Source organism: Fundulus heteroclitus, chromosome 15 (genome assembly GCF_011125445.2).
Source record: "Fundulus heteroclitus isolate FHET01 chromosome 15, MU-UCD_Fhet_4.1, whole genome shotgun sequence".
Classification (NCBI taxonomy): domain Eukaryota; kingdom Metazoa; phylum Chordata; class Actinopteri; order Cyprinodontiformes; family Fundulidae; genus Fundulus; species Fundulus heteroclitus.
This window is the reverse complement of record NC_046375.1, coordinates 22,752,662-22,824,750: the sequence shown is the minus strand read 5'-3', so window position 1 is coordinate 22,824,750 and position 72,089 is coordinate 22,752,662. Positions and strand designations below refer to the sequence as shown.

Here is a 72,089-nt window from a genome sequence, read left to right as displayed (position 1 = left end):
TACTCCCAGCAGAGATCAGGCCCAGCATCTGTCAGCGTATGGATCTCGGTTTAGCCGCAGCAGAGCTGCTGTGATGACTCTTAAATAAATCCGACACATCTGTGACTTCAACAAGTGACTTCTGTCACCCTGTGCAATTTATGCAGTTCATTCCTGGAACCGTACTTGTTTGTCATCATCAGCCTAACAAAGATTTGCTGTAACAATGTCTGATCTCAATTCATGGTTTAGAGATTTAAATATGTGGGATCAGCAAGGTTCTAAAAAAGGTGTACTTCATGCAGTAAACATTATTATGTTTCTGAGAATACGCAGATGTAGAAAACACCCAATCTTTCAGTATGAACGACTAGATGTGGGTAGAGGAATGCATATCTGTGGTTTGGCTTTGACATCGTAGCAGCACTAATTTACCACACTCGTTATATATGTGGAAGGTCTCCGCAGATCATCCTTTTATGAGCTAAATTGTTCTTTGTAGCCAGGCTTAGAAAAACACGCAAGAACCCACGTATAATGTTCAGGTCTACTAAAGATTCCAAGAAGTGGGGGGGAAAAAATGTGTTTCTGTGCAAGCCAAGACAAAATGGGCTGGAAGGCAAGTCTGCTGAAACCCAGCAGGTCCTGCTGAGAAGCGTGAAGATGTAAAGTGGCTGACCCCGAGTGGAACAAAGCCATAGTTCGGACTCAGTCCCAGCAAGGCCTCAGTGTGATCGTCATGAGTGAAACCAACATTTGTTCCGTCGTCTCCTTCTTTGCCCTTGAGTTACTTTCAGGGAAGAAACATGCACTTTGATCTAGTTGAAAATTGCTTTCTGTTCTCTTCCCTCCTGGCAGTCATCTGCTCTATGATCTCCCTTCATGCAGCAGCCTTCCTTAAACATAAAGCTGCTTTTGCCACAAGCAGATTTTATGTTTTTTTTTCCTTCCTCACAGTGCATAGCAGAATATAAGGTTCTGTTGATATTTATTTTGCCTCTCCTCTGCTACTTTACTGTGCAGTTCAGATGAAGATTATACATACTCCTTGTAGATTTCAATACAAGATTTTTTTCATTCAAACAAGAACATTGCTTCTGATGGGAAATAAGTTAGGCGTCTCTCAAACAAAATAAAATAAATTTAACATAAATGGAGTCTCTGTTTGGAAATAAACATAATTGCTTTTTATAATTTAGGAAATCCCTCCACAGATTCTCTATCAGACTCAACTCAGGACTCTGGTGTAGCCGCTCCAAAACATTAACAGCAATTTCATCAGAAGAAAAATGTTGGAAACATTGAAAGTTTACTTTAAACCTGAATCTGTACGGTGTATGAAAAATTTAGAGTTTAAGTTTTACACTAATACCTCCAAAAGGAATGTTTTAAATGTAAAGGTTACATACATTAGTTAGAAATGAACTGTTAGTTACACTTAGCCAGACAAATAACAGAATTTAGGAGCTTGTAAGTAATGCAAACACCATAAGTAAAACATAACTTGCTTCACAGTGATCTGTTTTGATTCTTTCAGTTCCTGTCAGGACGCCTTTTATCTTTTGTTTGCCTCTTTCTGATGTTCTTCTTGTCACGCCTGCTGTGAGCCATGACCTTCACACCTGCTCACCATCATCTTGAACTGCAGCAACTACCATAAAAGGATGAGTCTTCGTCCTGCACAGCGCCAGATTACTGTTAAACACAACGCGTACCCCTCCTGCCTGACCCGCTCCAGCTTCTTGCCTGTCAGACCCGAGCTCAGCGGCAACTTTTGAATTCCTGGCTGTTTCAGCCCCAATAAAAACACCCGTTATTCTGGGCCAACTGCTCAGTTTCTGCATCCATCTGTTCTAGAAGTGTTACACTTCTTGCTAGTTTCTGGTCCATATATTTTGTTAAACTGTCTCATGTTTGAGCACCAGCATCCCCCGCGACCCCTTGAGGGATTAAGCGGGTCAGAAAATGGATGGATGGATGGATGGATGGATAGGACTCCACTCATGTTCTTATTGAAAGATTTTGAATAATTTCACAATCAAATCTCAAGTTTTGCAGGAGCATATGTTCGCTTCATTGCTCTCATGAGAAACATTTCAATTTGCTTTGCCCAAGAACATCTCAATTCTCCGCTAGGTGCGGAGCCCATCCCCCACGTCCTGTCCCCCTCCGCTGGCTGGCGCCTTGGCCCGCTGGTGCATTGGCGGCCCTCGGGTTTGGGGCGGGTTCCCGGGTGGGTGCCCGCCCATTCCTGGCGGGGCTTGGCCGGGGCTCCCGACACGGGGCCCATGGCCGGTGCCACTTCAGCGTAGCTGGCTGCCGACAGAGCACACGGGCTCGCCCCCACTGCTCCTGGGGGCTTCAGCATTGCGGTCGCTTCTCTTTCCTTGGGGGGGGGCAAATTTCTTGTGTTGGCCCCTCTTGGGCACCCTGCTTTGGGGGCCCCTCTGGGGGCCCGGGGTCATGGGTCCCCTGATGGTCAGAGGGTTATGGGTCCCCGATGGTCAGAGGGTCCGGTGGCGTTGATTGTATAGCAGTCCCATTCCTGTCTGCCCACACCAAACTAAAACCTTCAACTCTGTCCATGACCTTAAACACAAACTACATGGATAAGTCGTCAACATGCATTTTGTTTGTTATCCAGAAAAGAGTGAACCTTTTTTTTTCTGGTTCACTCTATGCACATGCGCCAACCAGAAACAACTGCATGCATAAACCAGGAGGTGTTTTTGACCGCCGGGCCTCAGAGCAGTATTGATTCTTACAATGGTGTTGAGTGTCTCCTGCTCTGTGTTACGGCCATTCTAACCTGTTGTTAAAAACAGCTTGAACTTCTTTCTCTTTGTCCGAACGGTGGATTTTAAAGGCGTTATCTACAGTCACTCCTCACCTCTCCATAAATCCTTCCCTAAAAAATCCATACTATCCCTTTATGCAAACAACAGTTCTATCGGAGAAATGTTTGAGCGAGCCTTCATCCTGCCCTGAAGATTCCACATGTTCACAAGCAGTAGGTGCGCGGTCTTGTGATTATAAATCTGTGATTATTATTGTTCTGTACATTCATATATTCCAGTTTTCACGCTGGCGAGCCTTGAGACGCATTTAACTCTGTACAGGCCTGCCGCCAAGCTAAAAACTAGGAGCAGATGCCTTTATAAGTTCCTCTGCTGCTGTTCCCGTCAGATTGTGACAGCAGCTCTAAGAGATAATCACAGCCTGTCAAGATCAAATGGTGAGACATTAATGTTTGAGTGTTTCACTTGGTGAGAATAGAGAGCCCTGGGGGAAGCAGCGGAAAAGCCTGGATGGACCCCTGCTGCAGCAAGCTCAATCAGATTAGTTTTCTTTTGAATGCATTATCAAACCATCAAACTTAACCAATTGTCAATTTCAAAACCTCCACTTTCTTTGATCCTTTTCAAATAAGCTGTTTTCATGAATTATTCCAGAACATTTGTAGGTTTAGTATAGTCTCTTGGGATATCACTGATGGAACAGCCTTTGTAATAGCAACTGTGCAGTTTGTCCCCTGAAACAGTAGCAACAACCAGAATAAAATCTTGTGACTGACTTGTTTCCTCCCTAGCACCCGTCACTTCTGCCCCCCCCCCACCCCTCTTCAGTTTGCTTGTTCAACCAGTGCACCATCACGCTTGCCATGCAAATTGCAGTTTTTACTTAATTCAACGCCTAATTGCAGGCACATGCTCCAGCGGTCACGGTGCCCATCAGAGGCAAAACCAGCCACAGCAGCACAAACCTTGATTATTCTGAAATCGGCAGAAGCGGTGCCTGGCTCCGACTTTAAGCCCCGCAAAGCAGAGCTGAGTCCATCTCTCGGGCATCAGCACCAGATGGCAGTTCCAGTTACAGAGCAGTTGGAGGGAAAATAAATGGAAAGGATGAATGTGGAACTGAGAGAGGAAATGAGAGAATAGACAGAGATTGGGAAAAAAAAAGGGAGGCTGGAACGAGGTTGCGTTCAATCTGATCATTAGATTTCTAAACTCAGACGGCTGCGGATGGATTTGCATAGCCTTGGGTTGGCAGTGGCCCATTTTCCTCTTGCTGTCTGTTCTGAACCACAGCCAGCACATTCCATTATGTGTGTCAAGGCGGGTTTTGTGATGAAGAAAATAACAGCGCTGGCAAGTACTCAGAGTTTATGGTCTCTCCCCTCCCTCCTAGTGGTAACGGTGACTGGCTGATTCTTGAACGCAACCCAGATCACTGCTGAGGAGGGGAAGGCCGGCACCTAACTGGGGCAGAAAGCAGAGGTGCTGGGAGGTCACAGGCCTAAAAGAAATAAGGAGGGGAAAATAAAGGAGATCCGATATGTCAGAACTCAATGCTAGGACGCGCTCTGAGGATGGAGGTTCCCTGCTGGCAGGCAGTTCTGCCAGTTTAGTGGGGTTTCATAATGGCTTTCTTTGTAGCTCTTCTGTAAGCAGAAACAGAAGTACGCTAACCTATCCAGGCTCGAGAAAACGACGAACAACAGGAAGGCTTTCTGCAAAATGATAAATTAAAATGATTTGTCAAAAGCAAAGCTTTTAGTATGTGCTACAGAAAACAGAACAAGTAAAACCCAGTGGTCATTGCTATATTGCTCCTATATTGAACTTTTTTTACTGCGAGACAGCCTTTGATGCAGCTCCCAATTCTTGAAACATTTAAGGAACTACATGTACAGTGAGTAAATGTGACATTCTAGTGATGTGCAATGCAATGCTTTTTATTAGATAAAGGAAAAATTGCATTTACGTGGCTTCTTCATTAAAAATACATCATGGTTGATCCTTCACAAATGTAAAGTTACATTTAACAAGTTTAGCTAATTTGTATTAATGATTTTAATCTGTGTTAGACACAAGCGGTACATAAGGTACCTGGTAACTGAGACGATTTACATCAAACAGAAATGTTGAAAATAAATCCTGACGCTCTGACATTCTTTTTCTAGCACATTTAGAAACACTGATATTTAATGTGAAGTTTAACAATACTGAAAAAATCTGATTAAGAAGAATTAAGAAAAACATTTTGAGCTTTCCATAAAATACCATAAATCGTGCAATATCCAGTAATGAAGAATTTAGAATGCATACATAAACAAATATTCTTTTTTAATGAATCTCCATTTTTCTGACTTGTTTGCGTGTATGAGATGAATATTTTTGGTGAGTGTGAACAAACTTTTGTCCTCATTGTCCTAATCGCATTTTAATGTTGTCTTATAAACTGAGGGTCAGAACCTCTTCCCTGTATTCTGTCGGCTTTACTCCACACAGGAGGCGTTTTGTTTGAGGCTGTTGTTATTCATGAACAAGGTGTTTTCACCATCTCTGCATATTTTCAGGAATTTGAATAACTATCCTCCTGTGGGCTTGGAACTGCTGACCTAATGAGCCAACCTGACTGATTGACACAGGAGAGCATCAGAGCAGCCATTCATCATCTTGTGAGCTGAATAAACATTAGGCATTCCTTTCTCCCAATGTATGTTTGTTAATGGATCATTTTAATCTTGTTTGATATAAACTCCTATCCTAGCTACTAACACATGCCCGACAATGCCTGATTGCTTTCCCCGCGTCTTCTGAATGCACGAGAAGACTGCTGAGCCTGTCAAGAATTCAAAAAATGTGAAATTATGATAGCTTTTTAGGATCATAAAAAAGCTCATTCTTCTATGAAATTGCTGCTGGCAATACAAGGAGTAGGAAAAGTGCTATCTTTCCAAAAAGTAACTTAATTTGACAAGTCTGAGAAGGGAGCAGTAAAATGCGGCTTATGAAAGAAAATTTAAGGAGCGAACTGTAGTGCGCTTTTTTTTTTAAATTGTTTCTGTCATTTGGGTGTTCCCATGGCAGACATCAGTAACAATACTTTTCGTATAGAAATCTAGGCAATCCTGAAGTTGGCCCAAAGAGTGCTCCCCGCTCTAGCATTATCATGTCAAAGCTGAAGATTATTGGGGAATATCTATAAGCTTTGCCTGTTTTTTTACTCATTGCACTTTGCTAATGCTATATTTAACACAAACAGCTGAAAGGGGGAGGTATGAGGAGAGGGAAACACAACAATTAGAGTGCTCACTTCAACCTGAATGGAGAAAAGATGTTCTACATTGTATAGACATAGTTAAAGGGTAGGGAGTAACAACTTTCTTTGAAACATTGAGCTATAGACAGGTAGCTATTTTATCTCTTGGTAAAAGCTAGATGAAATGTTTGATTACTGGTCATTAAAGTCTAAAATCCACTTCAGCTTTTATCTCTCAGTAAGGTTTGATTTCTTTTTGTGCCCACCATGAAAGGGGTGGGTTGTATGTTTTGAAACATTGTTACAATAGATGTCCCGTTCACAATCCATTTTCAGGCTTCTTGCTGATAGAAGAAGGTTCTTTGGATATTATGGTACATGGAGGAGTCCATTGACCCCTTGATACCGTGATGATGCTGTCCTGTACCATTAACAGAATTCCTTAACTCTGGGGATGTTGCATAAAGAGTCATACTTTTTTTCCTCCAAGCAGTGCAGGTAGAGTTGATGGTGTAAGGCTCAGCTTTTCTTATCTCTTCACTTTAGCAATTTTCATAAAGTTCTCTGAATCATTCTGTCATGATCTCGGCACTAGTGCTGGTCTGATCATCACCTGACACACCTGTTCAGCTCCGCCTCCTCATCAAATCCACCTGCATCTCTTACTATATAACCAGCCCTCAGACCAGTCACTAGTGCCAGATTATTACAAGCCATTGGTGAGTTTAATCCAGCGTCCTAAATTCTGTCTGCCTGCGAGCCTGTTTCCAACCCGTTTCTGTCTTCTGAGCCTGCCTTGCCCATAGGACCTGATTATTGTGCTGTCTGGATTGCTTACCTATATCTTGTGCCCTGACTCTGCCCCCGGATTCAGATTTGGACTGTCTGACTCTGGACCGACTCTCAGACTACGGACTCTGGTTTATCCCCTCGATCGTCCTGTCTGCCTCTGCCTTCACAGTTCTGACCCATTGCCTGCCTTCTGACCACCGACATTGGCATTGGGGAATCACCAGCATCGTTCTCTACCAACTGGAACCTGCACTTATTTTCCCTGTCTATTTCCAGATTATGAAAAGTGGTTCCTTCCCTGATGCTAGCGATTCACCCACTACCTGCAGCAGTTTACTATCCAATAAACTGTCTTTAAACGCTGTCTGTCTTTGGTTGAATTCTGGGTCCTCTGGTTCTGTTCTTTACACATTCAGATGTTCACTGACAAACTTGAGATGGGTCTTCTGTATCTTCTGTGTCAGGAGTCAGGAAGATTTCTGTCCATTGAGGTATAGTGGGTTATTCATAGTGTTCTTGGTGACTGTGATCCAAACTGCCTTAAGATCTTCAACAAGCTCCTTCTCTTTACCTTTGTCCTTATTGTTCACCTTTCTCATGACCATTCTCACTCCATAAAGTAAGGTTTTGCGTGGAGCACTAAGAATGATTGTTAGTCATTTATCATTTCCTCCACATTTAAAAAATTTAAATAAAAACAGTTGCTACCTTCTCACCCACCTGCTCGCTAATTGTCTTGAAGCCTGCTCCAGTCTTGTCCAGATGTTTTCCTTTTTTCTTGACATTTTTTTTTACCATTCTTCAGTCTTTCTGATGGTGAAAGAGAGGTTTGCTTTGTGGACAAATTATAAGGTGTGGTCAGGAGTATCTATAATTGTTTGATTTATTTCTAAGCAAGCAAATTTACAAAATCAGCAGGTGATCAAATAACTATTTTCTCAATTTGAAGGGCCCTGTTGTCTCCGTGCTGCCTGATGATTTTATAACGAAAAGCTCTGGTGGACCTCTCCCCTTAACTTTTCAGCATGAGTTGGTTTGTGCACTTTTGAACTAGCTGACAGGATTGTGTCTCCTAGTAAATGTCATAGACTTCAAAGAGGTGCCAAGAGGTACCTGTGGTGTTTATTGCATCTCATTAATAATTCTTTTCAAGGTACAAACAAATGAAATTTGAAGCAGGGGACACTAGTGAGCCAAAAATAAGTATGTGGCTAATATGTGTGTTCCATGTACCACCCAGCTCATAGTTTGTGCTATCTACGAATACCATCAGCACCTATTAGATAGTGTATGAGTTTGCTAATCCATATGGTCAGTGACCAGGCTAGGTACTATCAGCAATCCAAGCTAATTCCAACATATTTCTCTGAATGATGTTCACCAAAGAAAGCTTGTCACTGTTTTGTGCAACAGATCTTATGAAATACCTACAAATGATTTGAAGTACAAATTAACAGCTACAGCTATCACAAAGCAGTCATATCTGATTTTCTTTGTCTTTGAAAACATTCACAGAATTTGAATTTTCAGGGCCATTTGTGTTGATTTTTCCACCTTCTGAGTACATAGAAACCACATCCTCCAACCTTGCAGTACCAATTGTTATAAATATATTTTTTTCTGGTTTTAAAATATGAAGATGAAGTTTGGTTAGATTTATTCCGTATTTACTATGGTAGTTATAAAAACTCTAACAATTACTAAACTAAAGAAATAAGCCCAGTTGAGCTGACCAATAAGGGCAGTCTCTGCCACTCAGAAAGACTTATTGAAAATAGCACTCCAATAGCTGTTTAATGGACCTTTAAAGGGAATGTCCAGGGTTTAGTTTGTGAACCATTTGCAGCCAAGAAATCAACTCGAAAAGAGTAAACTTATGTGCTGCCTTTTTCAATTTCCTTCCACTGTTTGCTATATTTTAAATAACAGAAATTGTGAATAAATAGATGTTTGATGAAGACCACATCAATAGCACTCTTCATTTCTGTTTTTTTTTCCATTGTGAAATGCTTGGCATGCATAAAGTAAAACTAGTTTGCACTGCAATATAAAAGCAAATCTTTGAATATTTCAGTTTGAAATATGCAGTTTAAGTAACATTCACACTCAGCTTATGTTAAAAAAAACTACAATAGTTTTGCCCTTTATATCATTTGGCTGGCAGATCCTAAGATCCTACGGGAAGTGCATGCCCATTTAAAGGCTGTTTAACCATGATTGATGATGCATCCTCATAATGAGCATGCCCCCCTCAGGCTACTTTGGAAACAATCTGTTTCCCCCCCAAACACAGAAAGCCAGGCCACTTTGCTTTTATAAGACCACCTTAATATCCTTCTGCAGCATGGGTATGGGACTCATTAACTGTTTAAGTGACAGCAAAGGGCCAAATTGTCCAGAAAAGGAAAGTCCTCATTGTAGCTTGAGGTCAGAGGCCTGCTTGTTTGCTATAACCCACAGGAGACTTCACACAGAGCAGACTCTACTGAAAAGACACCCCAAAAGCATTTACAAAACATATATATATTCTTAAAAACAACTGAATACTGTGTGTGCGATGGCAAGTGTTTTATTGTGATGTGCATGTTTTTAATTCTCGTTTTTACTCTTCCTGTGTTTTATTTTGCATGCCTTCTTGTTTGATGTCTCATCACACATCACTACCTATCAATCACGGTGACGTAGCACACCTGGGAAATCCCCTGGTACATGTTAAATTGTCTGAAGATGAGAAGATGGCAGCAACTAAGGACACGCGGGGACCCCAGTGTTACGAGGCAGGATATACGCAAGGGCAGAGTGAGGATCTGCGGCAGGCGTGAGGAGATCGGGACGTGTGGAGGAGTGATGCGGCACCAGACACGTGCAGAGGTAGAGGAAACTCTGCGTTGCCATAAGTATTGTAGCAACGCTCATTCATTAGACTAAGGCCTAGATGTCCAATGCCACCGTTCTGGTGTGTGTTTATATATTCTAGGAGCTCTGGTGTGCTGTGAGATTGATAAATCTACTGAACAGAGCTGACCCTGGAAGGAGGAGGAGCTGCCGTCCGCCCGCCAATTCCGAACCGCTGTTCTAAGGCTGCTGGTGTTGCCTTCTTTAGCTATTTATTTTACTGCAAAGGACTATTTTTTATCATCTTAGGCCAGTGGACTTTGAAAGGAAACTTTTTAGCTTTTATTCATTCGTTTTTTATACCTTTTGTGTATTTTCATACTTTTGTTGCAAGGCCTTGTATTGAACCTTTTTGAGCAGTCCTTGGTACTGGTGTGAGCTCACCCGATCGGACTTCCCTCTTCTTACATGTGCAGAAATAGTTCACCCTGTCATGCCTTTTCTTAGCTGCCATGTGCTGATTTGTTGCACATTTTACAATCTTATTTTCTACTTTACACATGTAGCTTAAAGGGGACTAGTAACATATTTTAACTTGAAAAAGAAAACGCACAGAAAAAAAATTAATCTTAAATATGTAATTAATGTAGCTACAGTAAGAGCCAGCAGACTATCCTGCAAAGCCTCACAGTAAAGTGACAGGTCGGCGTGGTCGAAGACCAACCCAAGCTACAGGGGTTACTTTTTCTTGCTTAACGCACCTCAGCTGGGCGTTGTTGTTTACTCAATGTGCAAACGTGCAAGACCATACTTGATATGTTCTTGTTATAGTAAATATACAGAAAAGTGTTTTGTTTACTAAAATTTGAGCAAAATCAAAGTTTAAAACACACAACTAAAATATTAACAGGGCCCAATAATTTAATGTCACCTTTTACAGACATGTGAAAGCATGTAAAAAAAATCATTGTGAACAAAGGAATAAAAAAAATAATGCATAATTTAGCTTAACCTGTTCCTGCTAACCAGCTCACGGTTACCATTTGTGGCTAACTTTAAAGGTTTTTAACTTGTTTGTCATTAATGCAGTTTATATATTCAGAGCCTTTCAAAAGAATTTGCCATGTTGGCATTTTTCATTGTTACCTCACAAACTGGAATTAAAATTAAGGTGACCAGATTTCTGAAATCAAATCTGGGGACATTTCTTGCTCGTACATAAAAAACAATACATCTCATCAAGACGAAATTAGGAAACGGGGACAGTAATGGTTTCATTTATTTTTACATATTTATTAATATTTAAACAACAAAAATCAAGTGTAAAAGCCAGGAATGTGCCTCTCCACACTTTTAGTATATCCTAAGATTAATAAAATTAATAAATAGTGTTAACAGAAAACTAGAACTGTGTCTTTGGGTTGGGGCAAAGTGATGGGGGTGGGAGTGGAGGGGTCTAAGGTGGTTAGCAGGGTTTTTCAATTTTGTGTAGCCCAAAGAGCTCTGCCACCTCCTAAGGGGAGAGTGATATGAGGAAAAGAAAAAACAGTAAATACAAACATTTAGACTGTGGCTCTCTGTGAAGACAGAGTTCCTCAACCTTTTAAAAAAGTGCAACAAATACTTATTCTGCTCATGTCTACATACCTATGAGCAATAGGTTTTTTGCATTAACATAAAAAAGAAGTAGAGGTCAAGCCCGCAGGTAAAGGGTGATACATGTTTCTTACTGTCAACTGGCCACATCAGGGGCCTGTGCATCTTAAATAAGCAGATTAATTTATTTCCATAATGGGCTATAAGCACAGCTCCACTACTTCCTGAACCTCAGCAGCTCTTTTGTTTCCTTTCTTTCTTTACTGGACAAGCTGATTAATCCAGGTGTGTCTGGCTGGTTACTGAAGTCAGACACACCTGGATTAATCAGGAGATGCTGAGGTTCAAGAAGAAGTGGAGCTGTGCATGGAGCCTGTTTGGGACAAGAAAATGGGTTTTGGTGTTGTGAGGTGAAACAAAGGCACAGACTTGGAGACCCCTTGGATCAGTGTGCAGCATGAGCATGTATAAACTTACACAAAGTGTGTATAACTACATTATGTGTATGGTAGTAGTTGATGTGCCAGTATATTGTTTTTGCTCCTATAAGGTGCGTTGACTCTGGTCAGTGAGTCAGCTAACATGAGATCATCTCTGGTTTCTTCAAGGCCTTCTGTGTCTGAAGAGCCATCAGCCACGGTATCCAGAGGTCTGGATAAAATAAGAGGAGAAGAGGATTTATTATGGGCAGAACAGACATTTTTAAGACACAAGAAAAAATACAACTAATCTGCCTCTTCTTTCTGCCACAGCTAGGAAAGTGCAGTGAAACTCATGTTCAGTGCAGAGACTCAGAAAGAGGTTATATCCTCAGACAATTAGGCTTCTCAACTAAAACCTGAGTCACTCTGTTTTACATAGCAAACTTCACACACTACATTACTCAATACGTTACTTTATCACTTAAATCATGTCAACGCTTTATCACTTGAACTTTAATAATACTCTAAGTAAAATTTTATCTCTTCTCATCAAGTGTTCTTTCCATCAGTGTTCCTATTTTCCTCCACCCATTTAATCTCCTTTCTGACTTCCTATCCTCTTCCTCTCTCCTCTTGTATCAATCTTACATTATTCTAAAACAGACATTATATAATTAAAATCAGTTCCAAAAACGTTAGAATGTACAACATGAAAACTTCCAATTATTGTTATTTTTATTATTATATCATCTAATTAAATACTACAAATCTAATTACCACAATATTTGGAGCTACAAGCAAAAACAACATAATAAATGACCATTAAACAGGTGGTTATCTCTTCCTCCATCATTCTCAGATCATGTAGATCTTTTCTCATTCAGTTCTCCTGTTACTGACTCCTATTTTTTCATGAGGAACTTTTATATATCCAAAGTGAGCAGTAGAAAAGCTAAACCTAAGCCTGGAAGTCTATGCTCATAAATCAGCAAAAAAACTAGTAATAACTCTACTTCTAACTATCTGAAATATAAACTAAAGGTCACCAATCAGTTCTAAAACATCTTTAGAGGAACCCTTGTTGATCCCTGGAGAACCAGCGTACCAGTTTAGTGCCTTACAAAGAGCTTTCAATCATTCTGTTACATTTTATCTGAGTGTCTTTTACTGATGTGAGCAGCAACTCGTGGTCTTGTCTTACTTTTTATTGATAATTTTTAACCTGGACAAAAACCAAACATTTATGACAGGATCAGCCCGATCCAAATACTTACCATGACACAGGGCAGCTCCCCCTGTGACAACGAATTTCCACTTCTTCTTCTTCTTCTTCTTCTTCTTCTTCTTCTGTTTTAAAAGTGGTGCGCTCTTCTTCTTCTTCTTCTTCTTTTTCTTCTTCTTCTTCTTCCTCTTCGTGTTTTAATGGCATCTGACATCCAAAAGGATCATTACCGCCATCTAGTGGTGCGCGTAGCGCACCCAGCTACCGCAACACTTATTCCCCTTCGGTAAAATCGGGGACATTTCCGGGGACAGCTTTAGCCGGGGACAGGTGGTCCAAAACGGGGACAGTCCCCGGAAATCGGGGACGTCTGGTCACCCTAATTAAAATGGATTGTTTAAGAGTATGCAACATTTCACTTGCACAACAGGCCTGCAACTCTGAACATGCGTTGTTGTTTTTTTTATTGTCAAGGAAACAACAATTAGGACAAAATAACAGATAACTTCAGCATGCGTATATGTTCACAGCCCATCCCACCCCAAAATCAGTACTTTATAGAGCCACCTTTTACTGCAATCATAGCTGCAAGTGGTTTTGGATTAGTATCCATGAGCTCACCACATCTTGCCACTGGGATTTTTCCCCATTCCTCAAGTCTAAACTGCACCAGCTCCTTGGATTGTTTTCTCTTGTGAACAGTAATCTTCATGTCTAACCACACATTCAGTTGGATTGAAGTCTGGACTCTGACTAGGCCATTCCGACATATTTAAATGTTTTCCCTAAAAGCCCTGGAGTGTTACCTTAGCAGTATGCTTCGGGTCCTTGTCCTGCTGGAAGGTGAACCTCCATCCCAGTCTCAAATCACAGGTAGGCTGACAAAGGTTCAGCTCAAAAACATCCCTGTATTTGGCACCATCTGTCTTTTCCTTGGCTCAAACTGTTTCCCAGTCCCTGCTGCTGAAGTCTGCTTGTCAAGACTTGATACAATTGGCTGGGTTTCGATAGGAAACTTTTTGACTAATCTGCCTGGATGATATGATTGTAAAGTGCCTTGAGGTGATATGTGTTTTTAATAGCCGCTTCAAAAATAGAATTGAATTGAAAAAATTAACATAAGATCCAAGAGTCTTCAGACACAAATAATCAAAACCGTGAAAGGCAGAAACTGACACATAGATGACCAAGCAAACAAAAGGCCAAGACCAAGTGTCCCTCCATGTCAACCTCCTGACCTCTCAGCCCAAACTAGCAGCATCCACATGATGCAACATGCTTCCACTGACCAAAACAGACAATCCCACCTCCACTGGACAATGAACAGATTACCTGGCATCCAGAGATATCCTGAAAGGCCAAAGGGATATAATCACACCTGAAGACTGTGACCCCTAACCATCATCAACAGTAATCTAAGCAACACCCCACCAAGTTAGTTTGCGGCCTGCACGCAAGAAGCAACCTGCATGCTTGTCCGCAGCACCAGACAATCCATGTCCCCAGCACCCTACAACTGGTCCTATATCCAGGCGTCCACCCAGCCAGCTATACCTCTCAGCCAGCCCATCATACAGCATCCAGGGTAACCCCCAAATTGGTACCAACAGAACACAACTATGCACAGGCTCGAGCAACCCACAAACCTCAACTACACTGGCACTGGCCCCTATACTCTATATTCAACCACTTGCCTCATTTGTTTTTGATTGCTATAATCCACATTGGAATAGGATCCTTTCTCACTCCATTTAGCTTGACCACTTCCTAATTTTCCAAGCTGAGATCATGCTGATCAAAGCAGTAATGGTACGGACTGCTCAAATGTACCCATCAAAACACCACCAGACAAACCATCCCTTCAGTCTTCAAGTGATGACAAACAACTGCATATCTGCGAAGCAATATTTTTTTATACTCATAGGTAAAAGATAACAAGTATTTCTGATTAAATCACAATTTATTTAACCAGTTGATTTGACTCATTGTCATACGCCAACCCCCAATGTGTTGAAAATTGTTAAAATAGTCTGTCTCTCAAAAATGAGTCAACATGAAAATGTATTAAACCTTAATGAACGGTATTATAAAATGTCCTTTGTTTTTGGTTGGGCATTATAATTTTAGAGGTGGACAATCAAAGCCCTGTTTATCTGTCTAAATGTCTCACTGCCGTACTTTTACAGTAACATGTGGTTCTTTTAAACCTGCCACAAGCACAGGAAGGTAAAGTGAGCACTTTGGTTTCTCACGCCCATCAAAAGTGATGTATCCTGGAAGTGAAAATTGCTTGGCTTGGAACTTGCTGTAGCAAGACACAAACAAGATTTGAAAGGTAAAGTGGCCTTTTCATAGTGCTCCTGATGCTCTCAGTTCAGACCTTGAATTTACTGCCAGAGTTTTGTCTGACTCTTTTTCAGACTTTGAATTCAACTCCAAGATATCATTATCTTGCTTTTATGTCTTTCTTCTGACCAAATAAAACACATGCAGAGGAAATCATTGACTGAATACTGATCATTGTGTTTACATTTTTTACTGAACTTTTTTTTTCTCAGGAAAGATGCTTTATCGTGCCGTGCAAAAACACTCAAAATCATTTGTTCCTGGGTGTCCACATCATCAAGGACCTCTCACTGCCCATTCAATCGGCAGGGCTCACTAGCGTCTTCGGTCTTTGAGGACACAAAGGAAGGTTGGATTACCAACCTTCCTTTGAGTCCTTTGAGTCCTCCTATGAGTCTACTAATAAACTGCTTTACAAAATAGCAACGTGGTACACGGGAAGCCACAGGAAGGAACAGAAGGCACTGCAGAACATCATAAAAGTGGCACAGAAGGTTATCGGGCCTGACCTTCCAGCTATCAGTCACATCTATGAGACCTGATGTCAAAGCAGGGCCAGGAGAATAATCTGAGACACAACACATCCAGCTCATCCCCTCTTCAAGATCCTCCCTTCAGGAGATTCTAACTCAGTCATACCAGTCATGTCAAGACTGAAATACAGCTTTTTTTCCCAGCAGCTGTGGAACTGCTAAATTGACTATGATGCCACACGCACACACACACACACACACACACACACACACACACACACACACACACACACACACACACACACACACACACACACACACACACACACACACACACACACACACACACACATAAATACAGCATGCCCCTATACATGTATATATAGCCCCTGCTTGTAAGTGCAACTTACATGATGAGGATATGTGCAATTAATTTCTCTCCATAGTTTATTTCGATTATATTGGTTGTACAAACACAATGCAGCGTGTAAAAATCTTAAAAGTATGACATGCATTTGGATTCAGCCTTCATTAAGTTAATACTTTGTAGCTTTTCAGATTTACAGGTATGGAGCCACTGATTTTTGTTTAAGTGGCCTATTCCAGTACATACGTAAATAAGATAGGTAAGATAAGAAATACCTTTATTGTCGCACTGTCACACCCAAATGTGCCACAATGGGGACATTTAGGTGTGCCAGTGACTGGAGCAGTGGCAAATACACATAGACAGAAGTACACACTAGATCAGTAATGAAAAGCAAGCTAATTTAGGCTTATGTTCTAAGCAACTCAGAAAGACAAAAATAAAAATAACAAGAAAGTAGGTATTATACAATTATTGATAATATGGCATATTTAGGTAAATATTAAGTGTTCAAGCTAAACAGGAAATAATGCAACCAATTTACACAATGATGTGAGAACAATATGCAATATGCATGATTGTACAAGAAACTCCCAGAGAAGCTAAAGGGTGTGCAAATCGACATCAGCGAGAGGTGGTTTAAATATCTTCTTCTCCTTTAGCAAAACTTTTATGTCAGGGTTTATCCAGGGTTTATTGCAGTTAGAGAGCACCTAATTTTCACAAGGGACACAGTAGAGTCCACACAGAAATTGATATAGTCCATAATGCATTCTGTTAAACCATCAATGTCCTCCCCATGAGGATAGCAAAGTTCATCCCGCACAGTGAAGCTGAAACAATGTCTCAGGATTTCGTTGGCCTCCTCAGGTCATTTCCTCACTGTGCGTGTTACAACGGGTTCTCTGTGCACAAGGGGTTTATACACAGGCTCGAGGTGAACCAGATTATGATAGGAGCCACCCAAGGGAGGGAGGGGTGATGAACTGTATGGTTCTTTGCAGTTTACATACAGTAAGTCTAGTATTATCATCTCTAGTGTTGCAGGTAACATACTAGGTGGGGAGGGTGGAGGACAGGGACACATGGTCAAAGCTGTAGTTGGTAATCCTGTTTACTAACACATTTTTTTATACTGATTAAAATCGTCCTTCCATACTGAAAGTAGTCAATACATTATGTATTCAGACATAGGAGCAGTGATGGGCAGTAGCGCTGCTACATGTAGCGAAGCTATTAGTTAAACTACATTTTTCAGTAGCTTGACCGTAGCGTCGCTGCTTTATGAATCAAGTAACTTTCCTGTAGTGACGTTATTTTTTTGATCAAGTAGCGACGTAGCGTCCACAAACGCTACAAAATCCAGAACATAACTAAGAAATGAAACCAGGTTTGCTATTTTGAAACAACATTCAGAGTGAACAATCAATCTGAGTTGTTTGTTGGACATGTTCATGCGCGAGTTTCTACTTTGCCTCTCCTGTCTGTATCTATCGAAACATGCGCATGTGTACGGCAGTGGAACTTATGGCAAGCCGATTAGGCAAATTATCGTCCGTACAATAACGCGCAGGTCCAACCCATATTTTACGCAAGCGCGCCTTTTTTACGTCACCGCGTATTTCCAGCCAGAACGCGCGGTGACGTAAAAAAACGTGCGCTCGCGTAAAATACGTGCAGTGGCTTTAATAACGTTTGGTGGCGTTTTTTGCAAATTATATTATCAGGAGGTTGTCTTTTATGTGCTCAGCCACTAGATTTAAAGGTGTTTTACCCAATTAGAACACTGCAGCACCAGACACAACCAGGAGGTCCCTGATTGTTGGGGAAAGGCAGAGAGAAGATAGCCTCGTGAGACCATCCTGAACTCGCGAGCTTTCAAGGTTTCACTCGCAGATCAGTCTGGCTACTCTCCGTTAAAGAAAATTTGGAGCCGTTCACCAAACGAACGTCCAATCAGTGTTGGCTTTGAGGCGGGTTGAGGTGTGACGCAACGGGAAGCGCGACAGTTCAGTCTAAACAACATGGCGGCTTCAGCCGACGAAACTAGCGTTAGCGTGGCTATCGAGCAAGTTTTATCAGAATTACAGAGTATTTCTTTGCTGAGCTAACGAGCCTTTACCTGCAGCAGCAAGAGTAGCTTGGCTTGTGGTTGTGTCGTCGCTCTGTTACGAGCGACGACGAATCTGATTGGTTTATTTGGCCCGTCTATCACCAACATAGGCCAATCAGCTAACCAGTATTTTCGCCCCTTCCCAAAATAACTTCAACGGAAGGTTTCCAGATGGATATGCGGAGCAAATCTATCTGGCGGAGTCAGGTAAGAGAGAAGATGCACCTTCCTTTCTGATCCTGTCTAAATCCTGCTTAGTTCAATAATAAAGTCTGATATAACACAAAACTCACTCTGCTTGTTCTCCCTGCTTATGCCTTTGGTGCAGAAGATAAATGAAATCTTTAACAGAAATGTTATTATTAATTCTGAAAATATCATCATGTGAATATAAATACAAAGCATACAGAAAATGCAGCTTTATTAAGTGACCTGGTTTACTTTATTTAGCTTTTAATTTCTTTTCAACATTTAGTGAACAAGCAGAGTGAGAACACTACACAGTACTTTAATTTGGTACCAATAACAGTAGTTTGTTGCACAGTACTGGGTACTGTGCTAGGTAAATAACCTTTTTTGTTTTATTTCTAGCAGTAATTACTTCAGTTTGTATTTTATTATGCTGCTCATAAAGCAATGTCCACACTGTGTTAGGACATTGGCTGATCTTTAATAAATGTTTTAACCAGTGTATCAGACTCATTTTGAATTGATCTGACATTAGGTTGGTACAACGTTAAGTAGCTTCTGATGTAGTTAAGCTACTTTTAACACATTTGTGTAACTTAGCTTGCTATATTTCTATAGGTGGTAGCTTTTGTGTAGTGAAGCTTAATTTATTGTTGAGTAACTGATAGCTTAGCTCACTACACTGGACAAGTAGCTTGCCCAACACTGCATAGGAGGTTAAAAAATTAATCTCTGTGGGAGCTGCAGGCCTGTAAAGACTCTGACCAATCACTTTTCTTCACACCAAAGAGCAGGGATTTTTCAAAGTATTGGTCCTGCTCACTCTTCTCTGTCCCTCAAATTCCGGGGGAATCAACTTATCTATTGGTTGTCCCACATGCCAGTCATTCTGACGCGCTCATGTAAGGCCAGTGAGCGCGCACGTTGCTTGTTAGTTTCTGCTTGCTGCACATGCGCATTTCTAGTGTTTATGTATCCGGTTAGTTTACTGGTTAGCTTCAGTGTTAGCTGCTCATTGTAGCGCCAATGCTGTTACTATATACTTTCAACATGGCTGAGAATGCAAGAAGCAAACCGCATACAGGTTTATGACAAGAAGAAGAAGGCCTTAGTAAAAAAAAAATTTCACGTGATCCCCCTGAGGAGCAGAAGAGTAGGTAAGATGGTCTTGTGCATGCGCAGGTATTCAAAAGGGGACTTTGGGAAACTTCGGGAAAACTCGGCAACTCTACCTTTAAATTATATATGTAACAGGTCCAGAGCTGCACCATTAACAAACACAGCCACATCCCTTCCTTGCTTCTTACCACTGTCCCTCGTTCTGTCAACACTGAGCAGATGAAACCCGTCTATGTTTAGACTTAGACTTAGCCAAACTGGAGTCCAGAGTTTGTTCCAATTTACCAGGTCTCAGATAGGATCAGCAAGCCGGCCTCCCTGTAGATGTGCTGATGTCATGTTAGTGCAGCTAATTCTTCCACTTTGGTTTGCAGAGTATCTTACATTTCCTATGATGTTGGACGGAAACATCTATATTTCTTATTGACTCCTATTTATTTCCTAGGGGAATTCAGGCTGAACAGCTGCCATGGTAGCAGGGCTATTGGCAGGGCTAACAGCTGGTTTTTGGTGTAAAACATGGCCACACATTGCCCTCCTCAGTGCTCGAAAGCAATTATTTCTAAAAGTGGGGAGAAAAATTCACGACAGTGCAGTCCTCACGGCAATTCTTACCCATAGTGACGCAGATGGTAGGTTGGTGAATCACTGCCCCTCTGCATCATGATTCCTCTCAGACAATCAATTTCACTCCATATCAAACTTTAATCATATGACTTTATCATAAGCAATCAAAACCGCTGTGTGATTAATACTTGCACTGATGAGCCATAACTACACATAAGGACCTTTTTAAATGAATAAAAAAAAGCCCAAAAATTTTAAATCTGCACAATATTTCATCATTTTTCTACCATCACATTCCTCTCCTTGATGAACACCAGGGTGATGTGCACCACAGATTAACACCACACATTGTGACAAGGTGTGAGGCAATCACACTGATTGCTGTAAACATTTAAATACCCTGGTGACTCGTGGGTAATGCTGCGCAGTGGATGCAGCACTACTTGAAGACTTTGAAAAGGAGAATTAGGAGGGACGCATTTTTAGGGATCAAAGATTTTCTAGTCCATGATGATGACTGGCTAATATCCTGATTTAGACTCCATAGAGCATTGCTTTCCGCTATAATCTACAGGGGACAGTGACAGTTGCTCCCTCTCCAAACCACACTGTAATATCGCTCACACTCCTGCGTGCTCAACTGTGGAACGTGTCATCCATCCGTGAAAATGTCATCCGACCTTTAAGACAGCAATAAGGTTCACTCTTTAACCAGTTCTTTTAATATGGACAGTATATGCGTGTTTACCACCGAGTTACACGTTTAATAAAGAAAAAGTTGTGAATTCTGCTCTCTACCAAAATATCTTAACTGAAAATGCCCACCCATCATATTGTCCTATCTGAAACCTAAACACACTTGGATGATGTTGGAAGACAATAATCCGAACCACACCAATAGCTAAAAGAAATCCAACATGAAGAATTTATTTTGGACTAATCTAGTCAAACGTTTAAATCTGTTCAAGACGTTGGATCAGGCAGGATTATTAACAAATCTGTTCATACTTGCAAACCATCCAGTGTGGTTGAATTAAAACTGGGTCAATATGTGTCCACAGTAATGTAAAAGCTCTATAACATTTGGGTTTGAGTTTAAAAAAAGCATAAACAATTAAAGTTGTAAGAGCTCAAACACCTCGTCACATGACTAATAAGTACCACCTTATGAAACACTCTGTGAGATGATCACTGCTCTACTTAGACTGATATTAAATTACACACAGACTCCATTTGCTAATTAGATGACTTGAAAGTAATTGGTTATCCGTCGTCTTCACAATTATCAGCTAATTTGTGTTGCTTTATCACATAAAATCCTAATAAAAGACATTGCATTTTTGGTTATTGCGAGACAAAATGTGGTAAAGCACCTTGTGTGTCTTTTTTGTCCTGTTCTAATGCTGCTTTGAAACAACTGAACAAGGGTTTGTGAAAGGAGGTCTGATCACTGATTGAGACAACCGCAGCAGTTATAGCTTCAAAAAATCCTAGATGAAATCAACACAGGAGATAAATTTTGATTCAGGGCACAGCCTGGAGGAGAATTGATTGTCAGGCTGCTAGTTTCATTCCCTTCCTGCCGTAATAAATTGTCCACTCTCGACTAGTATTGATGGCCCTCCCTGCAGAGGTACAATATGTGAAAATAAGGGGGTGAAACAGAAAAAAACCCAAAGGATAAATGGAGAGAAACAAAAGAAGGTGAAAGAATTTTACCGGAGGGATGAATTACCCTGGAAGAAACAAAGACAGGCGAAGCGAAAAAGGCCCGAAACTGACCCTGCACCCCGATAAAAAATCTCTATTGACTACAGTTGTGCAGAAACTCCAACACCTTAAAGGATTTTCTCTCATCAATGCAGCCGACACACAACAGCCTGACTTATCAGGCATGAACCCACTGGGCCCTTTGCCCCCACATTACAGATTTTTCTACCGAGAACAAACAAACAAGAAATCTCGATCCTGTGTTTCTGCCTTCTCTGGGCTAAAAAAATCTTATTGTGCATATGGGTCCACTGGCTGTATTCGGATATTGTATTTCCCATTACCAGAAAAGCCACTGCGTTTGTGAACATCGGGAAAAAGTACACAGAAAAAAGAAGAGAACTAATGAAATGATCATGCTTGGTTAACTGGTGACATACCGCTCCCCCACTGAATAGAAGCCAGATAAATTAGGATGTAAGGGTCCATGTTGTGTTAAATAAACCAAACATCTTTGTGCTAATGGAATTACTTTAATGCTCTTTTTTTTCTTATTTGCTCAGTTATAGTACAACACCTTTTAAAATCTTGAAATTTTGTGAACATACTACAATTTTCATGTGCATGAGATATGTATTCTAATTAATGTGCACTGACTGGGCTCAGTGGGCTGTTACTATGTCATAACAACAACAATTCCTGCTAAACTTCAACTGATAGTTGAAGTTTATTTTGAATAATAGCATTACGCTGAAAACTTAATCCTTTTAAGTCCATTAAAAATCATATGAGTAGAGTCATATAAAAGAAACATCTTTTATATTTAAAGTTAAGTTAAAGTTAAAGTTAAGGGCTTTTACTATTACACCCCATTCCATCTTCCCATTATCATACTCCTGCATGTTGCGTGGTAACAATAAAGGGTAAGAGGAGCGCTATAATTAATCCATTTTGTGGCCCCGATGTTCCCCTTCCCACATTCTTAAGGATGCCTCTTAAGATAATCTCTGTCGTGTGTGGTGTATTAACAGTGATGTAGTCTGCTTGGAAGGACTGCTCGGGACCGCTCAGACATCATATCGGCATGTTCAACATGTTGGATTGTCTTGGCCCGATGTTCTAGCATGTGTGGTGTTCCCCGAGGACAAACGAGCATGCAGCCGGTTGAATTGTGACGTGTAGCCAATCTGACATCTAGGTGACGCGGAGAAAAATATTTAAAAAAAAAACAACAACTCACCTCTGTATTATAGTGTAGCAAACATAGAGCCCCTGCTCGAGCTGTCGCCACTCCTTTAACCAACGCCTTTTCTTTTTCTAATGTTTTCTCCCTGTTAAAATTAGCCGACAACCTATGGTAAATGGTAAATGGCTTGTACTTGTATAGCGCTTGTAACTAGTCTTGACGACCTCCAAAGCGCTTCACACTACAGTCAGTCATTCACCCATTCACACACACATTCACACCCTGACGGTGGTGAGCTATGTTAGTAGACACAGCTGCCCTGGGGCAGACTGACAGAGGCGAGGCTGCCATGCACCAGAGCCACCTATCACCTATCACCATTGTTCTTCCATGTTTGCTTGCTCTGAACTCAGACGGTGTTTAGCGAGATTTTCCGTCTGATATCTGAATGTTCCTGTGTGAAATCCGTTCGCGTGTGGTGTGTTGTGCTTGCCGTTTGACCCGACACCACACACTGTATGAGCAAACCTGTTATGTCTACGATTATTTTATCTTTATGTGTGGGGTCTCTCAGGTTTTGAAAATCAGCCGACAATTTTGAAATCAGGCTCTGTTGGTGGGGCTTTTCCAATCAGATGTATTACATTTAGTGGGCTTTTTAATCTTCCAAGCTAGTACCTGTTAGTGGGATATCCCTCATTAATGTCCTGGCTGAGTTAAACCAAAGAAATATCCCTCAAATAATCCACTGAGGAATGTTTATCAGTGGTGTCCAGAGAGTTTCTTTCACATGTACAGTATCTGTCTTCAGAAAAGCAACGCTTTATTAAGATGAACTCAAAATTTGGGGTTTAAAAACAGCAAGCTCCATCAAGAAAAATAGATTTTCCCCTCACTTCCTGTGTTTCATATCACACTGTCAAACTTGCTCTTTACCCACTGGTCAATAAACCCAGACTCGCTTCATGAATAAAACAGAAAATAAAATGCATTTCGGTAAATTAAGTCATACACTTGTCAACGGTGCTGGATTTAGCCAGTAAGAACGAGAAACTCTGACAATGTTCGGGCTGTGCAGTGAAAAGCCCATAAACCTGCTGCTCTCTTTGTTCTGTACGTCTATTCTCCTTCCACCTTTACCATTTCCTGCTCTCATTCCCCATCCCCCCCTCCTCACCTCTCACCTCTGCTGCCCTCTAATGCAGGATTGAAGCCTGCAGCCCCCAACCCATAGCTCACAGGAGGCTTTTCATCGAAACACTGCCAGTTTGATCACGTCAGATTAGGCCTTCTCCTCATTTGACTCTGTCTCTCTCAATCTGTCCATACCTCTGGCTTCCTACGCAGCCTGGGAAACAAAGGCATTTGATTGAAATGCTTTCCTGGGATGAACAAGTATGGTAAAAAAAAAAAATTTACTTGTTGCATGGTCTAAATATTGTTTCCTTCCTTCTGTCCTTTCCTTCCTTCCTTCCTACCTTCCTCTTTTGCCATTCTTTCTGTCCTTTAAGCCTTTGTTCTGTTCTTTTGGTTTCTTTTCTCCTTTTCTTTTTCTTCTTTTCTTCGTTTTCCCTCACTTCTTGCCTTATTTTTTTCACTTTCTGCTGTTTTTGTCACACAATTCTTTGCTTCTGCATTTCTTCTTCTTCTTTCTCCCTTATTTCCTTCTTTTTGTCCCCTTTTTTTCCTTCCTACTTCCGTGCCATCTCTCATTTATTCACTCCAAATTTGCTTTTTTGCTTCAACCTTTCCTTCTTTCATTTTCCCTTCTTCCCTCTTTTCCTTGCTTTTTTCTTAGCTTGCTTCGTGTTTTCTCTCCATGTGTTTCTTAATAGGATTCCCAACTATAGCTTCATTCTCCATTTCTTTCCTTTCTTATATTTTCTTTCCACCCTATTATTTCCATTGTTCCCTTCTTGTTCTGTTCCCTTTGCAGTCCCTTTTCTGTTTTGACCCATTATTTACTTCTATATTTTTTAACCTTCCTTTTATCTTTATCTTTCTTGGTGTTGTCTTTCCATTGTTTCCGATTTTCTGCCCTTCCTTCTTCCTCTACTTTCTTACCCCTTCTTCTGCTCCTTTTTTATCTTTTCTGTCGTTTTCCCTTCCTTCACTCCTTTCTTTCTAGCTTTATACTTTCTGTTTTGACCCATTATTTACTTCTATATTTTTTAACCTTCCTTTTATCTTTATCTTTCTTGGTGTTGTCTTTCCATTGTTTCCGATTTTCTGCCCTTCCTTCTTCCTCTACTTTCTTACCCCTTCTTCTGCTCCTTTTTTATCTTTTCTGTCGTTTTCCCTTCCTTCACTCCTTTCTTTCTAGCTTTATACTTTACTTCTGTCATTTCTTTCTTTGCTTCTTTAATTTTTTTTTGTTTTGCTTTGTTTTGTCTTTCCTTTTCCCCTATTTATCGTTTAACTTTCCTTTTCCCTTCCTTTACTTTCCTCTTTGTATTTTATCTACCTTTACTGCTTTTTCCCTTCTTTACAGCAGGTCTTTCCTTCCTCATCGTTACTTTGTCAAAGAAGTAGACGGTCTCTATTTGAGACAGAATCGTGTGGGGTGCAGAGGAGGAGAAGCTGGCTGTTGTGAACGGCTTACATGACCGGCATAACTTTGGATGATGACCAATTGTTGCCTCTTTTTTCACCAGTTGTGCTGGTGGAAGAGACAAGCTTTCCAAATCGTCAGCCCCATGCTGCTTTTTTGACTGTCAATCTCTTTATCCCCAAAGTGCCCATCATGTAGAGCCAAAAGGTATTTCAATTTAGCTCTACAGAGTTCAGCCTAAGGTAGTTGGCCCCTGTTTCATTGTAACTGTCGAGCTGCTTTGATGACAATTTAAGAAGCAGCAGTAAGAAAGGAAAGGAAAACTCTCATAATCTGACATAGGACTTCCTCTTTGATCCAATCCAATCAAAGCTAATTTTTACATTTTCTTTTTGACCGTTTTTCTTCAGGTTAGACTTTGCTTCAGTCTTGAATTCAAAGTGATTTACAATAAGAACATGCTCCTTCTCTGAAGGGTAAACTTGTGTTATTTGAACTTCCCTCTGTCAGGCTGAATTTTTCTAGAACGGGGTGGCTCTAAACCTTTCCGCAGGGACATTCTGACATTTAAATGCACAATCCATGCAACCTCTCACTGTTAACCCAGTTTAACATTACTTTTACTAGCTACAAAAGACATGCTTTGCTCTGTGTAGGCTAGAATGGCAGAGAGAGCTGCACATTAACCCGTTGAGCATTGCACCACTGAGACTGTGCAAGCATTTATTTATTTATTAAAATAAGGTTTCTGTTAGTTGTACTGAGGTTGGTGCATATGTTCTCATCCCAGAAGTCAAGAGTAATAAAAAACAAAAGAAAAACACTTTGTCCTTTTTTATTTCAGGTGTTCCCTGGTCTGTAGCTTGCCACTTATTGCACCTGTTCCCTGTTTATTGTCTACATACCTGCATCCAAGTATTGCATTTATCATTCTCAACACGCCTGCCTTTTAGTTTTAATTTGAGATCTTTTAGCATTGGTTTAAAAATGTGCTGGGATTTTTTTTTCTCTGTTGTATGTTAGATTTTGGCCTTGTTTCAAACTTCTATTGTGGCTGTTGATTTGTACTCTGGATTCTGATGGAGGAACCAAATCAAAAATACATTTTGTTCAAGGTCTCCATGTTAACTGTGATGTATCTTAATCCACCACAGTTAACTTATGTAAAACAACACAATTCGTTTGATGGTTTATAAAGTTTAGGTTTTAAATCTGAAAGGTTCAAATTCTTCTAGCCTGTTCAGGATGTAGTGTTTTCAAGCACCTTTATGTATGAAGAACACTTCTTTATAGATATATATATATATATATATATATATATATATATATATATATATATATATATATATGTATATATATATATATATATATATATATATATATATATATATATACCTACCACATGTCACTGATGGTTCTTCATAAATCTCCTGCTGTTTCTGTTCTTTCATGGAGCGAGCCAACCATACTCTCTATTTTGTTGTGACTCATCATTTCTTGTAATTCCGGCTCATTATTTGGACAAACCCTACAGCAAAGGTTGTTCTGTTCCTTGAGAAACCTTTATTGTGGAATCAATTTATTGTGAGGTTGCCGTGGCTTTCTGGGCTATAAATCTCAGCAGTGGACCTGTTTTTACATGTTTTTCCTTATCAGTTATGGCTTTGTCCCATATCTGTTTCTATTAAACTTCAACTGTAAGCTGAGGAAATAATGGCTGATTGGAAGGGGTGAACTGTTAAAAGAAAAAAAAAGATTATTTGAGAAAGCACTGCCTGACTCTGCTTTGATTTTAGACATTTTTCTCTACCTATGTAATCACCATCGCCACCTAATGATGCAGTATAGGATTCACTGAGTTCTCAAGTAGAATCCCAGAAACAAAGTAAATAACGATTTAATCACATACAAATAAAAGAATATCTGAAAATGTCTAACAGCTTTCTCCAAATCCTCCAAGCTCTCTTTTTTTTTTTTTTGATGACTTGCCGAGTCAGATGCTGGATACATGATGGTTATCACATGATGTTTGGGGGTTTTTTTTGTTTTGTTTTTCCTGCTAGATTCCCAGCTGCTTCTCATTACGTCGTATCAGTTCACCCAGCCTGCTCGCTGGCAGAAATTACATTCATACATGTACCAAAGTCAGGTGGGCTGCTTCAAAATGTCATCGGCATGTAGAACTTGTGACAGGAGGGTGTGTGTGTTTGTGGTCATTTGTTATTTTGGAGAAACCCCGCTGGGGAGACTTTCTCATGCATTATTGTCACACAGAATTAAAAATGAAAGGTGTGCAGAATGAGGATTGTTTCACACGTGTAGGTGTTAATTTGTGAACATGTACTTTCCTCATTTTGGGACCGTTCCCACGTTCAGCACAAAAGTTCCGAGGTTTTTTTTTTGTGTTTTTTTTTCTATCACAGCACATGAATTTTCAGGTCCTATAGCACTTCTACTCACAGCACTCACACAGACGCATGCAAATCCCCAGCTTTCCTTTCGGCATTACAAAGGGACAGAAATGGCTCCCGACATGCTCGCCTGGTTGTCGAAGGGAAGTGGTCAATTTTCTGCCTTTTTTTTCTTTCCCCCAGTTCAATGCGCTCTAACTGCAAGACGAAAAATGTCTTAGCTATTTTTAGCAACTTGCAACCAAATTCTACTCAGTTTATTGAAACAGGCCATAGTTTGGTCGATGTACCCTCTAAAAAAAATGTTGGTGGGTCTTTCTTGTTGGAATCCAGATTTTAGGAAAATTCAAGCTGCTGAGATTAAGACTGAGGCATGTGCATTCACAGGCTTCTGAGTTTGACCACTTTTTTTTTTTTTTTTTTTTACTTCAGAACCCCCTTTAGTCTTTCTGTCATTAATTCAACAAAGTTTCAGAAATAGTTCTCGGTGATGTTGGGCCACATTTGCATGACTGCAACACATGCATGGACATGGTAAGAAAGCTCAGGCAGGCTGTGGGGGTTAAACAGTTCTCAGCTGGTGCAAAGGGCCCAAAGGTTTGTACAAGAAATGTCTCTCACATGTTAAAGTATCACCAGCAGCATGAACCATGGATACCATGAAGGATCCATGCATGCTGTTTACGGTGGATTCTGACTCTAACTTCTGAACGCTGCTGCAGAAGTTAGTCAGTGAATGAATCAGTTTCCTGTTCTTAGCCGACAGGAGTAGCTTCTGCTGTTGTTACCTGCCTCCAAGGTCAGAGGTAGGTGAGGCGCATGCAGAGATGGTATGCCACGTACTCTGGATGAAGCCAGTTGTTAATGAAGTTGCTGTTGCCTTTCTGTCATATCAAACCAGTCAGCCCATTCTCCTCTGACCTTTGACATCAGCAGGACACCATTTTCCCACACAACAAAATACTTTCTTCCTTCAGACCATTCTCTGTAAACCTGAGAGAGGGTTGAGAAAATCCAGGTAGATCAGGAATTTCTGAAATAGTTCCATCATTGAGATATAGAGATATGATTGTTTAAAATGCATTTCCACATTAGTGAGAAATTAAATAAATACTTAAATTTTAAGAAGAAGTGTTTGTGTCTTCTGTAAAATGTGATAAAAAAAAAATAAATGCAATTCCTGCTAAGGAATACGTTGGGGCACTTTTTGTCAAACCCATGAACAGCCTCAGGCAAAACACTGAGTAAGCAGTTATTTTAAATCTAAATTTTATCTAATAGCATGTAAATCAACAGAAAACTACTTGATAAGATGGGGTTAGGGTTAGGTTCTTGAAATCAGTCAAATGCAGAGGAGAACCGTTGTCGTCAGATGTCCACTCAGATTTTCTGTCAGATGTAGTTTGGGACATGGTCTATAAATCGGCGGTGGCTGCATCATGCTCTGGGAATTGTTGCCCAGTAATTTGGCCCTAACTCCTTTCCCCATGCAGTTTGGGGCGATTATAACCAATACTGATGTTTTCCTCAGAAACAGTTTACTTCCGTCTCGCAGCCATACTTCTGAGTCCAGGCATATAGAGAATAGAGTCTGTTGTGACATGTAGAAAACAGCCAGTACAGGAAGGCTCTCTGGTCAGTTTTGGTATTTTATTTTCATCAAGTCTGCAGATAATTTAGCTTTGTCATGTCGCTGTTGTCCCACATTGTCCCCCAGTAATTTAAGACTGTCTCTGTGCTACCATGACATATAAACATGGCTTTAAATTGTTTTTTTTTTGTTCTCTTCTCCTGAATGATACATTCAGCAACAACGTAACCACTCGTTATCTCTATTTATTTTTTTATACATAACATGATCCGCTAATTTTAACAAATTCAGTATATTCAGCATATCTAACTACATTTGACACATCTACATAAAAGGTGAAGACAAATGGAGGAACATAAAGTATGCCAACAGGCACAGCTTTCTACAGCCTCACAATAATAGATTGTGTTTTCATGTATTTTGTGAGGACAGTTTTATAATCTAAAGAACTAAGAAGGCAAAGTTAAGACAAGAAAGAAAAGTTCTTGAGCAATTTTAAATCTCCTTAATATTGCGAAAACAAAGCTCACATCCAATCACGCTCCCACTCTGGTGATTATGATTGCTTGAGAAGCATCATATAATATCACAATTGCCTTGCCTGATTAATTGCCCTCCAGATGCATTCTGCATATAGGCTCGCACTCGACTCAAGGGCAGCCACCTGGCGTCTTCAGTGCACTGTGACGAGAGCTGCCTGCTCATCACTGTTTGATCCTGCAAGCGCCAGCAGTGTGGTGTTTTATCAGGACAGCTAATTATAGGCGGTGAGGGATGTGGAAACGGCACCCTGCCTCCAGAGGATCTCAACGCGCCGACACATTCGCTCACAGACGTCCTCTGAGAGGCGTCCGCACCCTGGACCAGGTGAATGGCCGGCTCCGCCAAGGTTCAGCTCTGTCCGTTCATTACGGGGGACAGGGCGGCAGAATAGCACGGCTTACTGCTCTGCTGATGTTGGTCAGTTCCAAAAAATGTTTCCCTTGCCCCAATTTGAGGCTTTTAAACTTTGCTGTTTTCATCCTCCTTAAAGCGTGGCTTTGTCTATTACGTAGAGATTTATGTAGTTTTGAGGAGGAAACGTGTCCCTAGGCGTCAGCTGTGGTTGCTCTTACATGCAGAGGTTACCTGGAACTAGAATAACAACATTTTTTTCTTTCTTTATAATTTTGGAACCAAGCTTGTGACAGAGGAATGCGTTTTTGCAATATTTATATGATTAGAAAAAACATCGCCTCAAACAAACAAAAATCTCATCTGCCTAATCAGTCATAATTAATAATTGCCTCACGATTCCTCCATTTTTTATTAATTATCTGAAATTAATAATTTACAACAAGAAATGAAAAAAAAAAAACTGATATCCTCCTTAGTCCCAATGAACTTCATTGTATTTCAGCGGGAATTGATCTGATAAATACAAAGACACAAAATATCCAAATGTATCCAGTACAATGAATTCAGAGCTGCAAAAACAGATATGCTAGTCAAAAGCAACTCTGTATATTAAACTCAGGGATGTAAAAAAGTTTTTTAGTGCCAACCGTCTTCAGCTTCTATGGGCTCCCTACTCCTTAAGGAAAGTGTCTCGCTGTGAGCGTGTATATAGATAGATAGATAGATAGATAGATAGATAGATAGATAGATAGATGTGATAGATAGATAGATAGATAGATAGATAGATAGATAGATAGATAGATAGATAGATAGATAGATAGATAGATAGATAGATAGATAGATAGATAGATAGATAGATAGATAGATAGATAGATAGATAGATAGATAGATAGATAGATAGATACATACATACATACATACATACATACATACATACATACATACATACATACATACATACATACATATATATATATATATATATATATATATATATATATATATATATATATATCACATCTTGGTGCTCTATGTGGTGCCAACCACAAGGTGAAAGTCTAAAAAGTTTGTGTGCAGGACATGTGGGTTCCTCAGAGATGTTGGCTGACCTTTTTCTAAATCCTAGACCTGTACAAATTCAGGATGGAGGAAAGGTCAGCCTCGATGATTCTCTCTGCAGACCTAATTGCTTGTTGCAGTTTGGACCTTTCCTGTTTTGTGGTGAGCCTAACCACACAGTGATGGACAAACATAAGACAGACTGAATAATGGCAGTGGAAAAGATTAACAGCAACTGGCAAAGGTTGTACTTCTTGAGTTGATGAGGGAAGTACTGCCTATGCTGGGCGTTCTTCTGTTCAAGTCCAGAGACAGAGTGGTTCTTAGGAACTTGGAGTGATCCACTGTACACACATTTTTTTAAGGATGGTGAGGGGAGCTCTCTGGAAGTCCACTGTCATCTCTACAGTCTTTAGCGGGTTTAGCTTCAGGTGGTTCCGGGCACACCAGTGGACCAGCCGATCCACCTCCTTTCTGCATCCGCTCATCCTCATCCTGAATCAGACCAGAGACATTGGTGTCATTTGCAAACTTTAGGAGTTTCACAGGAAGGGCTGCTGAGGTTGAGTCATTTATGTACAGGGAGAAGAGCTATGGGGAGAGAACACACCCCCTGGGGGGCACCAGCGCTGACGGTTCGTGTGTGGGAGAAGATGCTTTCCCAGGCTCACCTACCGCTGCTGGTCAGTTCAACAATTACTTTCATGTTTGTTTTCCAATAATGGCAGATTTGTAGAGTACATTACTAATAGTTGTCTCACCAGAAGATTATGTAACCTGAGCTCATCTACAGCTCATCCAGAGTTACAGCAGGAATCTTGGCTGCTCTGAATGCTTTTGTGAGTGTGTCACATAAAATAATAATATAACCAGTCGACTGAGTTTGTGTTTGTAACCTAAAAAAGCAATGGCTCAGGTGGTATAAATCCTATCATAAGGCACTGTATTTAACAAATTGTTGCATCTATTCTAGCCATCTGACCAGGTTTCTCTTTAATTTCCCAGTGACACAGCAAAATGTGTGATTCGTATAGTATGTGTGGAGCTAAGACTTTCCTTAAGGAGTTATTTTTGTTTTCATTTGTATAAAAGTCCATCATGTTTTTGTAAAACATCTTTAAGTGTTATGTTAAAAAAACACAAAACAGTAGATTTATATTTGGAAGAAAGAGAAAAGAGCTATGTATCCCTTTCCTTTACGCTCTATTTTGTGTTGGTCTTCTACATAAAATCTCAGAAAATAAATAGAAGTCTATGGTTGTAACAGGACAGAATTTATGTCCTTGTAAGTAAAAACCCTTTTCAACTGGAGGCGTTCAATTTATAACACAACTGACTCTAGATTGTCAGCAAACATCATCTTTTTTTACACAGCTACATGTCTTTCATCTGCTCCGTGGTGTTGTGGAAATTCCCATTTGAGCCGAGACACAACGCATAGTTTTTATAAATTATTTTTACTGTCATGTCAGATCAGCGTGAACCAAACTCGGCTTCAATTTGAAGCAGAGGCCTCATCACATTACATTGACTCACAGGGGGTGGAAACTTTTCATATTTATGTCAGAGATGAACATGTGCATCTGTCAGTCAAGCTTTCCCAGTCTGGGACTGAGTGCACCATAATGTGTGCATGTGTGTTACAGGTGTATTACTAATAGATGTTCTTAGGTTCATCTTCAAACCTGTACCAGAAAGAGGAAACAGACTCTCCTTATTCGCAAGGAGCTCAGAAGCCGCAGATGTTGGAAGTGGTGGTTTGTGAATCCCTTTTCGGTCTTCTCTTCCTCCCTTCTTTCTTTGAAACACAGCTGCAGTCAATGAATGACAAATTTGGAATAAAAAAGATAATTTTGCAAAAAAAAAAAAACAGCAGCTTTTTTATTCAAAAGTCTTGCATGTCAGGTTAAAATATGATAGTTCGACAGTTTGATTGTAGTTAGATTATATAAAATTTTAATAACTTTTTAAGCCAGTGATACTAGTAAAAAAATCCATTGTGTAAACTGTTTGCTACATCAGAATGGAAAAGATGACTCCTGCACCCAATCAGATATTCTCATGACAAAGATTTTTAGGTATTATTTTTTGCGAAATCGTCTTAGGATCCTCTTCTGTCCCGTTTTTCACTTTGACGGTGGAATCAAATCTACTATGGTGCAGGTACGGTGCAGGCGCTGTACGGAATCAATGCGTACACTCACAGTAGCCACAGTGCAGTGTGGGCCTGGTTAGCGAGGATGTGCATCATTGCAGAAAGTTCTGTAAAGGTTTTTGCCAGACCCCTCAGTGGTCCTGTGTCAAGCGCTAGGGAAATTACCTTTCGCAAAACCCCGCCCCCAAATGGACATTGTCCAATAACATGTCATTAGCATCTCCAGCTATGTAAGCTAGGTCTGACATTCCCCAAGATGGTGAAGCCATGCGCCTATGGTTTATGTAAATCAGACAGTAGGTATCCCAAGAGTTTGTCTGGAGGAGTCGAGTTTTTTTCCCTTTCCAAAGCTGAAAACACAACTGGAGCAGTGCCTATAATGGATAAAACGGTGTGGAAGGCCTCACTCCCAGCTAAATGTCTCAAAACTAAACAAGCATTTGAACGTCTGCTCAAAGGTAAGGGGACTATTGTCCTACTCTAGAGTTGATTATATCAAGGTTATGATTAATATTTGTTAATATTATGTATTACAGAAGATAAGCCCATTAACTTTGCTCCTGGCAAGAGCTTTAACTTTGTGAAAAAGCCTACACTGGGTCAGGACCGTACCCGCATGAGTAGTAGATCAGCCTGAAGTGATTCATCAATTTTCAGCTTGGTCTCATTTGTTTTATTGACACCTTCACATTTGATAGGTCCTTTGGCTGCTAAACAAGCCCACATCATCACATCTCCACCACCATGCTCAGACGTTCCTATAAGGTTTTTGCATGAATACTGTTGGTTTTCACTAAATACACTGAGGATTATTATGGACAACATCTGTTTTTTGGTGTAGTTTGTTTAACAGACATTCTGTCAACAGCCCTGTAGTCTTGTTTTGATGTAACTTTGCAAAACAAAGAAATGTTGCTGTATTTGGCAGTAGTTTTTTTCTTATGCTCCTGTCATGACCTTAATTAATGATGTTGTGCCATGGACATGTATGGTTTGATCTTAGGATGAACATTCCTTTACATTCGCTGCTAATAATCCTGTTTATATTGACTGATAATAAAGTCAATAATAAAGATATTTATTACCAATATCTTTAAAATCTGACGTTAAGGTAACGCACACCAGAGTGTGTCGACCACCTACAATGGACAACATTTGTACGTGCATTGTCCTACTTATATATACATATACTTCCAATTTATATACATTCAAGGGGTGGGGTGAATTATGATCTTATGATGTCCCACCCCTAAATTAATAATATAATTACATTATTCAGTTTCCAGCTGTATGGTAAAATTTCCTTGAAGTTGTTAATTGAATACTGTCTACATGTTTTACAATTTATGTGTTATATATTTACGTATAAGCAACTATACTCTTAGTAGAACCTACATCAACGATGACAATAATACTATGGAAATAGTAACAGCAACAACAACAATAACAATAGTGATAATAATAATAACAAAAAATATAATCCACTTATAATGATCTTTTTATAATGTGATTTAAACTGTTTCATGTTTGGACATTGCTTAAGCTCCACACTCAGACTGTTCCAGTAACAATAACTAATCTTATTGCTGATTAGTAAATAAAATGTGTTTGATAAGTAATGAGGTGTGCTTTAATTCCTCTGTAAATTAAAACATTTATTTTTTTACACACTGAGCTAATTAGTCCTGGTCAGCCAAATCAACTCTGACTGGGCAGAGAGTGAGGAAAAACATTTCAGGATGTCTTACAAAAGTCTTGAGCATCTGTTTGGCGACAACTACTATTGGGCCATTTGTTAGTTCCTGTAGGTCCATTCTTAACCTGCTGTGGTGATGTCTGCTACTGTAGAGGAAATGACGCAGTGCTCTGGAGTCTGTTGTATTGGGTTGGTAATGCCATTGAAACATCAATGTAAATTTCAGGATCCAGGTTCTCTCAGAGAATATGTTAAAGAAGAATACAACCAAGTAGCTTTACTTCTTCTATCCGTGCTCCAGTGGTGCAGGGGTAGAGAGCATGTCCCATATATGGAGACCTTAGTCCTCCACGCAGCTGACCTGGGTTCGATTCCAGCCTCAGGTACTTGCCTTCCTCTCTCAAAACCCCCTTTCCTGTTAGCCTACTTTGTAAAAATGAGCCTCTAGTGCTGCAAAAACCTATAAAAAGAACAAAACAGAAAAGCAGGTTTACTTATTTTGCTGTAGCTGTAATTTTATGCTGATGGGAGTATTTTAACATCTCATATGTTTAGGCACATTAGCCCCTAAAATCTGAATCATGCATGTTTCAGCCCAAAGGATGAAAACATGTCTGATTACCAGAGATGTACCAATCAGAGATTTTGTGGCAAATTTCTAATCACTTACTTAGTAAAGGCCTGCTCCACTGATTTTAGTTTTAGATGATTCAGATTTCTCTTTAGGAATTAAAGACAACCATTAAATACTTTTGTACTGTCTGGAAAAAAATAAAGATTGTTTGAACCATAAAATGTTCATGGAGAAATGAAACTGCCCCTCTCTGAAATCAACAAATATAGTAAAACCCTCCAGGTTGTTTGACTTTAAAAATAAGACAGCTAAAATACATCTCCTTTAGTCCTTCTGAAGAGAGACTGAAGCAACTAACTTCTTTCTTTTTCTTTTTAAACTTTGAAAATTTGAAAGTGCGCATTAAACAGCAGTTGTGTCCAACTCAATATTTGAGAGGATAAAGCTCTGATATGTTAGATTGCTGAAGAATTCCTTCGTTTATTGTACTTTTACAAGAGCCCACTCTGTCATTGTGTCTTTGCTTTGAAATATTAGTAAAATCCTGTTTAGCTTCAGAGTTGTCCTCTCTCTCACACAGTGTGATGCTGCCTCAGGTCCAAGTGAAAATATGTATTTATTACATTAAAGGGTAGGTCTGCATATTTGAAGTGAGGCTTGGTAAGGTAATTATTGACATTAGTCCCCTAGCAGAAAGTTGTCCCCGTGAGCTTACAGTAAAAACTATTTACCACCTTGCAGACAATGCCATAATTCTACCTCAACAGCTGATTTGGTGAATAAGCTGATTTTGGGTCTGTCAGTACAGTTTTCAAACAGCTATGAAACCTGGAAGCACAATAGTGTGCCATCTTTGATGCTTCTACACATCCGGGATAAAATCCCAAAGTTTAATCTGCCCTTAGAGCACACAGGCAAGTTAAAGCCGATGTGGTGGGTTGATACAGCTGACACACAACCACCATTACAGAGAAACATAGATTGTACAGCCTGGACAAAATGGCGCTAAGTATAACAGTCTGTTGAGAAACTGTGTACCGTCAATATCTGCTAACATAGTACTGTATCCTGCTGATATGAACATGTTGATAGTGAGTTGTTTTCTATAGCTAAAGTCCACAAAAACAACTCCTGTATGTCTGACCAGCTTATCATCTTCCACCATTTAAAGAATGTACTTCCTTTTCCTTTTTCTCTCTATGTTTTGACATCTATCTGATACAGGAAAGGGAACTATTAACAGTAGCCTCTTTATTGATCAATAATTATTTATATTTGGACTAGAGGGGACGTCACACTGTTTAAGAGGAAGCTGTTACTCAACTCTGAAGTTAAGCAGGATTTTACTGACATTTAAAAACTGCGACATTTCCCAAAAGAGTGCCAAAATGTCCAAATTCATTATGGTCCACAACATATTGAATGGGACACTTTAAAAAAAGCAAATAAAACAGACCAATGTTCCTGTTTATATCCAGCTTTCTGTTTGTTTACTGAAGAGTCACTTCCTATTATGACAACCTAAATGGAAAACTGACATAGAAAATACAGCTTTTTTTCTTTGTTGTTGTTTTTGCTTCCTCTTCTCTCACTGATATTGAAAATAGTTAACCAAGTCTTCTTTCCTTAAGAACAACATATATATATGGCGCTTTCATTGGTAAAGAGATCGGATTTCTAGTTTTGATATGCCCATCATAAAAATTATTTATGATAAGCCCAATCTGGGCCAGGCAAGAACAAAACCAGACTATTTCTTGATGCATTCCTACTGAACAAATCAGTCAACCAGTGTGGATTGTAATAAGCTTGATCTTAACCCAGAGCACATCCCCTAAACTTAGTAGAAAATGCAGGTCCTGTTTTACTTTGGGTTACGCTAGCTTGCTTTGATTGGGTTACATTACTTAGATCAATTCACAACACAGGCATTAGATTTTTTTGAGGCGTGTTTAAAAATCATTTCAGCCTCGCTGTTTAACAGAGCCACTCCCTGAGCATTATTTGTAATGTGTGTCTGTGTTTTTCAACCATAGCTGCTTGGTAATTAATCAAATTAATCCCAGTGTTCTATTTCTGTTATGGTCTGTTAAGGTCGAGCGCAATTAGGAAAGGGTCAATTATCAATCGGTTGCTAAAGGTTTGGTGAGATTTCCCACGGGTCTGCTTCAAACATCTGGAAATCCCATGAGACCCACAGGCTCCAGCTCCTCCTGGTAACCAAACACGTCCTCAGACCTGGCTGTACCAGCTACTGCGTTAGGCCACAATCCAGTTCTGCAGCTTAAACTGTCTGCCTGCCTGGTGAGATAAAATAATTTAACACATAATTTAGATGATAGGTCTGAATCAAACTATGTTAATTACTTTTTTTTCATTCCACCAAACGGAGCAGCTGAGAAAGAGTGAGTGGTTGCTCAGAGAAGCAATGAAAATGCTGAGTGGAAGTGGAGACCTTCTGTCTTCCCAGAACCCACAGACAGTTCCCAGGCATTACTAATGGTGAACCATAGTGATATCAAGATGCATCCCCTCCAGATATTGACTTTAGTCGTAGTAATGCTCCAAGCTGCTGCACGGGGTGTCAGGGCAGGAACAGATTAAATTCTAGACGCGACGTCCTATCATTAGTCAAAGTGTTTTCACACATATTTTTACATCGTTAGCAGTGCAGTGGAGAGATGATTAAAGACTAACTTTAGATACTGGAAATATTGATTTCTTGACATAGAAATATCTGACAACAGACTTACTGTAAGTCACTAGGATATAGCTTAGTCTAGGTGATGAATAAAAGTTCAAACTCTGTAAGGATGAAGACGTTGTCAAGTAATAAATGACAGTCATCTTGTGGTTTTACTGCCGGACTTTAGAACCTGTGCTGTATATCTTTCTTGCTTCTCCTCTGCCCCTTTTCTGTGTCGACACTGTGATTGATGGCCATCAGTGCAAGAAACTGTTTTCAAAAAGCTACGTTTCATAGAGATCTGGCATTACCTAAGGCCAGCCTCTTAAAAAAAAAAAAAAAACGGGTCACTAAACGACTGGAATGAACAACTCTGCAAGCAGATATTTTGGAGATCCACTTCGCCTCTGCAGGGCAACAACAGGGAGGGATGGAAACAGTAGAAGAATAAGTTGGGTGTGACACTGTAGCTCTAATGATAAATTTCCTGAAACCACCCAAAGAGAAACCTGTGACAATCAAAGGAGAGTCCAACAAGAAAGTAGTGTGAATTTTAAAAAAAAAAAACAAGTTGCAGGCTTGACACTAACCAACGTTATGCATCCCTTTCACAAATGTGCATTACCATCATACGTAACCCAGCGATCAACAGTGTGGTACAAATCTGGAAACAGATAACTTAATAATTTAACCTGAAAACACTATCATTTTGATAACAGCACCAATTTCATACAACCCCGACCTGTGTTGTGCGTTCGACTTGTGGAGAGAACTGAGGATTTGTGAGTTTAAAGACTTATACTCATTATATATTTATGTTCTTCCAGCAATTACAAGATTAATTTAGCCTGCTGAGTAGTCCTTATTTGGGGATATTTTAAATTATGAAACCTAGCTTGCTCACTTTTGCCACAATTAAAGCAAGCCAAGCCTGATATCTTGGACAAATGTCGAAGAGGATGCCCAGGGCCCAAACAAAGAAACTCGCTATTTTATAATTCAATAAAGGAGCTTAGTGCCCCTTCTACTGTTTTAATTAGAGAAGAGTGGGAAAGGGATCTTGCAACCTCTATGTCGGATGACTTGTGGCAGGAGGCGTTACACTATATCAGCACAATTTCTATAAATGCCCACAGCTGCCTGATTCAATATAGACTCATACACTAGCTACACTACGCGAAAAATAGATTTCATCAAATTCATCCTGACTGCTCCCCTGTTTGTGAAAAATCAACTCAGCTTGGTAGTTCACTGCATTGTTTTGTGCTCTGTCCAAAGCTGCAGGGTTTTTTGGTGTGACATTTCTGTATACTTGTCTAATGCTTTAAAAGTTAAGATTGATCCAAGTCCAACATTAATTATCTTTGGGATTTCCAAAGAAACAAAGGGCCTAGGGCATGCACAGAGATGTCTCCCATCATATGCATTAATCATTGAGAAGAAGCTTGCCTGCAGCTTTGGAGGGGCAAAGACGTATTAAAGATGTTTCTCACAGAGCTTAAAAACTCTTTTCACCTTGAAAAAAATAGAATATTATTGCCAGATTTTTAACAAATCTGGCAACCATTTCTCTCTTATCACAGGGGTGTCTGATCTAACAGTCAGGGAAGGGGGGGGGGGTCTCGGGTGGGTTCTTGGCTAGCAAGTTTAGTGGTTGGTTTCAAAGGTAGCTGTCTGTTTTATCATGTACCTTTTTGTATTTGTACATTCTCTATTTCACTTTTTTTTTTGCATTTAAGTAGATTAATTGGGCTTATTTAACAATATCTCCCCCTTTTAATCGAATTTGTGTCTACCTGACTGTTTTTAGTTGGATTGTCACCGTTTTTGTGGGGCCTGTAAAAAAAAAAAAAAAAAAAAAAAAAAAAAAAGAGGCAAAAGTGTTGCGAGGCCTATTTGTACAAGTTTGCTATTTACTTTAAATAAAAATACCTGAAACTGAAATTCCATGCAGAGACCCCAAAACACAGTAAAAGGCTCTTCAGGCTCTAATACCAGCATCATTATGTATCTTCAGTACTCGGCAGTGATTACACTGTGCACGACTCAGGGTGGTGTCCCCTTACATTTAAATGAGCAGCAGAAAATTCAACTGACTGGTAACTATTTTTACTGTTCTTGGTGCACCCAAGGCCCTGTCATCCTCACCTGAGAGCCAAATCCCCTATATGAAAACCCAACACATGATGCCCTTATTAAAAACTTTCAGATTCACGCACACACGTATGTACATATAAAACTCAACAGCATTACGTAGATACAGCTCTTTTTTTGTTTTTTTCCAGCGGTGTATGCATGCAGCCTGATATTTAAAAAGTTAGAAATATGTCTTTCTTCTTAGATATCAATGTTTACTGATTTACTGCAGCTTCTTTCCAATGATTGATTTGAAATGAGAAAATTACCAGAAGTTGTGGTTACCCCATGTAGCTCTCATGCTGAGTTCATTTCATGGCCCAAGTCTGCTCCTGGGGATCTGGCAGCATCTCTCCATCTGTTAGTGAATGAAAGCAGCTTAGCTGCTGATAAATTATAACCATAAAAATCCACACTTGAAAAAAAAAAACTGAATGGTATGGAACATAAAATTGAGCAAAATTGAACTGACCTCTGTTGTATTTCACTTTGAAATGCGTTTAGTGCAGCGACAATGTTTTCTATTCCTCTGTTGCTCTTACAACTTTGATGAAACCAAACCAAACGTGTTTAAAGGGAGAACCGTATGGTTCAACTCCAGTCATGAAAAAAAAGTGATTTACCTTGCAGACCTGACTGCTGAGAGCTTTGACAAGGCAGATGTACCTCACTTTTTTATGGTGGATGTCACTATCACTTTCAGCTCCTGTAGCCTTGCTGCTTTGTCCTCTGACTTCATGAATTCCTGCATGACGAGCTCACTGCTTCAACTGGCAACAACAGACAGGCCGAATAAATCAGAGGGTCAAGCTCGTGATCCAATCCGAGAACACATCTGGACACAAATCCCACATCTGCATCAGGAATTAAGTTAAGCTTTACAATTGCCTTATAGTCTCTTTGATAAAACAGCCAGATTTAAATTTTATCCTCCTTTTACAGTGCCGTGCAAAAGTATGCATACAATTAAGGCATGCCAGTGGCGCCGGGGTAGCCAACGCGACCCAAAAAGGAGGCCTCAGTCCTCGACGCGGCCGTCAAGCGTTCACTCCCGACCCGTGAACCTTTGCTGCATGTCTTCACCTCACTGTCATCCTACCTTCATTAAAGTCCACTAGTGCCCCAAAAAATAAGGTATTCATGCCACTTAAAATTTGTCACGTTAGAAATTTTATTGGGATTTCGAGCAATTCATTACTTTTTGTAGAATTATTTTTCTGGCTATACCACATCCATTTTTTTTATTATTGGCAAAAAGAACTCTAGCCCCTTCAGACCGGATGGAGAGCATCTGTGACCTCTGTTGCTACATATTCTCAATTGTAACTGACTGGGCCAATCTAACACATGAATATATTTTGATCTAAACCGATTCCATTCTAGCTTTTGCTGTATCCTTAGGGTTTATAAACCTTTGTCCAAGTCTCAAGTTTTGTAGCGCCTAACAAGTTTTCTTCCTGGATTTCTTTGGACGTAGGCTCCACTCAGCCTCCCATCACATCAACCCTGACCAGCTTCCTTGTCCATACTAAGAAAAGCATTCCCATTGCATAATGCTGCCACCACCATGTTTAATCATAGTTTTCTCATCTGAGGTGTGGATCTCTTAGCTGCTTCTCTCAATATTTTTATAACACTACCAAAATGGAGCTGGATTTCTATTGAGATTAAATTACACTCTTACACACCATGTGGTCACTTCTAACGGCAATTGATTGTACTGGATTGTATTTAATGGTATCCCAGTAGAGTGTGGTGGTTTCACTGTCATTTTCAGTAAATTATGATGCTATTGAAAAGTTCATGTATCTTCACTATGTGAAAAAAAATTACCCCTAGACGTTTTGGATTTACTAGCCTTCATTCCTGTTAATTATGATGATTTTCCATTTACAGCTTATGAAAACACCACATCTAATTTCTTAGAAGTGTAGAATATTATATCAGATCAATAAAAAATATATATATTATAGAAATGTGGGCTTTTTAATACCTACTTAAAGGCTGTTATTTTTAAAAGCTACTTTTAATCTGATAACCGATCCTTATTGGAACACACTGTAATTTATTAAATTTGACCATATATGCACAGCACACTTTTTTAGATTTTATTTGTAAAAAGAAAAGGTAACATCTTGAATTATTTTCTTGTGGTTCACATTTCTCTGCCACTTTGTGATAAAAAATTTACCTATAATACATTGAGGTTTGTGGTTGTTACATGGAAAGAAATGTGAAAAGGTTGAAGCGCTAAGAATATATTAGCAAGGCATTATGAACCCGTCTGCTGCATTTAAATAATGGCTGAAACACTCTTGCATATTGAAGAGAAATAACAAATCAATTACATTGATCATGACGAGTAATTACCTTGTTTAATAACAGCACTGATTGCACAGGATCGCTGCCATGTAGAGGATTAGCCTCATGCTCACTCTTTGGGTTTTTCGTTTGAAAATAATTCCAGCGAACATTCAGAATTACACCTTCCACATCCATCAATAAACGTCTGTCTGGAGCACGCTGGATAACCCAATAACTCATTCAGCAAAGGGAGCGCCGACGAGAACTATTTGAGTTCACTCAGACGCAAGGGATGTCCTTTGAGAATCAGCGGGGAAAAAAATTTGGAGCGCAGAAAACATCTTTCAGACGTGTGCAGGTAGACGCGTAGGCTTCTTCAACGCTGCTTGCTTCACTTGGAGAGAATTTCATTAAGTCCGTACCCTTTTGCCCTGCTGATTCGAGTGTAACGAGCAGCAGTAATATGGCTGCGCGAACACAAAGGCCTTCGGTTAACTGGGTATTTTTTATGTGTGGGCTCAGAATGCAAACAGGGGAAAATGAATTTCTGAACCAGACAATTTCCCTCAGAGGATGATTGAGAAGAGCTGATAAACACTTTGGAGAGTCAGAGGCGGCAATTAGGATATCCAGAGGATAACACTTGATTGTTTTTCTCCCTTAAACTAGGTCCTGACGAGTACAAACACATGCTTGTTCTTGCACAGCCGCTCGGAGAGCTCTTCTTGGTGCTTCAAAACAAGCTATAACCCGACTCACTCAGATGGGCATCATTGCAGGTTGTTTGTCTTCCTGCAGAAGGGCTCGAGCTCCATTAGCAATGCAAATGTGCCTGCCGGTGCCGCATGTACCACCAAACGGCAAAAAAGGCCTATGAACAAAAAAAACCCTACCCTAAGTTTCCATTTATTTTACCCTTACATTTTCTGAGTCTTTTCACATTGCAGTCAGTATATTTTATTGGAATTTTAGTTGGCTAGACCAATACGACGTGGAACGTCTTTTTAAAGCGGAAGGAAAGAGATACATACATTTTCAAGACAAATGTTTGACATGTGTGTATTTTCTTCAGCCTTCTTTACTATTAATACCCCCTAAATAAACACCTCCTGGGTGTAATTTAATCTCAGCATGACTCCAGATGTACTCTGAAGAACTCAGAAGTTTCTTAGAGAATATTCACGAACAAGCATAGTGAAGACCAAGGTACACAGAAGAAAGATCAGAAAGAAAATAGGGGAGACGTTCTAAGCCAGGGGTGTCAAACATACGGCCCCAGTGTCCTGTCTGGCAATGTGGCAATAAGATACCACAAAGAGCTCATCAGATTTGACTTTCACAAGTGGACAAGATAAAAGGAAGAGAATGATAAAACAATTATTGAAAAAAACATGTACTTTGTTTAATTGAAAACATGCAGTTCCTATATTGTCCACGAGGGGCGCTGTGTTTTAATTAGCAGATTAAGCTTCAGGTGTGAAAAAATTCAAATAATTTCTTAATTTTCATCTGTTTGATGTATTTTGTCATGTAGGACAGTGTTTTTAAGTTCCAAAAAATGTAAATAAATGTTTTTCAACATTGTATAATCACTGTGATCAGTTCTTATGCATAATGCACAAGTAAATGTTTAACTGAGTAAAAGTATTGTTGAAATTGCACATACTTTTCTTAAAAACGCTGAGGTTATTCATAATATATTGTGTAAAAGTGAAATTAACTTAATATAAAAATCAACAACAAGTCCACATTTATTAGTTCTATTTAATCTTGCAATGAGTTTACTCGTGTGGCCCTCTTGAGATCAGATTAAGCTGTATGCGCCCCCTCAACCAAAATGATTTTGACACCCCTGTTCTAAGCAGTTAGGGTATAGTGCAATATCCCCAACTTTTTTTTTTTTTTTTTTTTTTTTTTTTTTTTTTTTTTTTTTTTTTTTTTTTTTTTTTTGTTATTTGAGCTCCTGGGGGATTTCCTCGGGGTCGTCTCTGCTCCTTCCTTGGGGGGGGGGGTTGCAGATATCCTGTGTCGGCCCCTCCTGGGCGACCTGCTTTAGGGACCCCTTTGGGAGTCCGGGGTTACGGGTCCCCTGACGCCTGCCTCTGTGCTCGGGGAAGGTGGGTCTTTGGTTCTCCACAATCACTATCAAGCTATTTCTGGATAATCTTCACCTAAACTAGTGCACTTTCACATCTCCCACTGGTGCTGGGTCCCAGGTATTAAGTGTTCACTTATATACAGTAATCTTATAATTTATTTATTTATTTATTTATGTTGTGTCACTTTCTTTTTTCAAATATCACATTACACATGTCAGCTTACATAATAATATATATGATTTAGCAATGGCATCTAGGTGTTATTAGAGTGTATCTGTTGCTTTATGTCTGTTGGTTGTGCTGTTCTTTTTGCATCTCTCTTTCCAGGTGACGGAGCAGACGGAGAAGGTTTTATCATTCTCTTCCTTTTATCTCCTCTTTCTTTCACCTCTACTCTTTTTTTTTTCTTTTCTTTCACTTTTTGTTCTTCCTTTACTCTCCCATTGTCATGTCCATATAATTTGAAATTCTCCTTGCAGGAATCATAATAAAGCTATTTACAAGCATAAATCAAGTGGAGCACTATGGCGAAAGCTGTTTGCTCCACTTGTAAAAGCAAAATCTGTCGAGCTCCATCTGGCATTGAGATATCAATTCCTATTGCCATAGTGCTAGACAGGACACTGGGAAAAAAAAAAAAAAAAAAAAAAAAAAAAAATATCCCCAACTTTGAAATGATCATAAAAAATTTTTAGTGCATCATTTGAAAGAAAGAGACCATGTCACAAATGTGAACATACTAAGACATACCGGTCCAAGAACCTTAATCAGAAAGAAAGCAGCCATTATTGTACCCACAGCAATGCAGAGATCTTGCCAGGAATACAGCAACCGTTTGAAGAAGGTCCTCTGTTCAGATGAGGTCACGATCTGCACCTGTTTTGTTAACTGTGTTTTGTTAACATGTAAAATGCTATGTGTTAACATTTACAGACAATCTACGCTGCACATCATTCTGAACACGGCATCACAATAAAGCAAGGTAGGAGCAGCATCATGCTGTGCGAATACTTTTGCTGCATCACTTACTTTGTGTTGCTGAAATGTGGCCCATCTGCCTGATGGGGTACAACGGACCTGTGAAAAATATTTTAACTATAAACATTTAAGGAGTAGTTTTAAAACTATGCTACCTTAATGGTGTTGATAGGTGGCACAAACTGGCGAATTCCTCCTTCTTGTAAGAGAGGGAAACATGTCAAAGGTCTCTCCTTGCCAGCTGACCTGCAGTCTGCAGCAACAAGTGGGGCAGGGACAGTATGGCATGACTCCATACAGCTGGAGAAAAGTCAGTTCTCTCTGGCCCTCTTCAGGCATCTTGTGAAAGGAGCTTAAAGACATAGTAACAATACGGCGTAAACATTTTTAGCAGTTTTGAAAAGGTAACCAAGCCTCCTGATGTCTGCTGTGTGCAGGGTCTGATCAGCGTTGTCAGTAACAAGGCTGGAAAGAGGTGATTTGTTTCTAGCCGAAAACCTCACAGCTCATTTAGAAAAGCAGTTAGAGCGGTAATTAAACCAGTTTCAGCAATAACAGACCTGCATGAAGTTTAAACTGGAAGAAGGAATATATTTAGATTTTCCGCTATATTTTAAACTTGATCATGTTTCTTCTCTATGGCTCACTTTATATTGTAAAACATAACTCTCACTCTCTATCTCTCGACCACCATCACCCCTCCCCTTCCCCCACCGCAACGACCATTACAAGAAAAAACAGCACTAAAGCATGGAAGCCACAGGAGGAACTGCTACCGCTGCATTATTCTAGCAAGCCCCAAGGTTTACTTATTAACCTTCATCCACAAACTTTCATCCACATTCTTTTTTTTTTCCTGGAAGCTAGAAACTTACTGCAAATTAGCAATTGTACCATGAACACAAGGCTAGGTTTTTACTTACGGCTTTAAACTTTCTTCTCCTATTTGGACAATTCTTTCTCCTGGGTGTCGACTCAACTAATCAGGTATTGGTCTAAAAGATAACCAATGAAGTTATTCTAAAAGTCTATACGAAAACCAATCAGACTGCACAACTTGGCTGCAATATTCAACCTCAGAGTGGTTTCTGCTGAACAAAGCGAACAAAATAACGTTGGACTCTTTGGTCCTCTTTTGGTTCTTTAACCCTCCTTTTCTCAGATGAGGCGTTATATATCCAGTGGGTGGCAGGAGTTCTGCTGTGGGATAAATGATGAAAGCCACTTCTGCCATTCAGCGTGTGACTTACCTTGAGCTCAGGTACCAGCAGAGCACAACAACTGTGGGACCAGCGCCAAGATGCCTGATTAAGTGTCATACTCTGAAGACCTGAAATAAGACGTAATAAAAAGAAAAGAGAAAAGCCTGTGAAATATTCTAAGTGCAATAATATAACTTTCAGTTGTAGGAGCAAAAGGAGGGTGAAAGAAAAAAATAAAATAAAAACAGATGAGAATTTACTTTTATTTTATTTTTATTTTTTGTACTGTCCTGGTACCACCACTGTTATTACATTAGCTTGATCTAACTGTGAGTATTTTAGAAAATACAACCTTCAAGGTGAGTAGAGTTAAAATCCCTTGTCCGATTTGTTGTAACCATGGACTTTCATTGAGGAATATCTATATCATTAGATGTAATAACAATACAGTAAAAATTCTGCAAGCTGTTTAATAAAAAAAAAAATGCAAATAATATGAAGTATACTAGGTCGTATCGTTAGCTCTGTCCAGCCAAAACAGCAATGAGTAACGTTAAACCTTTTCAGCTTGAACCGGAGCGCGTTGAAATTGATGACAATGTAACAGTAATAATAATAATAATAACTTTAATAATAACTTTTTAGGACTCTGTGGTGGCCTCAGCCTCCTCTATGCTGTCGTCTGCTGGGCTCCTGGCAGCACAGAGCAGGACAGAATGAGGCTGAACAAGCTGGTGAGAAAGGCCACTTCTGTCATGGGCTGCACTCTGGACTCTGTGGAGGAAGTAGCAGAGAGGAGGGTGTTGTCCAAGTTCACATCCATCATGGACAACGCCTTCTACCCCCTGCACCAGACTGTAGAGGTGCTGAGCAGCTCCTGTAGTGCCAGACTTAGACATCCTGTCTGTACAAAGAAGCGCTACCGTAGGTCATTCATCCCTGCTGCTATCAGATTATACAATGCGGCACTGTAACTGTAACCATAACTGTAATAACTTTGGCCAATAACTAATTCACTGTGCTATAACCTGTGCAATGATCCTGAAAGAGGTAACTTCTGCTGAATATATATATATATATATATATATATATATATATATATATATATATATATATATATATATATATATATATATATATATATATACACACACACATACTGTGCAATGACTGGTGTGATTTGATAAATTTTCCTGATATTGTTCAGAACGCTGACAGCAGCGTTTTGGATGAGCACCAGCCACCTGATCCTTTTACAGAGATCAGTAAAGACACAATCACAATGTTTGGAAGAACTGATGAGGCTTCTTTTTAAATCATAGACTGTCTTCTCAATGATTTTTGACAGAAATGTTGGATGACAAGTACGGATGGTTGGTCTCTTTAAAAGAGCTTTGATAAAAGATGAAAATGCAAGATGAAAGAAATCATCTGAATTTAAAAGAATTTTTCAGAAATTTTTGATTTTTTTACCTTTTAGTGAATGAAAGACTTAATAAAGTCCTGAGATTCCCACACTCTGCCTTTGATTTGTTTCCATACATCTCTGCACTTGGAAAATGAAAACATTTACATTTCATACATTTCAGGACCGCGTGGGAACCCTGCGTCCTTCACAGGTGCCAATAAAGGAGGAAACGGTGAAGGTAGTTATTTAAAGATAGTTGATGGAGAAATTCCCCCCATCTCTATGTTTTGTCAAATGTATTAGTGCTGGTGTGAGAAAACAGCAGAGACTCAACTCAAAAATTCTTTCTCATCTATCCTATTAAAACTCAAACGAGGACTATGTCAAAGCTGATTGCTCGGCTCCACATGACAAATTCCACCGAGAGCCATTCGCGGCCTTCAGACCCTCTCGTCATCGTAAATCTAAATCTTCCCCCAACATCTCTTAAACGCTCAGAAGCGTCATATATGTATTTAAGTGACTTCCACTGCCTTTTATTTTTTTCAGCTCTCTTTCCTTGCCTCCCGAGGCTCTCCCGCGTCTGTTCCCGTGTTTTACAGAGCTGTTAACGGCCGCAGAGAGGAGCGTGTGCGAGGCTACTCAGACCTGTAACTATCAGCCAGCAACGGGCCACTGAGAAGGATGATTCACGGCGACAGCAGAGCCCACATCCCCCGAGGTGTGAAAGGGACATCACTGAGAGGGAACGTACCGTGATACGGACAAAGTCATCACAAGCTGAGCAACTCAAAGCTGGAAAAACTGGCTCACAGCCTTTCATTTTTCCCCACAGAACAACCGAATAAACTCGAATAAGTACTTTTTGAGAACTCGCATCATTTGAAAGCCACCTCAGCGGAACTGATTTTCTCAATGTGCTTTTTTTTTCAGTCCTGAAAGTCACACCGGCAAGTCTTTATTAAAACATAAAATAGGAAATAAGCCGCTCCTTTGCAGTCAGTCTGACAGCTTATTGTGTGCCACTTCCATGTAAATACCTGAGAGAGCAATTTAATGTTAGAATCCAATTTAATAAATGCCCCAAAGCTCAAACCACGTACAATAAGAGATCTGATTTTATTTAAGCAGATGTCTAATTTATGACCCAATGTGTTTCAGAAATGAAGCATAACACTATATGGTGTTCTGCAAATGTATTCCACTCCCTTTAGCTTTTTTTCTCTCATTTTGTCACATTACAACCACAAACATTAAAGCAGAAGGGAAAGGAAAGATCTCTGTCAAAATGATTCAAAAGTAACAATTTGAGAAGTTGTGTCTTTTCACAATGACACCTCAAAATAAAAACAATCCAGTGCAACTCAGTCCACCAATGCATAATATAATTTCAGCAGATCATTTAATTATTGCTCTTCGGTGGATACTTCAGGTTTTTTTTTTTTTTTGGAGAACATAAGTGAGAGAAAAAAAATATGAAGACCAAGGATTGCAGCAGACAGATGAGGGAGATATTTCATGGGTTATGAAACAATATTCTAAGCTGTGAAAAAGTCATATTTGTAGTCCCCTACAAGCCAGCACTCTAAACTCCTGGAAGAAGTGTTCTGCTCAGATAAGACCAGGAGGCATGTGTGGTGAAAAACACTGTAAAAAAAAAAAAAAAAAAAAAAGCATTTTGTAAAACCTACTGCAGTTTGGTTCTCGGGATAGATCAGGTTGTTCAGTTGTGCAAAGGTCCCATAGTCTGGAGGAAGATTGAAGAGGGACAGAATCTAAGTTGCTTGAAGTTTATTGTGAAGTTTCCACCGTCAGTGATGGTTTAGGGTGCCACATCAGCTGCTGGTTCTGGTCCACTGGGTTTTCTGAGTTCCAAAGTCCAGGTAGACATCTACAAGCAAGTTCTGGAGCACAACATGATTCCTTCTGCTGACAAATTGTCTGAAGATGGTGATTTCAATTTGCAGCAGGACTTGGCGCCGGCCCACATTGCCAAAGGTACCAAAAGCTGGTTTCGATGACCATGATGGTACTGTGCTTGATTGGCCAGCAAACTGGCCTGACCCGATCCCCATAGAAACCTATTGAGTATTGTCAGAAAAAAGATGAAAGACACTAGAACCATCTAGGCAGATGACCTCAAGGCATGAGTTCCTGAAGCACTGAATTCTAGGTTTTCATTATCTAACAGCGATAATCAAAATTACAAGAAACAAAGGCGTGAAATGTTTCAAACTATGTGTAATGAATATATCTAATGTATGAATTTCACTTTCTGAAAGGGGTGAAAAGAAACATTGAACTTTTCCTCAATATAATTTTTTTTTTCAGACGTACCTGTCCATATTAGCAACATCCTGTGTAAAGGACAACAACAACCAACGTGTCCATACAGCCGTGTTTCCAACCAATCAAGAAATCCATAATTTTCGACAGCTCAAGATTAATAATGTTTTGCTCAATGAGCAGCTGACCTGAGCAATCGTGTTGCTGATTACAAATGGGCTGTTAAAATGCTATTGTCACAGGCTAATGTGACACAACACTGGGCCGATAAAAAGATCTCCAATACATGTCGTGATCTGGTCCCCTCCGAACATACCGAGGGAGGCCAGGTGAAGCTGTTAATCGTAAAAGAATAAGAGGGATCTACAGTGGGAGAGGCTCCAGGGATTATTCCAGGGAAGTAGATTTTGCCAACCTGTATATCTTCTACAACTCTAGCAAACATTTGCATGAAGGTACCACAAAAAGGCAGGCGTGCATCCCCCCCAGTTTTCTTTTCTTTTCTTTTCTTTTTTTATGCAAAGAGACTGCAGCTTTAACATGACATCATAGGTCTGAGATTTAGTCCTGCGGTTTGTGGCTTCCAGTAAATCCTTCCTGTTGAAGTTGCTTTGCAGCTCTCCAGGGTGAGAGTATCTAAACAGAGTGAGTGATTATTCAACGTGCGGATATTCAGGTTCCCGTCGGTGATTTGTATAAATAGCCATCCAGGTCCAAATAATTCACTACCCACTCAGAGCCACGGCTGTCTCACGGCAGCCCAGGGAGATGGGCGACACTTTACTGACATCTAGTGGTCGGAAAGGGTATTGACGAACTGTGGTTCAGGAGCAGAAAGATAAACGAAATTCCTTTATTGTTCCACAACGGGGGACATTCGGGCGTGACCGTGACGAAGACACAGAGTTACACGCAATTTTTAGTGATGAAAAAAAAGGTAATCTAATCTAAAGTTAGTTCTAAAGCAACAGAGCATGGGCTTTGTCAGAAAGGCCAAGATAAGAGTAAAAATAATTGATACTAGAGAAGGTATAGCGCAGTTATTCATAATATACAAATTTCCTAGTAGTAAAAATATATTTTTATTAGATACTCCACACTGAGTAAAATCCAGTGGATGGAGTAGGGAGTGAAACGTAACACCGGCACTGGCAAGGCTGATAGTGCAAGAGATGAAAAGGAATCTAGAGAGACTGCTTAATGGACCTCATACAGCTTTATTTCACGGGTGGAAACTAGAGGGTGACACAGGAGTGGGTTTTCACTCCTGTCCCATCCCACTCCCACAGAAAAAAATTGTTCCATCATAATTCCAGGCCAGAGAAGAAAACAAATCCCTACTCCCGTCCCGCTCCTGTACCACTCCTAATTTTTTTTTGTTCATTTAGGATTTAAGAAATATATTTAATTTGATATTCATTCTTTCTTAGATAACTTTGGATTCTGAAGTTTTATCTCAAAAGATATGGCAACAGGAACAGTTTACCTGTGGTAGGGAGGCACATGTCGCCTTTATCCAAACATAAAAAAAACCCTTCTTCAAACAAAACTGAAATAGTACATAGCCTATGGTCCCTATAGTTTTTCTATTGAGCACCAGCTACTAAGTCAGTCCCTGTTTCTAGGTCTTTTGGAGGTCAATTACAGTAAAGAAAAAAAAAACAAGAAAACAGACCATATCTATATACGGTGAATCAATGCGGAAACCGGGGACATTTCTGGGGACAGCTTTAGCCAGGGGCGGGTCATCTAAAACAGGGACTTTCCCCAAAAATCGAGGACGTCTGTTCAACATCAGTTAGATCGCGATTTTCCTTCCAGTTCTATAAGCTTAATAGATGGTAGTGATGTCCAAGCCCTGAACGAGTCATTCCAAACCTGTGAGTCAATTTACTTATTCATGACTCACTAATTGCCACCTCTACTAAAACGATACGTAACCTACTAGCCCCTGGCTGCTACAGTTAGCTGAGTGAAAAGAACAGACCAGACAATATGTCACTGGGAAAAGCTACACCTATGGTTTGTTACTTCAGTTCAACTCGCCATCTCCTTTCTGCTCTGAGCTACGAGCTGCAACCTGACTCCACTCACAGAACCAACAACACACAGAGCAATTGGAGCAGGGGTGGAACAGTGAGTCAATCATTCAACTTAACGCAGCTCGGGCTGAGACGAGTCAGTAAGGTGAGGACTCTTTAGCCAAAGCGGAAGCGCATCACAGTTCGCCATGATAAGTGCTCTCCCAATAGTGTAGTCAGTAGGGAAGGAGGTAGGAACGAAAGAGAGAGAGATATGATCCCATAGATAATGTGACGGCAAAGTTTTAAATCCTAAGGAAGCACTAAAACCGGCAGCTGCAAAGTAATGAAATTTAATCTGCATATACATATATTAACCTTCAAAATGAAACTGGTTATTTGTTTATGTTGTATACATCGTTTATTTTACATATGCATTTGTCTAACTTTTGTCTTTTGTAGTTCTTTTTCGGAAGGCTGTAAGTCTGGATTTGACTTGCATCATTCATGTGCCTTTTCCATTGCGTAACGATGTACACGAGTTAGAGGCTGTCCGAGGTTCCTGGGCATTCACATCTCCCCGGACCTCTCCTGGTCTGTGAACACCTCCCACCTGGTGAAGAAGGCCCAACAACGGCTCTTCTTCCTCAGAAAACTGAAACGGACTGGACTTTCCACTAAGCTGCTAAAAAAAAACTTTACATTGCTACAATAGAAAGTATTTTATGTCTCAGCATAACTGTGTGGTATGGGAGCTGCACAGTGCAGGAGAGGAAGGGTTGTGAAGACAGCACAGAGAATTGTGGGATGCCTTCTAAAGAATTTGGGCTCAGTTTATGCAGCATGAGTCCAGAGAAGGGCCAGACGCATTGCCACTGACCCCAAACACCCAGCCAATGCGCTCTTTGTCCTGTCTCCATCAGGCTAATGTTTCAGGAACGTCAAATCCAAAACTAACAGACTCAAAAACAGCTTATTCGCAAAAGCTGTGAGGGCTATCGCCCCTAGCTGAGAAAAGTGAATCTGTGCACATCACAATAACACTACTGTGAATGCACATTTGCACAGTCTTGAGGTATCAGAAATGTTTCATTGCACATTGCACAAAATTTACTGCAGGCATGAATGTGATTAATTCGTGCAACACAGTAAATAGTTTCAGAACTCAGTACCAGTCTTAGCAGACTTTTACGACTATTTTTGCACGCTTGGGCAACTCAGTAAGTGTGGTTGGACAGTGAAGCCGACTGACTGATTTAAACTCTATATTTAAAAAAATGTCTGTCTGTTATGTCTACCTGTATATATTGTTTGTTTGCATCCTGAGCTAGTGTCTGTCTCAAAAAACATTTCACCACGGTAACACGCAGTGATAAATAAAAGATTGTTGATTCTTGAAATCGGCACAGCAGTCCGAAGCTCCTTTCCTACCCACAATAGACAGGCTGGAACGATGGAGAACAGAGGATGACTTACAAAACAGTTGCGGGGGATGAACCATAGGAGGCTAGTCAGGCTGCGGTGATTGGTGACAGGCAGAGGTGTGCTTCCAGGTCTTAGCGGGTGGTCTCTTGACGGAAGGATCTGGAACTTTCAGAAGACTTGAGTGATGAAGAACAAGGAGAGGCTGGAGTGTATCAAACAAGAATAGGTATGAATCTGGGGATATGAGACAAGGGATCAATCCAAATACCCTTATAGAGCAAGGACTCTTTAGCCAAAGAGGAAGTGTGTCAGTGCTCGCCCTGATAAGTGCTGTCCGAATAGTGCAGTCAGTAAGGAAGGAGGTAGGAAAAGTAGCCCATATGCTCCGTCCGGCGGCTAATTTCTCCTAGGAACCCTGCAATGTCCCTAACCGGCGCTAAGAACCCTTGAGGTGTCCCACAATTCATTGTGTGACATAACTTTTCAGCACAGCCTCCACACGAAAATCAACTAAAATGGCCGGAGAGAAGACATTGCGCACTTTGTAGTTTGTTTTCAGAAGGCTGTAGACCCGGATTTAATTTGGATCATCCATGTGTGTTTCCGTCACGTAATGACCGTGGAGTTAAAGGCTGTCCGAATTTGGCACAGCAGTCCGAAGCTTCTTTCCTCCCCATGATAGAGTTCTTACTGTTGACCCCATTATTTATTTATTTATTTATTTATTTATTTATTTTGCCTTGTGGTGCTCCTGGGTGATGCCACTTGGGGCCGGAAGCCATGTGGCCCATATTGAAAACTATGTAGGAAAATCTTTCCAATAACTGTTGAAAAGCAGAGGCAACCTTGAAGTGCCCAGGTGTAATGTCCTACAGGGCCTTAATAATGATACATCCATCCAAAAGCAAAAAACTAAAGGTAATAAGATTCTGTCTCTGCAAAGTAGAATTTTACATTTTATAAAACGATTAGACAAGGTTTTCCCCAAAAAGGAGCCACTGCTGTGACTCACTGTACAAAAAACTTAGTGTTTTGTAAAGGTTTTCAAATATCTTGAACATTTTATCACGTTGCCACCTTACTACACTGGTATTCTGTGATAGACTAGGACCAAGCAGTGAAAAACTGGGAAGTTGATGGAAAAGACTACATGTTTGTATTGGTTTAAAATAAAAAATATAAAAAAAGATGGAGACCCATGCTCTTAGGTGCATTCCAAGTCAGATGTGCCTGGGAGGATGGGCCTCCATGTCCTTAAAAACAGCAGCACTCCGACGGCAGGTTGCTCCAGTGCCAGCCACCAGAATTGACAAAGACTGCTGGATAAGTGTAAAGACGTTTTCAGAAAAACTGAGCAATAGTCTGGTTGCCTCTGATTTAAGCCTGTTTGCTGATGTGATGACTAACTGATAACTGAGAAGTCGCACAGGTATGTTTACAAAGTTAATTCAATCAAATCACACATATTGGTTAAACTGTATTCTATGTATGGAAACCCAGCAGACTGCATTGAGTTACAACGTTCACTCCTGAAGGACTGGAGCCACAGAGGACAGTCGTCTGCATTGTTGTTGTCTTTGCAGCGATCCCACATACCAAGCATGCATGTAACGACAGTGGAGAGGAAAACTCCCCTTTAAGAGGAAGACACCTCCAGTAATGTAATGTGACAAATCGAGAAAGATTTGAAGCAGTGTGAATACATTTGCAAGGACTTTAAGGGCCGCTCACTACTTCTACAACGACCCTTTTAAGCTGCCCAACTGCCCCAATTCTGTTCCAGCTGCACAAGTGGTCCAGAACAAAGAGAGGAGACAGATCCTACCAGACTGTTTTGCTGTACTTATATTTGCAAATTTATAAAAGAGGGTACAGATAACAGTGAATCTTTATCTCCATGTCACTGCAGCCTGTAATGGGGATTTTCCTGCTGTCTAAATGTTTGCAGCAAAAAATAAACAGAATCACACAATCGTGACCTGCGATCAGTAAATCTAAAATAAAATGCAACAAACACAATGTGCCTTCCATCTTCCCTCTCGCACAACCATGCTGTTTCTTATTTTCCTTACTTTATATGTTACGCAGCGCTCATCTTAAGCTGATGAGCATATCGGGGGCAACCCAGGGGTTCAATGTCTCGCCGAAGGACGTTTCAGCGCTCAGCGGGGTTTCATGACACAACCTGCTCCAGGCATGAATATGTGAACAGAAGCTGCTGCACTCTGCAAACCTACTGAGGGACCAAGACGGCCAAAGCAGACGAGACAAAGACAACATAGACATGCTGACGGACTGCGTTAACTGTGTGTCTCCCAGAAGCTTTATTTTGTATCCTTGCTTCTGTTCTTGTTATTTTTTGCTTCGTTTTGGTCATGTTCTGTCAAATCCTGATCATCTTGCATCCCTTTGAAGACGCTATGGATCACTTTATACAACGCTGTGAGAATATATTTACCTCCCTACAGATTTCTTCTGGGGTTTTTTTTTGTTTTGTTTTTTATACTTAAATGTTTCAGATCATCAAACCAATTTTAACATCAAGCAAAAATAACACAAGTAAATGAAACATGTTTTCATGCATTGCATTCGTCAAGAGTAAAAACTGTACCATCCTGACCCTGTGGGAAAACATAATTGCCCCCTTACCCTGACTGATTGTACCACCCATGACAGAAACACCCAGTTACATTTACTTGAGTAACTTTTTGAACTAAATATACTTTTAGGAGTAGTTTTACTGCACTGTACTTTTACATTTACTTGAGTCATCCATCCATTTTCCTACACACTTATCCCTATTGGGGTCGCGAGGGTTGCTGGTGCCTATCTCCAACAGTCAATGTGCGAGACGAGGGGTACACCCTGGGCAGGTCGCCTGTCTTTCACAGGGCTATTATTATTACTTAAGCATTGCTGCTCTTACTTCAGTAAAATGTCTGGCTACTGCACCTGCGGTTAGTAACTTAACGAAAAAAAGAACATAGTTGTTTTAAACAAAATTTGACCAGAGAGACAAACACCTAGAGTTTATGTTAAAGTGAGACTTCTTATTTGAACACTAGCATTATTATTTGAATTTAATTTTATACCTGCTCAGTTTATTGAGCCATTTGGAGGTCCAATGAATGTGGATATTGTCATTGGACGTACTTTGCACTGTTCTAACATACTGTTTTTACAATAACTGCTGTAAGTATTTCTTTCAAGTTTAATGTTGGAAAACGATGATTTAACAAACAGTTTCTTCTGCCTGAATTTGTTGTTTTGTAATGATCTTACTCTTGGTTTTTTTTATTGTTAAAGATTAGTAACATTTGAACCTTGGATGACACAATATTCCTTCCGATCTTTTCTGTAAGTAAATTTTCCAATTATGACCAAATTTTTTCTTCTTCTTTCAGATTTATACTGGCGGGTGACATCTAACATTAAGATGTATTATCGCCATCTACTAAGCTGGAGTGTGGACCAGAGCATCTCCCTTTAATCTAAATTCTTATATATAACCTGTTTATTTAAAAAAATTAATAACTGCTTTATTTATTTTGTTTAATAAATATCTTATTAGGTTTTAATGTCTCTATATTATATTTCCTAATTTCTTGGTTTAGCTTCTCTCTACTTACTATATATTTTTCACAATTAATTATTACATGTTCCACTGTTTCCATGTCATACCACACTCACAACTACCTGTTGGATGTTTACCTATCAAATGTAACGTTTTATTTAATCCAGTATGTCCGAGCCACAATCTTGTCATTACTACTATTTCTTTTCGATTTTCTCCTATTATTTCCATATTCCCCACTTTCTTTTGTGTATGAAATAAATGACGACCTTTAGTTCCTTCCTCCCGCAATTGTTGCCATTCAGATTTAATTTTGCTCTTAATAATTGATTTTATTTCAGATTTACAATACGCTATTTACATAATTGTACTTTGTTTTAAAGACACCTTAGCTAAATGATCTGCCATATCATTACCATCTATATCTTTATGAGCAGGTATCCACATAAACCTAATCTTTATTTGAGTTTGTGACATTCTAAATATAACTTTATAAATTTCATACACCAACTCCATACGACTTTCAGATGAGACATTTAAAATAGACATTAGTGATGATAATGAATCTGAACGTATAAGAACTTTTTCAATTTTATTTTGCTCTACCAACTGTAAGGCCATAAGTATTGTTAACATTTCCATTGTATACACAGCTAAATGGTCAGATGTTCTTTGTTTCATAAATACACCTAGTTCAGGAATAGCATAAGCAAATCCTGTTTTATTTTAAACTAAATCTTTTGAACCCTCTGTGTATATAATTGTAAAGGATTTATACATATTCTTTTCTTCATTTACAAAACTTACCCAATTATTATCTTTATTAATCTGCATTTCTTTATAAACCTCTAGATCAACATTCGCATATTGAAACAACCAAAAATGTGTAATTTGATAAGGCACCGCAGCACAGTATCTCTTTCCCTGTATACCTATATCCCTAATGCATTTATCTGCTGCCCATGCAAAACAGTCTATTTGATCTTTTCCACTCTCCCAGCAAGGTCTCAGGATTCTTACTGCTGGATTATTCTCCTCCTTATGTCCCTGCAAGCTCAACCAATAATTCAGCATAATTCGCTGCATATACATATAAAGGAATCTCCCCCGTTTCCACCTGCACTGCCAAAGATGGAGATGTCTTCAAAGCTCCACAGCAAAGTCTCAAAGCTTGATTCTGAATTACTTCTAATTTACTAATCACTGTTTTCGTTGACCAAATTTAAAAACATATCAGGCAAAAATAGAAAATAAAATAATAATAATAATAATAATAATAATAATAATAATAATAATAATAATAATAATAATAATAATAATAATATATCAGGCGAAAAACCCACTGTCGCCGTCAGTGACGTACCTCGACGTAAACGCCTTGCACTTCCGGGTTTGGCGCAGCCTTCAGGAGATACAAAGAAGACAGGCTGACGGGAACAATGGCTGACGTTTCTCTGTATCTCACCAACGTTAACGTGTCGTTAGGACGGGGCATGGACACGGGGCAGGTAGGAGCGTGGCTGCTTCTCTTCGGGCCAAAGCAGTGCGTCGGTAGCGGCGTGTTTACCGCTGCCTGATGCCTCTCGCGGCTGGTAGCTGGTTCCGGCTAGCTGCAGCCGTGTCATGTCGGACAGATTTGATGTACGTGCTGCTGCTGCTGACTTTGTCTGAAGGTGTGCACTTGTCATGTCCTCCCCGGACAGAGTCAAAGCCCGAACCCGGGGAGGGACTTCGAGAGCGTGGAGCTGGGCGAGCTGGGCAAGACGGCCGAGCCGAGGGAGAAGGTCCCCCGCCGGATCATCCACTTCTCCAGCGGGGAGACCATGGAGGAGTACAGCACCGACGAGGAGGCGGAGGACCCGGAGGCGGAGAGGAAGGACCTGCTGGCCCCTCCGGTCGATGCGGTGAGGGTGAGGAGCGGCGCTGGGTCGGGCTGTAAGCTTTTCTCTGAGCGTAAGTGGTGATGTGACGCTAACGTTGTGTCTGCGCTGCAGTCCAAGATGACCTGGGGGCCATACTTCTGGTTCCACATGTGGAGAGCAGCCACGTCCACCATCTCAGGTTTGTTGACAACTCTTCGGCAGGTTTGTGTTTTGTCATTCTTTCCACTGTTGCGGGCAACCTGACGGCCATTTATGTAGGGCTGGACGATAATTCAATAACAATATAGATCGCTTGATAGACCTATATCGATGAATATATACTCAATAGAATACACTTTCCTTCCTTTTGGATTCTAGCCTATCATGTAGGTTTATATTACAGTCATTACATCCTCCCAACCAATCACAAACGCACACCAGGAATTAAGCTCCGCCCCATTCAAAAAGTTCTTAGAGTACACGATCTTTTCTTTTTTTTAAAACTTACAGTTTTGGTAAAAAGTTGGTTGAATAAAGGGTTGCGTTTGAATTCAGTGTTTGTTTGTTCTGTATCTAAAAATGGGTTGCTAAGCAACAGCATAAAATCAATATGCTTTTTTCTATATCGTCCAGCCCTAGATTTATGTATTTACTTTGGAATAACCAGCGTGGGACCAAGACTAGAAAGGGACAAAACTTACACCGAAACAACAGTATTGCTAATGGGTTTGTTCAGGAAACTACGTAGCTGAACTTGGAAGCACTGAGCCAGGAGTACTTTCTGTGTAAGAGGAATAAAAAATAGTGTTTGTAGAATTAAAGGCATACGTAGCCCTGTTAATGGCTCCATCCTGGAAAGAGTTAGTTACTCACAGAAGGACTGAGCCGTGGCTACTTTTAATCCAGATGTATTTTATTTGATTTTCATTTTTCAATAAAAACAAAGCGAAAAAAAATAGAATCAACTAAGCTAACAGTGGCACATTTACATCTAAGCATTAGTGAAAACAATATCTTAGCCAGGACAAAATGGGGCTTATTATACAGGGTAGATATACAAAACATAAGTAAAAGAAAACCCAAAGCAATCTTTCCTAAATCACTGCCATAAACCATGAAAACTGGTATATAGGTATATAGCCACGTTAAATGCTTTTAAAAAGACGTTTGAACATGATAAAATAAGGTTATATACACCAAGTCTCCACTCTGAGTGTGTTTTGTTGGTCCTTTTTATGAATACCCCCCCCCCCCAAAACAGGGCATAATTAGCGGATATAAACATCTAGCAACAGTATCGCAGAACTATCATACTGCCGGTTTGCTTAATTAATAAATCAAAATTAAATAATGCTGGACCTGGCCCTCTGCAATGCTTCGACCTGATCGAAGGCCAACTTTTAATAATTAAATACACCAATCTACAGCAACTTTAAGAGTCTCGTATCATAACTTTTACTCATGTCAGTCAACTCTACAGTCACATCTGAGCCTCGGCAGATTTAGCGTCCACTTCATTGAACACCAACATTCATACTGAATTCTCTGCGACATCCCTCTTGGAATCATTTATAATTAATTTTTTTTTGCTTTTTTTTTTTTTTTTTTTTTTGCATTTTTTTTTCCCACTGGCTCTTGGACCATTCTTCATTGTTTCGCCTGAAGATGCCAATAGCGGTTAGGTGCTTCCTTGTTTTAACCTCTGCTGCGCATGCACAGTACGTACTTCTGTTAAAATCATAAATAAACACCAAATGCTTTATTTATTAATAAACTGAGCAAAAACAAAGCATAATACACCAAAATAACAACTACTGCACCAGCAGGACTTGATAATCTTTCATAAAATCTTTGTATGCAACCACATTGAGCTACTGGCGTATAAATAAATAAAAACGTGGCTATGGCCCTTTAATCGTAAGGCAAAGCCAGAAAGAACTGCATTAATTCAGGTAGATTGTGTTGTCAAACAGATTAGAATAGTTTCGAGAAAGGTCCCCAAATCCTACCAAATTTACCCTCTTTCTGTTGACGTGAGAATCTGATTTTCTCCAGTTTTAGACAGGGTAGTTTTAGTAGGTGGAGATGTCTCGGTCCACCTGAGCAAAGCAGCTGCTTTTTTATGCAAAAGGGAAACAAAAATGCTCAAAAGGTTGATCGTTCCTTTGGTTACAGTAAGCAGTGGATGATATTACCGTTGACATCATCAAAGCAGTAAGGACAAAAACGATACAAGCTCGTGTTGTCGCTTTTATGTTGCAGCATGTGACTACCTTGGGGAGAGGATGGCGTCCCTGTTCGGTATAACGTCGGCCAAGTACCAATATGCCATCGATGAGTACAACAGGATAAAGAAGGAGGTGTGATGTGCTTTGAAGACATGCTGCCTTTATGTTGTGTTCTTCAGTCGCCTAACGTTGTTCCGCCTGCTCCCCTAGAAAGAGGAGGAGACGGAGGAGAACCGGCTCTCGGAGGAAGCGGAGCGGACCTTTGACCAGCTCCAGTCTCGGGAAGGGACCGACGAGCCAATCGCGTCGACGGAGGGACGGGGGGCGGCGTCTGTTTCCTCCGATGTGACCCATCGGGCGGAGGAGGGGGTCCCGGCCGCTCCGAACACGATCACCGTCCCGGTGATCGTCACCGCAACCTAACCCTTCCCGAGAAAAGGACGTTTTCAGTCTTTAATTTGTCTGTGAAGGAACACACACAGTCTTGTTTCACCAAAACGGTTTGGTTTGTGTATAACGCAGCTTATAACGGGCGGCGGCGCTGTGTTTCGGCTGATTGGCGAGGACAGGTGGGGTGCAGCAACGTAGGAATTTAGAAACCTGGTTTTTGGATCTGTGGCAACATATTTTAGACCTTCAAACACACGCGGCGGGGCAGATTTTAGGGAATAAACGCTCGCCGTTGCGGGTTGCTATTTCAACCTCCACTCTATGCTATCTATGGAGGACCGAGCGCTCTCCTGTGCCTCCTACTGACCACACACAGTGCCTATACCACCGACCCAGGCGGTGCCAGATGCGGGCTAAGCTAAGCATCCGTTTGTCCACGTCCCTGCGGGCGGTTTACGCTTCATATTCAAACAGCCGCTCTGTCTACGCCTGTTTGCACTGACGCCCTGGATCCACCTGGCTGCACCAAAGGGCTGGCCATTTTAACACTCCCTCACACATTGCTTTGATATGCATGCCGTATGTTGACGTGTTTAAAGGTTCCGTGTTAAGACTCGTGTTGCACTTATTAAACCGTGGCTGTCGGAACCTCTTTTTGGCCGCTGGATAGGCTAACGTTTAGCTCCAACAAAATAATGAAAAGTGGCCGTAAGGGGTGTGTGTATGTGTGTGTGTGTGTGTGTGTGTGTGTTTTGCTGTTATTTATCTGCCTTATTTACTGTGAACATGAGGATAGTCTGTGTTGTGTAACATTACCATAATGGCTAAAACAATTATGACACCAAGTCTGTTTAAGGACCTATAAACTTAAATTTCTAACCATTTGTAAGTAGTTTTTTACACTTATTTATTTTTCTTAACTTATTGAGCTGTTAATTTGAACATTTTCTATTGTTTTCGTAACACAAGAATAAACAGTTGAGTCTGATTTTTACCCATGTGTCGTTTTTTTTTTTTTTTTTTTTAAAGCCCACATGGAGACACGAGCTTTATCTCACCAATGTCACTGTCAGCCATGCCGGCTTGTGTTGCTTGTTCAAAGACTGTGCTGTTGCAGCGTGTGATTGATGTGAGGTCTGGCTTTGTCAGTGCTAACAAAGAGGCTGTGTCACGGTGTGAGCAGGCTGCCCTGAGGTCAGGGACCCTGCCCGCCCGCCGCACAATGAATCCATTCTGAGTGCAGCGTGGGCTTTCTGTGTGCCAGAACGAGCCCCTCAGCAGTCCTAACCTCACTGCTGCGGACACGCAGTGACGCTTTAACTCGGTTCTGCTCTGAGTCACGTCCAAACAATAGATACAATAGTGCTTTTTAAAGCTTTTGCTGGCTTCTCTATCAAACCGGAGTTCTGTGTGTGGATCCACAGCTTCTTTTTGGAGCAATTGTTCTGAATCGATTGCTTTCCTGGCACGGACTAGGCCGTTGATTCGTTCAGTTTATGGTTGGTTTTTCCATGTTGTGGGGGGATCGCATAGAACCTTTAAAAGCAGAATTTGGTCTCGGGGTCTTATATTAAGACCAGTTTCTTCTGTTTAAATGGATGAAATGGAGAGAAATGCATCTCTGACTTGTGTTGCGTCTATTAGCACCCTCAGCAATCAGCCCACCTGACCGGTTTTCTAACTTTCCCACTCCGAGTGAGAACTAAATCAATCTGGGTGAGATGCCTTTCCCCAGTCCAACTTCCCAAATTTAAAAGGTAAAGCGTGGTTCACAAATTTACAGTTGGAGATATATAGTTATGTTTCATATATTAGAATATAGTATAAAAGTTAACTGAATTCACTAAGTGAAACACATTACAGAGATCAATTACAAACATCTTTTGGTTCCTTGTGGTGATTTTTTTGCTTACAGTGAATGGAAACACGATATTCAGCCTTTAGTCTTCTTCAGTAGGAGCATCTCCATTACAGTTTTAAATAGTTCTCCACATCTGTCACACCGTGAGGCCATCTTAACCACAGCGCTCTTCAGTTGCTCAGATATTTGGGGTCGGGTTTAGTTCTCGGCTCTGGCTGCTCGGCTGCTCCACAACTTCTAATTTCCTGTCGTGATGCTAAAACGTGGAACCCGGCTTCATCTTCAGCTTTCTAGCAGATGCCTCAACAAAAAAAAAACAAAAAATCCCAGCTTGATCTACAGAAAGGTGACCCCGTATTGTGATGCTCTCACCACCGTGTCTCACCGAGGGTTCTTTTGGCAGTGACGCCGTTGATTTTGTGTAAACACATCATCTTTTGGAACTCAACTTTTGGTTTCATCAGAGCAAAACACACATTTCCTCCATCAATCCATCCATCACACCCATTCTTCTACACCCTACAAGGCTGTAGAAGAATTTAGCCAGGGTTGGGAGTTTTTTTGGACTCTTTTGTCCTTATAGTACTTTGGGCTTAGTGTACCCTTTTTTGTCAGAATCTTTTTTCTCCCTTTTTTATTTAATTTTTGTATTTGTATTTCCAAGCAGATCGGTCTTTTGGTTGAGTTGGACAGGATGTCCGTCACATTAAAGAAATCATGGTTTCATGTTTCTACGTTTCAGTGCATACAGGACTTATGGCAATTTCTCCTCCAGTTCTTTATAAGGATTCAGGTTCGGGATGAGATGATTTTACATATTTGCTAGAAGCAAGAACTGCAAATTGGGTCAGCAAAGGTTTTAGCAGCAAAATAACTTCAGAGTGATGGAAAACCCACGTTTGTGTCTTAAAAATGTTACTGATCATTTACAGCCCTGTCGTCGATTAGGATATGCGTTTCTGAGAGGCTTGCTTGTCAGATTAAAAATACCGTTTGAAAAGAAAAACGGCACCAACTTTAAGCCAGTAATAAACATACTAGTCACCAATCCCCCCATTTATGCATGACAAATGACACTTTTTATTGGTCTGACGCAATTTTCTAATCTTAAATGCTGTGTTTTTATTGGCTGGAGGTGGAAGAAAAAAAATCATCAGTCTGTGCTAATCTATAGAAGGCGTTCTCCTAAGTGAATTAAGTTCCTGAAATAACTGAACTTTTCAACAACATTCTAATTTGCTGAATAGGAAGAACATGAGAAATTGCATGTGCTGAAACTAGATGGACATGTCCCTCAAACCATCCACGCAACGCAGGGAAGGCCCAGATAGTCTGTGAGTGACGTCTGACAGCGCATCGTTACGGCGGAGCCACGGCGAGGCGGCTCATCTCTAATTGTCAGGCTGTGAGGTAAATCCACGCTACAGAGCTCCAACTCCCACGGCACCCACACTGACAGACGCCCCCCCGCCCACTGACAGCCCCGCGTGGTGCTAAGCCCAGAAAAGAATGGCGGCACGCCACTAACAACCCATCGCGCTGGTATACTTGGTAATTACAGAGAGGGATCAGATTTTGGATTCGTGCTTGCAGACAGATATCAGAGATTAGCATTTTTATTAGAAGCAGCAGTGAAGCTGTGAACGCCGTGGATAACCCAATGCTATCATTAATTTAATCCTTATGTAAACGATTCAGTCTTGTTGGGCTTTTAAAACGGGGCCTTCCTGGTTGAATTTCATCAGATTTCTTATTTTTTTTCTTCAGTATTTCATTATTTTTGAGTCGGTTATGTACATGTTTAAAGCCCAAGGTATGGGCTCAGGTTTGTGTTTCCAAGTTGTTTGCTCACAGTTAGGCTCAATCACTGCTGCCTTTATCTAAGATCTGATATTTGCTGATCATATTTTCATGTTGGTATTTGTCTATGTCTGTTCTTTTTGAGAGAACTGAATCAAAACGGAAGGATTTAGGAAACGATTTAGCCTCCATTTTCTCTCATTCCCCTAAATAAAATCCAGCAAAACAATCATTCTTCAGAAGTCACCTGTTGGGTAAAGAGCATTAACCTTCACCACAAGGTGTCTGGATGTGCATCCCCACAGCAGTGGCGGCGTCATGCTGTGGGGATGTGTCTCTTCAGCAGGGTCAGGGGGAAACTGGTCACAGTACATCCCATAATGCATCAGTGGGGGATTGTCCACAAAAACGCATTTGCAAGGTCCCGTTTTGCTTTTATTTGTTACCTTTTTTTATGTTTCGATTTATTTATTGCTTTCTGGTGTACCTGTTTTTATATAGTCGTTGGGATTTATTGCTGTGTAAACATTTCTTAGCATTATGTTTAATTTTTAGTGGCATTTTTAGTAAAATTTTTAGAGAAAACTCTAAAAAGAGTTGACATTGAACACATTATTTAATTTCTCACATTCCTTTCTCATGTTGCAATACACATTTTTGATACATAATAATCTGCTGGAACTTATTCTAATCAAGGTTTTCACTCAGTTTAATTTTATTCCATTGAGACTAGGGTATGCATTAAATTGCTTGGACTTTTATATTTCTAATGTTTGGTTTTGCTATTATTGTCTGTCTGTGTTGTTCAGCATGACTTGCACTGCTGCCTATTTTTTGGCCAGGCCCTCCATTGTGAAAGGCTCAGTTTATCGCGACACCATGCAAAATCTAATATGGGCAGTAAAGCAGTAATCCAGAAACCAACCAGTTAAACGCAGCTCAGCCGTCATTTCATGCTGCCTGTTTTAAAGTTTCTTAGTTCTTCATTAGGCCCTGCAGAGCCAACACACCAAGATGTTGCTGCTGCACCAGAGGCAAAGACTTCAATCAGTCCACAAGAGGGCAGTGTTGTCTTAAATAGGGGAAACGAGCAGCAGCCTCAAATGTACTATGGCCTGCTGTGTACACACACACACACACACACACACACACACACACACATATATATATATATATATATATATATATATATATATATATATATATATATATATATATAGATAGATAGATAGATAGATAGATAGATAGATAAAGTATACATTCCAATGACAAATCAACTACTAAGTGTGGAAAGACACAGTTTTGGTGGAACTGGAAACCTCCGTGCTGTTTCTTTCCTATTTAAGGAAAAAAGGCTTGGCCTAGACTGGGAGTACCCCTTGGTGGTCTGTATGCACAGTCTGTCTCTCCACGAAGTGGAGCAGCAGAAAGGAAACTGGGTGACCACTGGTGCAGCATCCAGCTCAGGAAGCGTGAGACACACCACAGTCATCGGATAATCCCTGAATGCGAGGGAAAATCCAGAGTTTGAGAATTCACAATGCCATTCCTTGTGACTTTCCTGTTCCCTGGCGGAGCTATGAATGCAGGCACGTGCACTGGCAATAGTAGCAAATCAGCAGCAAAACGCGTCCCCATGCATCTGAAGGGGTCAAGGGTCATTCCTAACGCCAACCCCCCCACCCCAACAGTGTCCACGTGTCCCACTCGAGTTCACCGCTGCTCTACGCATACCTGACAGTGTTCCGGGTTTTGAGCTGCGGGGGCTGCGACTCGGGGTGTTAAGTGAACCAACATTTTCACTTCTGATTTAGTGGAGGTTTTATAGAGGTCTGACCACAGACGCTAAAAATGTTTTCCAGCCCACCTGACTACCATGTGTGCCGCTCCATCTGATCTGTGAACGATAAGGGGGCTCAGATAGCTTTGCTCCCTTTCAAATGATTCAGTCCTTGCTTGAAACCTGCAGACGGGCAGCTTGCACTGGAGATGCCCTGCAGGATAATTCGGCACCTGGCCTGGCGTTTTGATGCAAGAGGGTGCCGAGGGGAAATGGAAACAGAAGTCAAGGGTTAAAGAAGCAGACAATGCTGCGAGACCTACAGAAAGATGGAAGAAGATTGGGGGGAGGGGGGTTGGGGGCTTTGATGTGGGCCTCGGCTAGGCTCTAAGTGCCTAAGACGATGTGGCCTCGCAGGGGGATTTCCAGCACCAGCACTGCTTGGGCTTAGTCTCACCCCCTCAGCCTGAGCTTCCTTTGAGGGCTTAAAAACACACAGCCTCTCTGCAGCGAGGCTCCTCACTGTCTAACATTAGACTATGTTATTGCAGACAGGCTCTACAGTTCTGACCAAAGGCTTTGGCATTGCCACATATGAGTTTTTGGGCAAAGACGCACAACATTATGTTGCAAAAGAGCAAAACTACCTTCAAAAGTAGCAATAGACTAATAATGTCTCTGAATTCATTCTTGTGTTAGCAGTGGTTATTACAGGGGGAAAGCGTGCAACCTCTGTCGCTTGGCAACAAAATTGTGTCAAATTTAAAGATTCCACGGGATAGCCGCCGGTGCAGAGCTTGCTCAGCATAGGCATAACATATGAGTACTCTGTGTCCTACTGAGGAGCGAGACTTGCTGAGAAGATCCGTGTGTGTTGTTGTTTTTTATCCAAGGGAGTGGGCTTATTAACCGTTCTGCCCAAGAATTGGGTCATGAATAAAGAGACGAATCAAAACATCCTCCAAACTTCTTCCAACACTCAAAGAACGACTTGGCGCTGATCTGTGCATTTCCCAGTAGGATGAGGTGTCACAAGGAAGAAGTGATAAGGAAGTGGCTAAAAGATCATAACAAGGAAATTTGGGACCTGTGGCCCAGAAACTCCCCAGAGCTCCGCCCTGTTCTGCTCAGAGGCAAAAGCAGTTGTGAACACCTCCAAGCACTACAGTGGCGTGAAAAAATATTTATACCCCTCGAGTTTTTTTTTGGTTTTGTTTTTTTTCTTTTTTTTTACACTGTGCCAGATCTAAACCAAAAACCTCAGCGGATTTTACCGAGACGCTTTTTATAGACCAACGAGCACAACCATGAAGCGGAATAAATAGGTTCCTACTTCTTTTTTCTAAAATACAAATCTGAAAGCTTTCTTTCAGACGTTACACAATTAAACTCTACTTTATGTATGGTCAAACACATGAGATATCCATAAAATCTATTGTGGCTTGTCATCATACAGTGACAAACTAAAACGATTTTTGAAACACATTGAAGAAGTGTGCATGCTTCTGCAAAACCCTGCCTAAAAAACCCAGATCATTAGTCTGCAGTGAAGAACATTGTTCAGCTCCAGAAGGTATATTTGGTAAAAAAACAATGTAAAAACAACCCATTCATTTCCCTCATTTTTGGTTTAGCATTACACCACAAACTGTTCTGCGTATGCATGGATGTTGCAAGAGCATCACTTGTGACACTGAAATCTCAAACACCCAGCTTGCTGTTTTTCCTCTCACCTCAAACACACACAGATGCCGTTTTTTACATGCATGTAGCATGATCAAAGCGTCTGTCACATCGCAGGAGCCACGCTGCTTCTCACACCAGTTTCACTTCGCTCTGCGCTCACCGTACGCTTTTTGCTCTCCACACATGTAAACACACGTGCACGCGGAACGAGGAAAAAGAAATAAGCGACCCGCGTGTTTTGCACGCGCTCTCACGGCCTGTGCAGTGGAAAGTCCCTGGCACTCGCTGCTGCCTCCTATCTCGGATGCAAGCGTCGACGCTACAGGTGGCTGCCAGAGCGACTACACAGGTGCCCTGTGAACCTACGGCCGAGCCAGATGTGCAGACTTCTGCTGACCTCCTGCGGGTTTCAAAAACTAGACGTGAGGGGGTGGACATTAACACCTTCCCTGCAGCTGAATGCAGCCAACAACCCTCCTGTTGAGTTGTGCAAGGCTGTTTTCTGTTGCGTCTTTCACTACTCTGGCTGCGACAGTGAACTGAACGATCAAGGGCAGTTGAGAAAGCACACAAATGCACAAAGGATTGCTTTCCTTTCTGGGTGACGCACTCATTAGTTTATTATTAAAATGTCCGTGCATTGATCTTTGAAAGAGGGCTTGCCATTCATGCAGCCTTTGTCTGCAGCTCCCATCTTTTTGTCGTCGCCTTCGGTCTGTCGGACACGTCTGCTGTAGTCCAACTAAAAAGCATGAAGATGCTCGTCTCTGTCAGGTGCAACGAGAAAGCGGCCGTACAAGTTTGACTCATTGACTCGACTTTCTGTGTGTTTCTAGAAATGATTTAACTTTGTCCTTGTCTGGACACAAGTCGTGATTAATGCGTGCGGACAGCTCGTTTAACCGGCGTGTCGATAGGCCAGGCTGTGTAATCCCCTCTGACAAGCATTCACCCTCCGCCTACCTGGTGGAAACGGCCAAAGACAAGCAAGTTACTCATATCATAGGCAAAGATTAGAAGAAGTCACAATTTAAAAATCTAAAAACTAAGTCCTTCATAACTTTTTAAGGTGTAAGGTCTTTAATGAGGTCCAAGCGGAAAGTGCCGAGCAATGCAGAGTTGGCTTGCAGTTTTCTTTGGAGGCTGGCAGTTTTATGCACCATCCACTTACCACAGGTTTTGTTGTCGCTCTTAGCGCACACAGACACGCCACTACTAGGCAAAAATTCAATAAATAGAAAAATGGAAGTCTGGTAGGGATTCCATAATTTCTGTCACAAAGCCATCAGATCTTCAATGATCAGACGAGTGGACTGATTAATTTCACCTTGAGGAAACTAGCATCAAAGTGGACAGAGGTTTCAAAAAGTTGCAGCTTCAAAAGCTTCAGTGATACTGTTTCTGTTGTTCAAAGTCTTTTTAGTGAGATGCAAGGGAAAAAAAGCGCCAGAGCCACCCCTCCCCGGCCCTTTCTCGTGCATTGGAGGTCAGCTGGCGAGAAACAGGTTACCACACTTTTCCCATGCTTGAAAAAAAAAAGACAGGTTGGACTGTTTGAAGATATTGCTGCTGGAAAACACAGTCAGTTCTTGTGAAAACCTAAAAGGCTGCAGTGACAGTTGGCAAGCTACGGCATGTTTGATAAACTGTAATCCTGAGCTGACATCCTCAATCTGTTGTGTGTTCGCTACCAAACGTTTGGACACACCTTTCATTCCATAGATTTTCCTGATTTAATTTGTATTCCTTACCGCATTGTAGATTCACGGTGAAGACGTCAAAACTATGAAGCAAAATTATATAGAATCATGTAGTAAACAAAAAGTTCAAATCAAGTTTTATAGTGTAGATACTTCAAAACAGGTCTCCCTTTGCTTTGATCACTCTAGGAATCCTCTCAATGAATTTCATGGGGTCAGTAACCTAAAAGTTCACAGAGGCAGTAATGAAAATAAAGGCAAACCGCTGAATTCAAACTTTTGACTGGTAGTATATATGCAATAATTTGATCAAATAATCAATACGTTGCATTATTTAGCAGCAGTATGAATCATTCTTTCCTTTTTGTTTTAAATGGAAAATAAAGGTAAATTTATATTCAAAATGGTTCTGTTATTACAATGTTACGATGAAATCATGCAAATTGTACTCAGGATTTTCACCTTGTACCAGCGCATCTTTTGTGTAAACTGCTTCTAACCACAGGTGGGAGGCAACTCGAGCCTAAAAAAGCAGAAACACAGGACACACACACTCACAGCTAAATTGAAATGTGAAAATCCCATTTTTTACCTTATCTTGGCACCTATCCTTCCTTGAAAAACAAAAAAGAAGCATTCACGTGCTGCTCCTTTTCTATACAGTCCTGACACCCTCACAGAGTTGTTTTCTCCACATTTAAACCTTTTCTTTGTGCAGGTTTCTAAAGGTTTGCAAGAATTAAGAAAGCTTTTGTTGCATTTATC

At 40.4% G+C, this 72,089-nt stretch overlaps 1 protein-coding gene and 1 long non-coding RNA gene across 3 annotated transcripts; one reads left to right on the top strand and one right to left on the bottom strand.

Moving 5' to 3' along the window:
- Positions 1-32,911: 32,911 nt before the first annotated feature.
- LOC110368909 lies at positions 32,912-59,439 on the bottom strand. Its single transcript, XR_002428524.2, has 5 exons — positions 59,381-59,439; positions 47,352-47,431; positions 46,153-46,200; positions 41,006-41,490; positions 32,912-33,284 (listed from the first exon to the last, which is right to left on the bottom strand). It is a non-coding gene; the product is annotated as an uncharacterized LOC110368909 (long non-coding RNA).
- Positions 59,382-63,491, top strand: LOC105930612 (protein FAM177A1). 2 transcript variants are annotated; one of them, XM_021319670.2, is made up of 5 exons: positions 59,382-59,525; positions 59,721-59,921; positions 60,012-60,078; positions 62,142-62,239; positions 62,318-63,491. In XM_021319670.2, the coding sequence occupies exons 1-5, from the start codon at positions 59,457-59,459 to the stop codon at positions 62,528-62,530; spliced, it is 648 nt and encodes a 215-aa protein (XP_021175345.1). In that variant the 5' UTR covers positions 59,382-59,456; the 3' UTR covers positions 62,531-63,491. The 2 variants fall into 2 exon arrangements, with proteins under 2 accessions (XP_021175345.1, XP_012724350.1); XM_012868896.3 differs by having other exon boundaries at positions 59,721-59,927.
- The last annotated feature ends 8,598 nt before the right edge of the window (positions 63,492-72,089 follow it).

Excerpts from the sequence above, each read along its gene's own strand:
- LOC105930612 (XM_012868896.3), top strand. The coding sequence starts at position 59,457 with ATGGCTGACGTTTCTCTGTATCTCACCAACGTTAACGTGTCGTTAGGA. Across the intron at positions 59,928-60,011 it reads CTCCGGTCGATGCGGTGAGG|TCCAAGATGACCTGGGGGCC; the intron begins GTGAGGAGCGGC and ends TCTGCGCTGCAG. Across the intron at positions 60,079-62,141 it reads AGCCACGTCCACCATCTCAG|CATGTGACTACCTTGGGGAG; the intron begins GTTTGTTGACAA and ends TTTATGTTGCAG.